The sequence below is a fragment of the Dipodomys spectabilis genome, unplaced genomic scaffold (genome assembly GCF_019054845.1).
Source record: "Dipodomys spectabilis isolate Male_0828 unplaced genomic scaffold, ASM1905484v1 ptg000175l, whole genome shotgun sequence".
NCBI lineage: Eukaryota > Metazoa > Chordata > Mammalia > Rodentia > Heteromyidae > Dipodomys > Dipodomys spectabilis.
This window is the reverse complement of record NW_024870852.1, coordinates 20,215,837-20,274,276: the sequence shown is the minus strand read 5'-3', so window position 1 is coordinate 20,274,276 and position 58,440 is coordinate 20,215,837. Positions and strand designations below refer to the sequence as shown.

At 47.4% G+C, this 58,440-nt stretch overlaps 4 protein-coding genes and 1 pseudogene across 7 annotated transcripts; 3 read left to right on the top strand and 2 right to left on the bottom strand.

Annotated features, from left to right (window-relative positions):
* Positions 1–3,665: 3,665 nt before the first annotated feature.
* Positions 3,666–6,946, top strand: Tnnc2 (troponin C2, fast skeletal type). Its single transcript, XM_042694690.1, has 6 exons — positions 3,666–3,743; positions 5,670–5,721; positions 5,900–6,043; positions 6,136–6,250; positions 6,396–6,532; positions 6,863–6,946. The coding sequence occupies exons 1-6, from the start codon at positions 3,741–3,743 to the stop codon at positions 6,892–6,894; spliced, it is 483 nt and encodes a 160-aa protein (XP_042550624.1). The 5' UTR covers positions 3,666–3,740; the 3' UTR covers positions 6,895–6,946.
* Positions 6,947–12,312: 5,366 nt separating this feature from the next.
* On the bottom strand, positions 12,313–16,300 carry Ube2c (ubiquitin conjugating enzyme E2 C). Its single transcript, XM_042694558.1, has 6 exons — positions 16,119–16,300; positions 15,817–15,844; positions 15,171–15,257; positions 13,047–13,251; positions 12,883–12,942; positions 12,313–12,560 (listed from the first exon to the last, which is right to left on the bottom strand). The coding sequence occupies exons 1-6, from the start codon at positions 16,217–16,219 to the stop codon at positions 12,502–12,504; spliced, it is 540 nt and encodes a 179-aa protein (XP_042550492.1). The 5' UTR covers positions 16,220–16,300; the 3' UTR covers positions 12,313–12,501.
* A 999-nt stretch (positions 16,301–17,299) lies between these two features.
* Positions 17,300–36,972, bottom strand: Dnttip1 (deoxynucleotidyltransferase terminal interacting protein 1). 2 transcript variants are annotated; one of them, XM_042694790.1, is made up of 13 exons: positions 36,809–36,972; positions 36,187–36,257; positions 34,016–34,112; positions 30,930–31,028; positions 23,323–23,391; positions 23,029–23,085; positions 22,707–22,765; positions 21,502–21,547; positions 19,971–20,029; positions 19,818–19,878; positions 19,100–19,171; positions 17,752–17,807; positions 17,300–17,642 (listed from the first exon to the last, which is right to left on the bottom strand). In XM_042694790.1, exons 1-13 carry the CDS (start codon positions 36,911–36,913, stop codon positions 17,504–17,506), a joined length of 990 nt encoding a protein of 329 aa, XP_042550724.1. In that variant the 5' UTR covers positions 36,914–36,972; the 3' UTR covers positions 17,300–17,503. The 2 variants fall into 2 exon arrangements, with proteins under 2 accessions (XP_042550724.1, XP_042550723.1); XM_042694789.1 differs by having other exon boundaries at positions 21,502–21,550; positions 36,809–36,965.
* Positions 36,973–37,044: 72 nt separating this feature from the next.
* Wfdc3 (WAP four-disulfide core domain 3) lies at positions 37,045–52,772 on the top strand. Of its 3 annotated transcripts, none has more exons than XM_042694556.1 (6): positions 37,045–37,071; positions 40,555–40,640; positions 44,143–44,289; positions 50,997–51,128; positions 51,571–51,756; positions 52,539–52,772. In XM_042694556.1, the coding sequence occupies exons 2-6, from the start codon at positions 40,565–40,567 to the stop codon at positions 52,553–52,555; spliced, it is 558 nt and encodes a 185-aa protein (XP_042550490.1). In that variant the 5' UTR covers positions 37,045–37,071; positions 40,555–40,564; the 3' UTR covers positions 52,556–52,772. The 3 variants fall into 3 exon arrangements, with proteins under 3 accessions (XP_042550490.1, XP_042550489.1, XP_042550488.1); XM_042694555.1 differs by lacking the exon at positions 37,045–37,071 and adding an exon at positions 37,156–37,179 and having other exon boundaries at positions 40,361–40,640; XM_042694554.1 differs by lacking the exon at positions 37,045–37,071 and adding an exon at positions 37,307–37,323 and having other exon boundaries at positions 40,089–40,640.
* On the top strand, positions 41,271–41,856 carry LOC122120332 (annotated as a pseudogene).
* Positions 52,773–58,440: the final 5,668 nt, after the last annotated feature.

Genomic DNA, 58,440 nt, shown 5'->3' with positions numbered 1-58,440 from the left:
CTAGGCATCTTACCTACAACATACCTCACCCTCACCAGGCAGTTGCTGGATAATAATGGTCTATTTTCAAGATGAAGAAACTGAGGCAAATTGACTTTTTCCCAAGAGCCACATCAGGGGAAAAAAAGGAGCTTGGATTTAAGCTCAAGTGTGTATTTTCAGAGCTCTAATTGTTTTGCATTTGGCTTACAGATAGATTTTTCAGGGCAAAAAGAGGCACTTCATTCACCAATCATTTGAATATTAACATCCTTTGGTATCTGTCTCTCAAGTCTGGATGAAAAGCCCATGTTCATAAAACCATAGGCATCGAGCAGGAAGTACTTCAGAAATCTGGTTTATCATGCTGGGTGTGGTGGCCCTGGCCTGCACTAAGAGGCAGGAGGATAGCAAGTTCCAGGCCAGCTGGGACTACACATTGAAATAGTACCCCAAGACAAAAATCTATGTATCATCTCCATATGAGATAAACTAAGGCTTAGTGAGGGGAAGGGTTTTAAATTTTGCCTTTGTTTGTGCTGGTCCTAGAGCTTGAACTCACGGCCTCAGTGCTATCCCTGAGCTTTTATGCTCACAGATATTGCTCTACCATTTGAGCCATAGCTCCACTTCTGGCATTTAAGCATCTCCTGGACTTTCTTGCCTTGGCTGGCTTTGGTCCTCCTATCTCAGCCTCCTGAGTAGCTAGGATTACAGGCATGAGCCTTGGCTCTCAGCTTTCCACATCTCCAAATGGGCCTTTCCTACAGCCTTATCAAGAGATGGTGGTGGTTCAGATGTTTGTACAGGATCAGTGACAGGAAGTTCATTACTGTACCTTTGGAGCTGTCCAGTTCTATTATTTTCAGTGACTGTTAGGAAGTTTCTCCTTCTATCAGAACCAAATGCAATCTTTACTACACACTAGTTAAATGCCACATGCTGATTTCAGGGAAGTTTGATGTTGAACAAGAAACTGACTCTGGTTGTGGGGGAGGGTGACAAAGAACAAGTTTTAAGGCACGCTCCATGATTTAAAAAAATGAGGAACTATCGCTGTTAGAAATTGCCTTGGACCCAAAGCCTGGGTAGAGAGGAGGAGGGGTCCTGGAGGAAGTGATCTGAAATTGAGTAAGGTGACAGGGAAGAAAGCTGGTGAGAGAGGGAAGATGCTAGTAACTGGCAGAAAAAAAAATCAGAATGTACAAAGGCCTGGGGGTTCATTAAGGGTAGCATCCCCAGTAGGTGGCAGAATTTAAGGAGTGAAGCCAGGCCGGAGGAGAATAGAGCATGAGGTCGGGAGAGAAAAGGAGCGAGATTGGAAGGGCGTGGGTACACTAAGGAGATACTCTTATTTATTCTCTGAATAATTGTAAGAACAACTAAATGAATGGTGATTGTTGAGGGGTCCATATCTTCTGTTCCAGAGGGACCAAATGGCTCCAGTGTTTGCTGTCCAAATTGGGCTTTCCTGAGTATCACTCTTTGGTCCTATGCCTGGCTAGGGGAGGCCTTATTTAGCCTGGCCTGGCTCCATTGAGCTTTCCTTGGGAATGTCTATATATAGGGAAGAGAACAGCCCAGTTGTCACTGTCCATCTACCCTCCTTCATGTTCAGCAACCCCCCCCCCCCCCCCCCGCCTTCCCTGGCCTCAGACCCTGTACTCTTTCTGTTGACTTAGCCACTGTCCATAGCCTTGCCTCCTTCCTGCTGCCCAGCCTAGACATGATGGATTCTCAGGATGTGCTACTGTCTTTGGACTAGATCTGTTCTTTGCCTTTGCTCTTCAGAGGACCAGCTCAGAACTGCTGGATTTCTAGGAAGGGGCCAGTTATTCCTTTACTACTTAAAGAACCTTCCCCGACACCCCCACTCCAACTGAATCCCTTTCTCTGGGGCCGGGTAACTTGAGAGAAGAATCTTTGTTGCAATACTTATTTCTCCTCCAAATGCACCCCCCCGACTCTGTGGTACTGAGGTTTAAATTCAGGGCCTCATGCTTGCTTCTGGCACTCTACCATTTGAACCACACTTCCAGCCCCTATTTTGCTGACTCTTTTCATCATGCAGCATCATGAACTTTTTTGCCTGGAATGTACTTGAACTACAATCCTGCTCTCAGCCTTCCAAGTAATTAGGATTACAGTATGAGCCACTGACACCTGATCATCCTACTCTTCATCTTTCTGAACATGTCTTCTGATAGCTCCTGTGAGGACTGTCTATCTTGACTTCTTCTCAGCGGAGATTAATAAGAATCAACCAATGATTGTTCATATGTGTCTGTAGTCCCAGATACTTAGGAGATTGAGGCAGGAAGATTGATGGAACCAAGAAGTTCAAGGCCAGCTGGTGGCTCATGCCTGTAATCCTAGCAACTCAGGAGGCTGAGATCAGAGGATCAAGAAAGCCAGCCCAGACCAATTTGGTCAGTCATGGGCTTGAACTCTGGGTCTGGGTGCTGTCCCTGAGCTCTTCAGCTAATGGTGAGCACTCTACCATTTGAGCCACAGCCCCACTTCTAGTTTCCTGGTGGTTGAGATGAGAGTATCATGGACTTTCTTGCCTGGGCTGGTTTTGAACCACAATCCTCAGCTCTCAGCCTACTGAATAGGTGGGATTACATGTGTGAGCCACCAGCACCTGGCTTTGAGAGACTCTTATCTCCAAGTAACAAGCAAAAACTCAGAAGTGGAAGTGTGACTCAAATAGTCTTGAGGTGAAAAAGCCGTGAGAACCGAGGCCTTAAGTTCAACTCCAGTACCTGCACCGAAAAAAGGAAGTTCAAGGCCAACGTGGGTGATGTAACAAGATTGAAAACTAACTGACTAGGAAGTGGCGCTGTAGCTCAAGTGGTAGAGCGCTCGCCTTGAGCTGAAGAGCTGAGGGACAGCACCCAGGCCCAGAGTTCAAGCCCCATGACTGACAAAAGAAAGAAAGAAAAAGAAAACTGACTAGAACCACCAGCATTCCTATAGATTTTATGATTTACCAAGCTATGCAGCCACATGGGGATAATAACAGTTGCCACTCATCGGTTGTGTCCTACATGAGGTCATGTGATTAGCATACTGCATAGCATGCGTATTATAAAGTTCGCTGCCACCTCTGTCTCCTGTCCCTTACTGTGTTCAAAGACAAGACACTCCACTTACTATGTACCAGCTAATCCACCTGGCACAGGCTAGGTGACTTACACCTGGGTTCCCACTTGCTGTGGTCTCTTTGTAGGGGAGGTTATGACCATTTTCACTTCACAGATGAAAAATGGAGGCTCAGAGCTGATTCACCTGTCTACAGTCACACAGCTCACAGAGGCAGGACTCCATCATTGAATTTTGAACTCTGAGCCCTGTGCACTTCTCATTCTATTATACTACCTCACTTGTCACTGTTCTGACCCATCTTTGGAGCAAGTGTGCTTTCCAAGGCGGGGTAGGGGAGATTCTCCAAGGAGGTAGAGCAGGGCAGTCCCTGCTCATAAGAATCTAGGTCGTCAAGGCCAGCCACCTGCTCAGAGGCTTGAATTTCTCTGCAAGGGCCCTTGGCTAAATTAGGTAATGGGCTAGGACCCCGGGAGGGGCGGGGCTTGCTGACCCCGGGATCTGATTGGTTAGGGTATCCAGCCCTGGGGAGTAGGGAGGTGGGAGGAGAGGATGCCCCTACAAATCTCTGGGGCTGGAGTGGGCCAGGGCATCTTTGGGGTGGTGGAGTGCGGAGAAGCTGATCTACAGCAGAGGAGACCCCGTGACCAGCAACCATGGTAAGGACACAAAAGGACGTTAGTCCTGGACTTGTAGGAACATTTCTGGGCCTCTTTCAGGACAGATCTAGGTCTCTTAGATATTTGGAGTTTGAACATGAGGGTTCCTGAAACTTAGATCTCCTGGAGAAATGGGGAAAGGCTGGTTATGACTTCTCTTGGACTGGGAGAGCTGGAATGTTTCAAGGGTTGATCATGGCTACCTTCTGCGCCTTGAAGCAATGCCATTCAGAGCTGTGGTGTGTGTGTGGGTCCTGAGCTTGTCTCCTTCATCGTAGAGATGAAGGCTGAAAGAGCTGGATAGAGTCACTCAGCAAGCAGTGCACTTTTTATGTCCAGCTAAACCTCCTGTCAATGGACAGAAGCCAAGCACCCTGGCACACGGGAGTCAGCTCAGCTTCAGGAATCCAGGAGTCTTGATGATGACGGAAGGAACAGTGGTAGCAGAGAGTTAGACCCCAGCTGCCTCAGAAGAGGCCTCATTCGGGGATGTCATACCCATTTCCCCACTTCATTTCAAGGAGTAACTAGACCCAGGAGGCCAGCTGTTCTTGCCCATGCCCTACTAAAAATAGCCTGCCCTCCTGGCACTGGGCATGGGAAGGGGGAGGGAAGAAGGATGAGAGCCAGGGCCAGCTGGCTCAAGAACTCCTTGGACATCTCACTCCTTCCTCATCACTAGCCTCAGTTTTAGGCCCCTGACCTGGAAAGTGACCTGGAAACCCCCATAGAAATCTTATTTTTCACACCAAGGTCCCATGATATTCTGCCTAGCATGAGAAGGATTTAGTGACTGAATGGGAAGAAGAAAGAGCTTAAAATCCCCATCTCAGCAAATTCTCGCAAGTGGGGGGAGGAGACAAGGTGTCCAGCTCCAGCTCTTCTTAGTGTTCTCAAGGTCTGTTCTATGGCCTGACATTTAGTGGGTGCTCAATAACTTTACTGCATTACTATTTACTTGAAATGAAACATTTATAAAGCAATTATTATGGTAACAGGCACCTAGAGAAAGGTCAAGCACCCAGTGACTCATATGTGTAATGAAACTCAGCAAGCTGAGATCTGATGATTCTAGGGTTTTTTTTTTTTTTTTTTGCTGGTTGTGAGGCCTGAACTCTGGGCCTGGGCGCGGTCCCTCAGCTCTTCAGCTCAAGGCAAGCACTCTACCACTTGAGCCACAGCGACACTTCTGGCTTTTTCTGCTTATGTGGTGCTGAGGAATCGAACCCAGGGCCTCAGGCATGCAAGGCCAGCACTCTACCAAAGAGCCACTTTCCTAGCCCTGATGATTCTAGTTGGAAGCTAGTGTGGGCAGGTAAATCTGTGAGACTCTTATCTGCAATTGACCACCAAAATTCAGTAAGTGGAGCTGTGGCTCAAGTGGTAGAACACTCACCTTCAGCACAAAAGCTCAGGGACAATGCCTGGGTCCTGAGTTCAAGCCCAAGGGCTGGCACAAAAAAAATCCATTAGCGGAGGTATGGCTCAAGTGGTACAGAGCCAACTTTGAGTGAAAAAGCTAAAAAAGAGCATGCAGTTTTAAACCCCAGTGCAAGCACAAAAACAAATGAAACAAAACACCCAAACAAAAAGAAGTAAGGAAAATTGGGAAATCACATTGCAATGGTGCTGATATGTTACATCCCTGATTCCATCTTTTCCCTGAAGAATGAAACCAGGCTAAGTGACTTGCCCAAGGTCACTGGGGGGCATTCCTGACATGGCATGGGCATGACCCTGGGCATGATTTGTCTCCTCTCTTGTCCTCGGCCTGGGGTTGGCACATTTTGATGGTGTGCCAAGTATAGGGTTGTTCTTCAGAAGGACCCAGAGGCTCCTCCTGGAGAGGTGGGATGGACGAGAAGAGTGGACACGAGAATCTGTGCTAGGGCTGTCCTTTCTACTCTCTGACTCTATCTTCTGCAGACGGACCAGCAGGCCGAGGCCCGGTCCTACCTCAGTGAGGAGATGATCGCTGGTAAGAAAGCAAGGGTGGGATGGGACCTTAGGGGCTGGGAATCGGTAGAAAGGTCCTGGGGAACCTTCTAGTACCTGAGCAGGACAGAGAGGGTAGAAACTTGGCTGACCTGGGAGTCCAGTGGGCCTCTCCTCAGCTCTCCCCGTCTCTCCCTCTCCCCGTCTCTCCCTCCTGGCAGAGTTCAAGGCGGCCTTTGACATGTTTGATGCTGATGGTGGTGGGGACATCAGCGTCAAAGAGTTGGGCACTGTGATGAGAATGCTGGGGCAGACCCCCACCAAGGAAGAGCTGGACGCCATCATTGAGGAGGTGGACGAAGATGGTGAGCGGGCGGCACGCCAGGGCAGCGGGTGGTGGGTGGGCCCGGCATGGGGGGCCGCTCGGATCACCGTCCCCCCCCCCCCCCTCCGCCAGGCAGCGGCACCATCGACTTCGAGGAGTTCTTGGTCATGATGGTGCGGCAGATGAAAGAGGATGCGAAGGGAAAGAGCGAGGAGGAGCTGGCCGAGTGCTTCCGCATCTTCGACAGGTAGCCCGGGCGGGGGGCGGGCAGATGGACCCAGACTACAGGGTGGAGAGAGGTTCCCGGGATTTGGGGGTTCGAGAGGGGGCGTGGGGGGAGGCCACTCAACTGGCCGCCCTGCTCTGCTCTGCTCCGTCCCTCGGACCCAAAGGAACGCAGATGGCTACATCGACGCTGAGGAGCTGGCTGAGATTTTCAGGGCGTCCGGGGAGCACGTGACGGACGAGGAGATCGAATCCCTGATGAAAGACGGAGACAAGAACAACGATGGCCGCATTGACTTTGACGGTGAGCGCTGGGGGCGGAGCCGCGGCCTGGGGGCGGGGTCTGACTGGGCGGGGCGGGGCCGTGCCCTGGGCTGGCGCTGAATGGGCGGGGCCATGCCCTGGAGGGCGGGGCCTCGCCGTGCCTAGGGCTTTGTGGGAGGAGCTGGTTGGGCGGGGCCAGATCAAGCTTTCTCAGCTCTGGCGGCCTGGTGCACTCATTTAACCAGCTGCCCCTTTGCATGCCGGGAGCCCTGGCTGGGGGGGGGGGGGGGGAGGGGAAGGACGGGGGAGGGGTGTCTCGGAGTCTTGGCGTCCCGAGCACCCCTAACTCCTTCCCTCTCCTTCCCTGCAGAGTTCCTGAAGATGATGGAGGGCGTGCAGTAAAAGAAACAGGCTGAGCAAGGTCCTGAGGGCGTGGGCAGCCACGTGGGGCCCCGCCCCAAGGGGGAGGCCCTGGGTTTGAAAGGAATAAAAGCCAACCTTGCCAAGCTCGTGGCCTGAGTGACGTGAGGACTTCCCGTGGGCGGGTCTGGGGCGCGGTGGTCCGGAGTAGCGGGGTGCAGAAGGCAGCCAGGCCGGGAGCCGATTCGCTCTGCAGGTTCGTGGCCGGCTACTTGGAGCTGGCACTGGGTAGGGGCAGTGTGGACGATGCCGGGCGATTGCGCCTGGCGCTGGAGGAGGGAGGCTGCAGGCAGGGGCTTCCAGTTGAGTTCTAATGAGCCGACGGTTCCAGCCCCCCCCTCCCCCACGAGGCTGCCTGGGGCTGCGGGTGGGACGAGGGAGCTCCAGCTGGTTCTGAGCTCATCAACTCCACCCTAGGTTGCTGCCTCGCCTGCCCTCCTGGCCCCCAGCCCCCTCCCTGTGCTGCCCAGGGCCAAATAGCATGATCTCACTAAAATGAAATCTGAAATCTGATCTGGCCACTGCTCTACTGGCTCTCCCTTCAGGCTCTTCCTCGCCTCTAGAATATCCCAAAGCCCATTTCCTTCCACTCCTCTCCCCTTCTTCCCACAGCCCATTCCTGATAAGGACGTTGTCAGCTTTTACAAGCCCTTAGGTTTTTGTTTTTGTTGTTGTTTTGTCAGTCGTGGGACTTGAGCTCTGGGCTTGTGTGCAGTCTCTGCTTTTCAGCTCAAGGAGATTGCTCTACCACTTGAGCCAAAGCGCCACTTCCAGTTTTCTGAAGGTTAATTGGAGCTAAGACTCTCACAGACTTTCCTGCCCAGACTAGCTTTGAACGGAGATCCTCAGTCTCAGCTCCCTGAGTAGCTAGGATTACAAGCATGAGCCACTGGTGCCCGGGGCCCTTAAGTTTTTGCACATGCTTTTTCCTCTCCCTAGAATAGCCTCTTTCCCTTCTTCTAGGCCTGGTAAATTCTTTAATCCGCAAGGGCTGGCTCAGACAGCCCTGCTGCTGCAGGGTTCAAGCTCCCACATCCCCCTATATAAGGCAATCGTGGGGGCCGGGGTGGGGGGCTGGGGACGTGGGGGCGGGTGTCACACCACCATCTATAGGCATAGTCAGGCTGCCTGAGTCTGAATCCTCACTGCCTGTGACACAAATTCAACCATTCTGTGTCTCAGTTTTCTCATCTGTAAATTGAGGATAATGATAGCACTTATAGAAGCTGGGAAGGTGGCTCAGTGGTAGAGTACTTGCCTTGCATGCATGAGGCCCTGAGTTCAATTCCTCAGCACCACATAAGCAGAAAAAAAAAGCCATATGTGGCGCTGTGGCTCAAGTGGTGGTAGAGCTCTAGCCTTGAGCTGAAGAATTGAGGGATAGTGCCCAGGCCCAGTTCAGGCCCCATGATCAGGGGGGGAAGGGGAGGGGAGAGAAATGATAGCACTTACAGAGTTTGAAGAATGAGTTTGTGTGTGCAAATTGTACAGTACAGATGTTTACTAAAATGCTAGCGGGGATCAAACCTAGGGCCTCACACAGAATAGGTATATACTCTACCACTGGCCTATATCCTTTTCTTTCAGGCCACAGTTCCACTTCTGGCCTTTGAGAGGTTAATTGGAGATAAAAGTCTCCCAGACACCGGGTGTCAGTGGCTCATGCCTATAATCTTAGCTACTCAGGAGGCTGAGATTTGAGGATCGTGATTCAAAGTCAGCCCGGGCTGAAAAGTCCGTGAGACTCTTATTTCCAATAAACCACCAGAAGCCCGGAAGTGGTGCTGTGACTCAAGCAGTAGAGCACTTGCGTTGAGCTGAAGAGCGCGGAGACAACGCCTAAGCCCAGAGTTCAAGCCCCATCACCACCACCACCACCAACAACAACAAAAAAGTCTCAGGCTGGGAAGGTGTCTCAGTGGTAAAGCGCTTGCCTTGCATGCCTGAGGCCCTGGGTTCGATTCCTCAGCACCACATAAGCAGAAAAAAAAAAAAAGCCAGAAGTGGCACTGTGGCTCAAGTGGTAGAGCGCTAGTCTTGAGGTGAAGAGCTGAGGGACAGCGCCCAGGCCCAGAGTTCAGGCCCCATGACCGGACTCAAAAAAAAAAAAAAAGTCTCACAGACTTTCGTCTCATGGACTTTCCTGCCTGGGCTGGCTTTGAACCATGATATGATCCTCAGATCTTAGCCTCCTGAATAGCTAGGATTATAGGCGTGAGCCACCAGCACCCGGCTCCCCCTGCTACTTTCTAATTACCATTTTATCCCATCTCTCCTTGCCAACTTCCCATCCTAACTCAGGACCCCATTACTTGCCTGGCTCTTTTTCTTTCTTTCTCCCCCTTGCCCCTATTCACAACTGTTTAATATATACTTGAGAATTTTCAAAGAGCAAAATTGCCTATAGTAAAAAAATCAGGAAAGAACACAAACAGAAAATTTGTAGCAGAAAAAGAAACAATCAGTACAAATGGCAAAATAGTCAACCTCATTTTTTTTTAAATGCTGGCTCAGTGGGGAGCCAGGGGTGTACATCTGTAATCCTAGCTACTCAAGAGGCTGAAATCTGAGGCTTGTACTTTGAAGCCATCCCAGGCAGGAAAGTCTGAGAGTTACTTCCAGTAAACCACAAGAAAGCTGGAAGTGGAGCTGTGGCTCAAGTGGTAGAGTGCCAACTTTGAGTGAAATAAAGCTAAGGGACAGCAACCAGGCCCTGAGTTCAAGCCTCGATATCAGCCCCATCCTCTCATTCCCCAGTACTGGCTCAAACAGTAATTATCATTTTATAATAATTTAAATATAATATTAAAATTAATGGCCAGTACTGTGGTCACACTGGCATGTAGTAGCAATGTAAATGATTCAGTTTTCCCTTCCTTCCTCCTTCCTTCCTTTTCCTTTCTTTCTTCCTTCCTTCCTTTCTTTCTTTCTTTTCTTTCTTTCTTTCTTTGCCTTTTTTTGTCTGGCTCTGTAGCCCAGGTTGGTACTACAATGCTGGGCTCTGCTAAACATTTCCATATGGCCAGTGAAGCCATTGGAGAACTAACTGATACCTGACTGTGATCAGCCTGTATTTCTCCTTCTTGCTCCACACCCTGATGTGGTTGCTACCCAAGAAATTTCTTATGTCTCCCTCCTGGCATTCAATTGTGTGAATGAGACCAATGATCACAGTTCTTTTGTTACAAGTGTCAGAAACCTGAACCAAATAGGCCTAAATCACAAAGGGATTTGGTTCATGGAACCAAGATGCCAAGACATGAATGGAAAGCTAGCTCTCTTTCTCTCTCTTCCTGCCATAGCTGTCTCTAGCAGCATCCTAAACTGACTCTTTGTCTCTTTTAGTCACTCTACTAGTAAAACAGTTTTATACTCTTAATTCCAGAAACACTCTGATTTTTAATCAGTCCTTGTGACTGACAAGATAGCCAGGTGACTAGGGACCCAACACTATGGATGAAGGACCACACGTCAGGGAGTATAGTGGTTTAAGCCCATAATCCCAGGTACGTGGAAGGCAGAGTCAGGAGGACCATGAGTTTGAGGGCAGGCCAGGCAAAGTTAGAGAGCCTGTCTCAAAAAAAAAAAAAACAACAAAAACAAAAACAGAAGGGCTGGATCTAATTTAAGTGCATTTTCCTAAACCATTGGGTTCAATATCTGTACCACATAATAGCAGCAATAAGACCATACACTGAGGCTTCCTAGGGCAGTCAAAAATAGGTACACATGGGCCATATCAGTACCTGCCTTAGTTCAGACCCCAGCACTATGAAAGATACACCACATTTAGAAGCAATTTAGCACCAGGTTCTGAGCTCTACTTTTAGGGCATTCTCTAAGTGAAATTCTTGGAGCCTGATATTAGCCCTTCCATCAGGTTCCAGGTGGTATCTAGTGTGGTAGCAAGAACCAGACCACATTGCCCCTGCCTCCCAGGGCTGGATTTCAACATGAACCATCAGGAGGCCTAGCTCACACATAAACTAGACCATCATCACCTGGGAACTGACAAGTAAGGCAATGCTGCCCTCCATCCCACATCAGAAATGACATCCTGGGACTCTTCTTTTGGGTTCCTCTGTTTTGTGGCTTTTTCACTTTCGAATGAACTTTGCTCTGCTTGCTTTAAACAGACAGGAAAAGAAATTGCAACAGCTCTCAGGTGGGTCTTACATATACATATTAGATTGAGAACTAGACTATGCTCAAGAGAGAACCGAGAGCCCATTTTGTTTATGGTGGGTCATGGGGCTTGAACTCAGGGCCTGGGTGCTGTCTGTCCCTGAGCTCTTTTGCTCAAGGTTAGCATTCTATCATTTTGAGCCAAGGTGCCACTTCTGGTTTTCTGGAGGTTAATTGGAGATAAAAAGTCTCACAGACTGTTCTGCTAGGGCTGGCTTGGAACCCCAATCCTCAGATCTCAGCCTTCTGAGTAGCTAGGATTACAGGTGTGAACTACCAGCGCCTGCTTGAGAGCCCACTTTAGACAAAAACACCCATGTTCCAATCCCAGACTGGACATTTCCAGTCCTTTTCACATGTGATTGCTTTGTGGGTGGCTTAGGAGAAAGGAGAGGGATTGGGATAACACGATAGAAAGGGGCTTGTGAGAACCTTTTTGACACTCTCCTGCTTCTCCAAGGTCAGCCGCTGGCAGAGCTGACCAGGTTGTTCCAAGGTGGAGACATGGGCGGGTGATGGAGCACACCTGGGTGCCGTGCAGGACCCATCACCTCATCCTGCTCTTTCCAGGGGCTCCCCAACATGCAGGCCAGCGGAAAACTGGCCCAATGGGGGCTGCAGCTGGAGGAAGCATTGTGGCAGCAGGGATGGGCTCAGAGCCCAGTCTTGAGAGTTCTGACAGAGGGGCTTCCTCTACAGCCTGGGCCTGCTGTAGGGTGGCCTTCTTTCTGCCAGAAAAGTAGTGACTAGCCATCCCCTCTCTCATGTAATACACGCTCCTCCTCATCCTCAGGTTTGGTGCACCCCCAGGTGAAATATAGCTGCAGTTATGCCAACATTCACTAACAGTCCTACTGTGTGTCCTAACTCTGTAGAATAGGCATTATTTTATTTTTGGTGCTGGGGATTGTACCCAGGGCTCCACATAAGCTAAGCTTGGGTTATGCCAGTGACCTATGTGCCCAAGCCAAACAGGCATTATTATTGTGAAGAAAACTGATAAAGAATGATCAGCCAGCACTCGGCCTCACTGTCAACAGGGCTTTTCCACTCCTTTAGAGACCAAAGAGGCAAAGCACTTGCCTAGGAAGCACAATGCCCTGGGTTCCATCCTAAGTACCACAAAACAGAACAAACCAACACAGAACCAGAGGGTAAGCCAGACCTCTATCTCAAACACCTCTGACCTGAGAATAACTGCAAGGCAGTAACATTTACAAAAACAACCCAAATGTTATTTATTTAATATACATTGCAAGGACTTAAATCTTAATTTAAAAAACAGAAAACATAACAAAAACAACACCACAGCTCAAGATAACAGAGTCCTGTACAGAAGTCAAGGAAAAGGACAGGTAGACTAAGGAAAAAACAGACAACACAGGAGAAGCTGGACAGCTCAGGTCAAGGCTCTTGGCTGGAGACTTGTTTTGAGTAGGTTTCTTGAAGGTACTTCTTAAAAGCTGGAAGAGAACAGGGGGGTCTCAGGTGAGTGATGGGGTCAGGAGTTCATGAAGGTGGGCAAGAGGGCTTCCTGAACACAGGGGTGCAAGGTTGGGAAGGGGCGTGTGTGTGTGTGTGTGTGTGTTTGTGTGGATTCCCCAGCCTAGCAGATTTTCCTTTGCTATCAAGGCAATCAGGATCCTTACAGCCTTGCTTCCAGTGAATTGGGGGGGGGGCATGCATTCTACCCAAAGCCCACTTAGAAAATATGGCAGGCAGAGAAGTGGCCATTCCCCACTTAGCTCAAAGGAAGGGATCACCTTAAGCTGGAGAGGGACCCACCTGTGGGGTTTTTCCAGAGCTCGGCAGCATGTGTGTTCAAAGGGCTTTCGATGTTGGGCTCTGTGGGCAGAAAGACAGAAGAGTCAAGGGGGTGGAGACGGTTAACCTAGCGGATTCCTGACTAATCTCCATGCTGTGAGAGATGGGGTGTGCTCCGAAGTCACCTCCTAGTAGGCTCTGGATAGACAGCAGGATGGTCCTGACGTCATACAGGGCTGACCACTTGTCTTTGAGGATGTCCAGGCAGATGTTCCCCTGGGTGTCCACGTTGGGATGGTAGCAAGGCGTGAGGAATTTCACCGTGGGTGCGTTGTAAGGGTAGCCACTAGGGAACTCCAGGGAGAGCTTATACCTCAGGTCTTCATATACCTGGTATTTAGAGGTGGGGAGTAAGTAAGTCCCTCCCCTCAGCCCCATATCCCCACCCAATCCCCACAAGTGGGGCTTACAGATGATATCAGGTGACACACACACCCCCCATAAAAATATATAACATATGTTATATAGAATTTATTTTGGTGCTAGTACTGGGGCTTGCATTCAGGGCCTTGGGGTCACTCACGTTTCTCTCTCTCTCTTATAGGGCTTGGTTACTGTCCCTGGGCTTTTTTGCTCAGAACAAGGGCTCTACCACTTTGAGCCACGACTCCACTTCTGGCTTTCTGATGGGTAACTGGAGATAAGATTCTCAAGACTGGGGCTGGGAAGGTGGCTCAGTGGTAGAGCGCTTGCCTTGCATATGTGAGGCCCTGGGTTCGATTCCTCAGCACCACATAAGCAAAAAGAAAAAAGCCGGAAGTGGCGCTGTGACTCAAGTGGTAGAGTGCTAGCCTTGAGCTGAAGAGCTGAGGGACAGCGCCCAGGCCCAGAGTTCAGGCCCCATGACCGGACCCCCCCCCCAAAAAAAAAAAAAAAAAAAAAAAAAGATTCTCAAGACTTTCCTGCCTGGGCTTGCTTTTAACTGTGATCCTAAGGGCTGGGAAGGTGGCTCAGTGGTAGAGTGTTTGCCTTGTATGCATGAGGCCCTGGGTTTGATTCCTCAGCAACACGTAAGCAAATAAAGCTGGTAGTGGCGCTGTGGCTCAAGTGTAGAGTGCTAGCATTGAGCTGAAGAGCTAAGGGACAGGGGCCAGGCCAGAGTTAAGGCCCCACAACCAACCAAATCCAAAACTGTGATCCTCTGATCTCAGCCTCTAGAGTAGTTAGGATTACAAGTGTGGAGTACTAGCAAGAGTCACTGGTTCTTAACCTTTTTGCTCGAGGCTAAGCTACACCTCCAGTTCCAGCTTTTTATTTATTTATTTTTGCTAGTTAATAGAAGATAAGAGCTTTTGGACTTTCTGGCCTGGTCTCCAAACTTGATCCTCCAACTCAGCTCCTTCCGGTGTGGTTAGGATTAAAAGCAAGAGCAGCCACCAGTGGTTGGAATTTTTGAGCTGGTCTGAGATTAAAGTGGACTGGGTGTTTGTTGAGCTAGTCCAGCTGCTTCCCTCTTATCTGGTAGAGACATCAGTAACTCTTTGATCTAGTGACTATAAATTAGTACCTGGAGAGCTACTAGGCTATGCTGTTTGTTTTTGTTGGTTGTGGGCTTGAACTCAGGGCCTGGGCATTGTCCCTGAGCTTTTGTTCTCAAGGCTAGTGCTCTACCACTTGAGCCAAAGCACCAATAGGAAGTAAAAGATTAGATTCGACAGGTCTGGATTTGTTACTTAAACCAGGCCTACAGCAATGAGAGAAGCTGCTGTTTTGTGCCCAAAACTTACTTATTTTCTTCACTTCACTAAACTTACCTTGGTGTGTCCCTGTCCGTGTGTGTGTGTGTGTGTGTGTGTGTGTGTGTGTGTGTGTGTGTGTGTGTGTGTGTGTGTGTGTGTGTGTGTAGGGGTGGGGTGGGGAGGGGGCTTGAACTCTCAGCCTGGGTGCTGTCCTTTAGCTTCTTTGCTCAAGGCTAGTGCTCTACCACTCTAACCACAGCTCTACTTCCAGCTCTTTGGTGGTTAATTGGAGCTAAGAGTCTCCCAGTCTTTGTTGTCCTGGCTGGCTTTGAGCTACAATCCTCAAATCTCAGGGTCTTGAATAGCTAGGATTATAATAGGCTTGACACACTCAGCCTGAAACCCACCCTTTCATTGCGCAAAAGGAAAGGACAAGGCAAGGTGTGAACAGGCATTGGGATTGTTTTACGAAGCCAACAGTGAAATGAACCAGACCTGGCAACTTGGATCTCATCCCTCCACCCCCTAAACTCCGCACAGCGATACTCTCCCACCGCATCCTACACTTACTGTGCCAGCTGCTCCATGGATAGTCCCTACCCATTTGAAAAGGTTGTCTGATTCAGGGAAGGCAGAAATTCCTTTGTCACCAGACATCTGGAGGAAGAAAGACAACAACCCCGGTGTCATCACAGCCTGAGCCCAAATAAAGCAACCCACGGACAGTCTCATCACCAGACGAAGGAGAAAGGGGTTGTGTGGGGACACAGAAGGCAGCAGGGCACCCATAATCTTATCAGGTGTCAGGAATTCAATTATACCATATGGCACTGAAGGATTTGTACTTAATTTAGGGATAATTCAGCAAAAGATAATTAGGAAGCAAAGATTTCAACATCAAGAAAGCAAGGAATTGGTCATGGGTAAAACTTGGGGTTAGGAAGCCAGGGTGGACAGGGCAGGGCAGGCTTAGGATGACTTCCGGGAACCGTTCTAGAAAGAGTTTCATGGGGGGAGGGGATGGAAGGAACTGGGGGGTAGAGACTGTTTAGGCATGGGTGGGAGGAGGAGTGATTTCTCAGAATTGAGTAAATTATACTGACGTTCCCACCCCTGTGTGTAGCAGGGAGCCTGATGCGGGAAAGGAGGGTGCTGATAATTGGGTGGAAGGTGGGAGGATGGATCAATTGAGATCTGAGAAAACTGGGCCACTCACCATGAGGGTCATCAGCTCCTGCTGTAGCCTGCAAAGAGAACTGAGGGTCACCTGGGAGTCTGTGGTGGTCAGGTGGGGCACCTCCGTCCCCCCGAATCTCTCCTAAGGGTCTGTCGCGGAGGCGCTCCCTTTTCCAAGGTCACACTCCTCTTCTGTGCGGGAGACCCCGAGTGCACTGTCCCCCTCCCCAGTTCCTGGCGCCTTCTCGGCTCCCCGGTGTCCTCCGGCGTCTTCCGGGGGGACCCCGGCGGCGTCTCCACCCTTCCGCGCTCCCGGAGCGTCCCTCGGTCCGCACCACTCACCGCTTGCCCACTGGGCCCCGGGCGGCGCCCCCGCTCGGCTCGGCTCCTTTGCGGGAGGCGGCGACGCTGGCGGCGGCTGGGTCGCGGTTTTGGGAGGCCATCGGGGCGGCGCTGGCAAGGAGACAGAAAGTCCACACCGGGGAAACTGCGGGGCTGCGGGCCGCCCGCCCGCGTTTGAATCGTAACCCTCCGGCAGCGTCAGCCAATCGCAGGCTCGCTTGGGTTTGATCCAGCCAATGCGAGAGCCCCGTTGCCGCGCAGCTGCCGGGCCACCCACCGGCGCGCCGCTATTGGGCGGTGCGGGCCTACTGCGGGCCCCCGATTGGAAAGAGCTGCTGCCATTAACTAGCGAGGTGCAGCGGATAGGTGGCCTTTGGAAGAAGCCGACCATTAAAGGGCCTAGAAACCATCCACGTGCTCCTGAAGGCCCAAGGCCGTGCTATCTTCAGGCTCCTGGCACGCCCTGCCTAGATCCCTTCTTCCTGGAAAGGGAGCCTCCCTAATCTGGCAGCACCAATGTCCCAAACCAGAAGCTTTGCTCCTCTCCATATTCCAAGGGCTCTGGTATCTATGTTGGGGTCCCAAGTATCTGGATAGGTAGGGGGTGATGATCAGAGCAGTAGACTCCCTATCATCCCTCTCCAACCGGTTTACTTTATGACTGATCAGGTCAGCTAGTGCTTTAACCTGTAAAATGGGGTAATAACAGTGGCAGGCGCTGGGTGGCTAACACCTGTAATCATAGCTACTCAGGAGGCTGAGATCTGAGTTCGTGGTTCAAAGCCAGCCTGGGCAAGAAAGTTTTACCTCCAGTTAACTACTAGAAAACTGGAAGTGAAGCCGTGGCTCGAAGTGGTAGGATGCTAGCTTGAGCTAAAGAGCTCAGGAACAGGGCCTAGGTCCTGAGTTTGAGCCCCATGACTAACAACAACAACAAAAAAAGCAAACAGAGACTTTCCTTTGGTCTGTCATCAAATCTCCAGGGAACATCCCTGCCCTTCATTAGCTGTCCTTCATAAGAAGGACAGGAGAGAAATGGTGTTCCCAGCTTGGATCCCTAAAGCCTGGGTCTATGAAATGGGGGGCGGGGGGGGGGGGGGGGGGGGGGCACCTGCTTCTGGAATCCTTGATGTTCTGTCAGCCCCAACAAGGTAGGTGGTAGAGCAGGCTCACCAAGGGCATTTATTAAAAACTGTTTAATTGCTTCTTATTCCAATAACTTTACAAATATCGAACCAATTTGCCAGTCCTGGGATGCTCTACAAACTCGCCCATGCACAGCTCAACGCTGCTGAGATCCATTGAGAAGCAGTCTCAGGAATGGCCTCAGCCATGCTGGGTGAAGAGGGTCTCAGAGGTGCTGCCCAGTGTACACAGGAGACCCCTCAGGTCTGTGGAGGCGCTTCAACAGCACGATGCTCATTCTCTGTCCGTAGTGTCTCCATGTACTTTCGCATCTTTTCAACCATCCAGGAGGGTAGGACAAAAGATTTTAGCTCCTCTAACTTCAAGTCCAGGCACCCTCTAGAACAGGCATTGGAATGGAAGTTAAGAAAAGGAAGGAAGTAGGCCCAGTCTCGTCCCAGGGGCAGAGAGTGGTTCGTGTAAGGGGCAGGAGGTTCACTGGATTTACCTGTAGTCATCGCTGGCAGCAAGGTCACGGATGTCCTCCTCAATGAGAAGGTAGGCCTGCAGTGGGAGCAAGGGAGAGTGGTCACTGCTCCTCATTCATTGCAGTCCAGACTTTCTTAAAGATCTGTTTTAAGTAAGGCTACTTACTTTAGGTAGGAGAGAGATGTTTAGCAGGGAAGAGTAAAGTAGAGAGAAACTGGGGAATACTTCCTTGAGAAAAATCTTTTATTTAAATAGCAACTATGGGAGGGATAGCAGGGACTGCCTCTGAACCTTGATTCTCAAATCTCAGCCTCCTGCATAGCTAGAATTACAAGTGTGAGCTAAGGGCTCCTGGCTAACCCCCCATATCAGGGCCTGAACAGAAGGCCTCAAGCTGTCTGGGCTTGCTTTTGCTTGCTCATGATTGGCACTCTTACCACAGAGCCACACCTCCAGCCACACCTTTCTAATTGATGTTGTTTTTCATGTTATCAGTGGTAAGCTCCTGAAATATTTTGTAAAATAGATAAATAAAGCATGGACATAAAGTAATAAAATGATGAGAGCGAGCTCTCATTGCCAGTTTGCAAGGCCATTAGGTGGCATGTGGAGCAGTTATAGCAGTAGGATGAGTCCTTGGGTGGGAAAGCCCTCCATGGCAATTTTGAAACACATACCTTAGAAAATATGTGTTTCAGGGGTGGGGGGGGGGGCGGGGAGGATAGGAAGGGATGGGAAGGGGAAACAAAGGAGGAGGCTACAATGCTTGATAAGAAATGCACTCATTATCTTGCCCATGTAATTGTAACCCCTCTGTACAATATTTTCACAATAAAAAAAAAAAAAAAGAAAATATGTGTTTCCTAAGGTTGCTGCTGCTAAGAGCTGGGGAAGTACAAGTGAGTGTGGGAGGCACTGCCATGTATAGCAAACACATTCCACCGCACATGCTGACTCCTATCGACAAGGGGCAGCCTGCAGAACTGTGCTGAGAGAAGAGTCTCCAGCCGTGTCAGAAGAAGAGCGTTGCCATCAGTGGGAAACTCTATCCATGGCACAGGAAGGAGAAGCAGCATTAAACGTAACTGCCATGCCTAGGCACAGCTAAATGCAATGCAAAGATGTGGTTTTGGGGAAATGAGGAGGGAGGGTGAGGAGAGAGCGGAAGCTGTAGACATGGGAAGCTGAAATCTGTGGATTTCAGTGTTCTCTATAGAATGAAGCAATGGCTTCCACAAGATTCCCTTCTCACATTCTTTGGGCTTAGAGAGTTTCCCAGATTTCAAAGTGAACTATCACCAACAGCCAGAATCCTGGTCCATGGGCTGGGTGGGTCCCTGGCAGTGGTACATATGAACAGTGCTTACCATCTTCCCGCCGGTTGCCCTCATATGATGCTGCTCAGCCAGCCAGTGCTTGTCCTGGGGGTCAGCTGCATACTGTGAGGGATGAAGTCACCAGCAAACATTAGCCTGGCGGGAGGGGCTTTCCTCTTGGTAAGAACCAAACTTTGTCCTACCCTGGCGGATGCAGATGGCTCACTGATCTCTTCCGAGCAAGCCAAGTGGAGGCCAGGGGAACAGGACTCTGACACAATTCCCAGAGATGCAATATACTTCTATTCCCAACCCCTTCATTCCTTAAAACACACCATCTCTGGCAATTAGTGGGACTGGTTAATTAGGATTTCAGTCTTCCTTCCTTGCCTCCCTCCCTCCTTTTTAAAGCACCTGGGAACCTGCACAGAAAGTGGCAGATCTAGCCTCTGATGCTGGTGGTTCTGGCAAGGGGCACCAAGCCTGATGTACAGATGCAAAACACACATGTAAGTGCATTACTGTTCTGATGGAATTAGACCATTTAGATGTTTTTGTGACTGATAAAATAGACATTCATCTAAGTGGGGAGTAGAAATTTAAAATTTAAATTTAATAATAGGAATTTTCAAACAGTAGCTCTTCAAACTGTGTTTGGGACACAATGTGTGGGAAATAGCTGTTAGTACTAAAGTACAGAAGTGTTGAGTACATCATGAAAGGTAGACGTGTGAGGTACAAGAGTGACTAGAACCTGGCACTCACCTACCTTAAAGAGGTGTGGGTGCTTGATGTAAATTCTTCCTCTGGTGCCCCCCATCCCCAAGGCCCTACAAAGTAAAAAATAAAATGGTAAGGGGCAGTGCCAAGTAGTGGACCTTTGACCTGCGCCCTCCATCAGCACTGAAGCTCACTGGCTTACTTGTTGGCTCGGGATCCCAATACAAAGGTTGTAGATTCATTCAGCCGAGCTGGGTCCCACTGTGCAAAAACAGAGGCTGGTGAGGCTGAGGTTTAATGGTGGAGGCTAGAATCATTCCTGACCTTTTCCCATCATCATCTGTATACATTACTCATCAGTTTATTCAGGACACAGAGTATTTGCGACATGCTAGGCTCTGTGCTAGATGCTGCGGATAAAGATAAGGTGCAGTCTGTGTTCTCCACGAGCCCCAGACATAGATATGACCAGACCACTGTGCCAGGGGGCAATGACAAGGCTGAGTGGAGGGTGGGAGAAGTGCCAAACGGGATGGCACAGCCAGGAAGTCTCCCTTGAAGATGACGAAGGCAGCAGTGCGAAGCAGGAGGAAGGGGGAACTGCAGTGTATCTGGGAGGCGGAATCACTGAGGACTTGCTTGGATACAGGGAGGTAGGGAAAGGAACTGGCAAAGATGATGAAGGTAAGGAGTAGAAAAGGTCTCTAAGGAAAGATTCTGACTTTAGTTCTGGACCCTGCTGTGTTTGAAATGCCTGTGGAACTTATAGGCAGAGAGGTCTAGCAGATAGGAAGAGACATAAGGTTTAAAGCACAGAAGTGTGTGATAAAGACTAAGGAGCTGTAGCATGTGGCAGTCCTCAAAACCATAAAGTGGATTGTTGAGATCGCTCAGAGAAGCTTTAAGGGAACTAGGCTGAAGAGAGAATTCTGGTGAGCACCTATTACATGAGTCATTGCTGAGGAAGAAAAACTCACAAGACAAAGAAGGAAAGTTTGGATAGAACGGAAGGATCCAGGAAAACCGTCACCAGCTTAAAGGCAGAAGTTTTAGAAGAAAAGCACAATGACCAGAGAAGGCTAGAGGGCAAGAGGTGGCCCTGACATCTTCTGGACATAATTCCAGTGACAGGGTTCTTTTATCTACTTTACTGGGCTTCACACAAGGGCAGTTACTTGAGGAGTGTGTTCTGACTGTTAAAGGAGCTTGCAAATGATTGTTGTGCATGCAACAGAGCTTAATGGTGTCAACAAACTTTGGGTCTGAGATTTGGCTCTGTCACTTCCTAGTCTCAAGTGTGTGGAGGGTGTAAGACAACTACAGAAAATGAGGTAAGTTTTGCCTGTAGGGGTGATTGTCTCAACTAAAGAACAGGAACAGAATCAAATTAACTTTGTTACAAAGATTAAGTGAGAAAAATCCATATAGGACAGTGCCTGTCATATATTAACTAATAAGTAAAGTGTTAGTAAATCAAAGGCCTCAGCTCTCAGTAGACATTTTGTTAGGAAAGCGCTATGTCACTGGGCTACATCTCCAGCTGGGCTCTTGGTTTTCCTTCTCATTGTAATTCCTACACGTTATCCTCTCTGGAGGCAGGGTAGCTGGAGGAAGATAGGGAAAATGGCTCTGGAACAGTGTGAACACATCCCGTATCTCCCCAACTGCTTTCCCTGGTGGGGAGGCCTTAGTTGTCTCTTTGAGGTAAAGTCACTGCCGTGCTCATAGCATACCTTGGGGCCTTCTCGGCGAATTGGTTCACAGGATTTTGGCTTCCATCTGCTTAGGAAGGGAAGAAGACAAGTGAATTTTCTAAGGGTGAAGGCAATGCCTAAGATGGGGAGGAAGCAGCAGCTGTGGTGGAAGCCCTTCAAATACGCTCACTTTAGTCTCTGGGCACTTTTCCTGGTAACTCAGTAGAAGCAACGGGAAAGAAGCACTGCTCCAGAAGCCATTCTGGAACTGGCTCTGATATGACCTAGCATTGGCTTGCCCCAAGGCTAGGTGCAGCTTCTTATCTGTCCAGAGGTGGCAGCTGCATAGGAAAACAGCCCTCTCCATCTTGTGACAATTCATGAGGAACGAAAGTGTTTCAGGAGGGAGACAAACTTGAGAGGTGATGGGTAATACTACTTCATCTGAGCCAGTCATCTGAAATTATTCCCTTCCCCCTTAGCTAGATCTATGTAGACTTTTCTGTTTTATATACTGGTCTTCTGTATAAAGTTTTGTTTGAAAAGGATTCTGCTGCTTCAACCCTGTAAACCCAGGGTGAAGAGAAGGGACGAGTAGGAGGGGTACAGAAGATATTTGGCACAGTGAGTTTTCTGTGTGATACCATAGTAGTTAAGATACATGTCATTACACATTTGTCCAAACTCAGCATGTGCAACGCCATAGTGAACCATTAGTTCTGAGTGCAGAGGATGTCAGGCAGATCCACCAAATGTAATAGATGTATTACTGCTCTGCTGCCTGACACCGCTAGTAGGAAGCTGTGCATGTGTACTGGCAGGGAGTGGAAGGACTATCAGAACTTTGAAAATGACCATCCTGTAGGTAATGCAGTATTTGTTTTGCCCCTTATTAATCTTATGATCTTTGGCGAATAATTCCGAGTGTGTTCCTTTATCTCCCACAGGAATACCTTCTCTAGAGGATGCTATTAGGACTAAGAAGTAGTCTATTCAGTATTTGGTCAGCTATAGTGTTCAATATATACAAAAAATGGAACAAGTCTGGTGTTTAGTCAAGCTGGACTCAACTGTTCTGGGGCAAAACTGGATAAAACATTTCGTTCTCAATGCCCCAGTAACCCTCTTTCACGGTGGCATAAGCGATGGACCTGGTTTCACTGGATGCAATTGGGGATCCTTCCCTTGGGGCCTCTTTCCCTCTGTTCCCTTCAGCTCTCACCACACCGTTGGCCTCTACTCACACCATGCCAGAGGCTGCCCGGTCATTTGACAGGATGTGTCCAGGAGGCCGTCCTTTCCTCTGCCACAAAGAAGAGCTATTAGTTCTCTGTGGGAATAGTTGCCTACCGCTCACTGCCCACGTTCAGGTTCAGGGTCATTGGTGAAGATGGTTTTCCAAAGAGACCAAATAATGCTTGGGAGGGACCAGCAGGGAGAGTATGGCTTCTCTGGGGCTCCTGGGAGACCCAACCCCAAGGTGCATGAGGAAGCCCACTGCCTTCCTCTTCAGTGGAAGGGTCTTTTCCCAGTTAGAAAAATCAAATAGAGAAATGACTTATTCACCTTTTTGGGAATGGGGCTTCCTCGATGGGCACACTCTTCTTCTGTCTGCCGCCCACGCTGTAGGGAAAAGGCAGGAGAGTCAGTGGAAGGCCAGTACCTGGGAGCAACAAGTCTTTGGGGATTGCAGGAGACAAAGCTGCAGTCCCAGGCCTCAGAAGCCCACCCAGTATGAGGCTAACTGGACCTGGTCCCACCAAGGGGTGGTACATGAAACTCCTTGGCCTCCATATTCACCTGTGTCCCAGCCTAACTGCTCTCCCCCCACCCAATATCCCAGGCCACAGTGACTCTGACCTTTATCCCTGGAAGTTCATGGGCCAATCTAGGTATTACTTTTTCTCCATCTGAAAAGAGTAACTTGGCCTGAAAGGAAACGAATGAGAGTTAACACTCACTTTTGGTAGGTAAACCTACCCTTGGCCTACTCATTTTTGTAAACACAACTCCAAACTGGGTTAAAGCCTCTCTACAGGTAATAAAAAGGAATGGATGTATATACTTTTCTTTCAGTGAGTAAGATGGAAAGGCATAGAACATGAATTCATTTACAAAGATGTGGGCTTCCTTAGTGGGCACATTCCTTTTCTGCCTGCTCATAAAGCTGGAGGAAAAGGGAGGGGGTCTGTGTGAGGCATCCATCCATCCATCTTAAAAAATTCATGAAGCCGGACACCGATGGCTCATGCCTGTCATCCTAGCTACTCAGGAAGCTGAGATCTCGCTTCAAAGCCAGCCCAGGCAAGAAAGTCTGTGAGATTCTTATCTCCAATTAATCACTAGAAAACTGGAAGTGGTGCTGTGGCTCAAGTGGTAGAGTGCCAACCTTGAGCACAAAGAGGCTCAGTGACAGTGCCTAGGCCTTGAGTTCAAGCCTCACAACCGACCAAAACAAAAAAATTAATGATTATTCTTGAAAAGATAGTAAATAAACAAAACTAAGAAATTAAACCTCAAATCTGATTACCCACAGAAAACTACTGTTAGTGTTTCAATGCAGGTTATTCCCTACTTTTCCATATCAATATATATCATACATTAATATCATACATATTCCTGTTATATACTTTATATATATATACTTTATATACTGTTATATCCTGTTATTTTCCCTTAGTGTACCTATGGAGCTCCTGGAACATAAATGGGCATGACAGCAGGTTTGGAGCTCCTAAGTCCTGTGGAACTTATGTCCTGTGAGTGGACTGGAGAATGAGAATGTAAGCATTCATACAAGATAATTTCAGGGGCTGGGAATGTGGCTTAGTGGTAGAGTGCTTGCCTAGCATGCATGAAGCCCTGGGTTTGACTCCTCAGTACTGCATACACAGAAAAAGCCAGAAGTGGTGCGGTGGCTCAAGTGGTTGAGTGCTAGCCTTGAGCAAAAGCAGCTCAGGGACAGTGCCCAGGCCTTGCATTCAGGACCCAGGACTGGCCAAAAAAAAAAAAAAAAAAAAAAAGATAATTGCAGATCATGATAAATACAAAGAAGAAAAAAAAATTCAAGTATTTGTGATAATCCTAAAGAGGGCAGGCTGTTTAAGTGGGAGGCCTGAGGAGAGCCTGAGCTGAGACAGAGGATACTACAGGACCAGCTGAGTAGAATAGACGTGATGGTGCATGCCTGTGGACCCAGCTACCCAGGAGACTGAGGAAAGAGGACCGCTTCAAGCCTGGAGTTTGAAATAAGCTTGGGATAGAACAGTGACTCCCACTCAGGAAAACAAACAAACACAGGAAAGAGAAGTTGAACAGAGGTATGTTTCAGCAATGGAGAGGGGTGCAAAAGTCCCAGGAGGAAGAAAGAATGGCCTGGAAACTAAAGGGCAAAGGGAAGGGAGAGCGGCATGTGAGGAGCAAGGCACTTGGTGGAGGTAAGGTGGACAGGTGGTAAGGTAAGGTGGCAAAGGCTTTGCTGATCAGGGCATTTCAGGGCCTTGGGAAGGGTTTCTACAGTGCTGAGCGCTCCCCCTACTGGACACATTCTTTCCACAGGCTTTCCCTAGCCACTCAGTCCTCTTTGCTGACTTCTTCAGTTTGGTTCTTACTCTTATTCCCTCCTCTCTCATTAGACATGGTATCTGCTTTCATCTTCCTTCAGTTTCAATTAACATTTACAAACTGATTCTCTCTCTCTCTCTCTCTCTCTCTCTCTCCCCCCATCCATCTAAACTATCCACCTTAGATTCTTCTCAGCCTCCTGGGTGTTGGGATTACTATAGCATATACTATACCCAGCCTTCATAATTTTTTTTCTACTTAATGTTATTTTTAAAAATTTTATTATTGTAGGGGCTGGGAAGGTGGCTCAGTGGTAGAGCGCGCTTGTATGCGTGAGGCCCTGGGTTCGATTCCTTAGCACCACATAGGCAAAAAGAAAAAAGCTGGAAGTGGCACTGTGGCGCAAGTGGTAGCGCGCTAGCCTTGAGCTGAAGAGCTGAGGGACAGAGCCCAGGCCCAAAGTTCAGGCCCCAGGAGCTGGTCGCCTATAATCCTAGCTACTCAGAAGGCTGAGATCTGAGGGCTGCAGTTCAAAGCCAGCCCAGGCAGGAAAGTTCCTGAGACTCTTATCTCTAATAAACCACCAGAAAACCAGAAGTGGTGCTGTGGCTCAAGTGGTACAGCACACACCTTGAGCTGAAGAGCTCAGGGACAGTGCCTAGACTCAAGAGTTCAAGCCCCACAACCAAAATAAATAAATAAATAAAAACAACCCAAAACTATATATATTTATATCTATATATAGTAAAGATGCTGTAAAGAGAGGTTACAGTTACAGTTACATGAGTAAGGTAACAAGTACACTTCTTGTCAAAGTCTTATTTGTTAGTTTATGTCTGTATTGGGGCCTGAACGCAGGGCCTCATGCTCTCATGTGGCTTTTTTGGCTTAGTGCTGCCTACCACTTGAGCCATACTACCACTTCCAGTGTTTTGCTGGTTTAACTGGATCTAAGAGTCTCATGGACTTTCCTGCCTTGGCTGGTTTTGAACTGTGATCCTCTCAGCAGTGTAGCTAGGATTACAGGTGTAAGTGATCAACATCTATTTTGTTTTGTTTGGTCATGGGGCTTGAACACTGGGCCTGAGCACTGTCCCTCAGCTCTTCAGCTCAAGGGGAGCATTCTACCACTTGAGCCACAGCGCCACTTCTGGTTTTCTGGTGGTTTACTAGAGATCAGAGTTTCATGGTCTTTCCTGCCCAGGCTGGCTTTGAACTGTGATCCTTAGTTCTTAGCTTCCTGAATAGCTAGGATTACAGGTGTGAGATACTGGCACCCAGCAATATATGGCTTTTAAAAAAATTATCAGTTCTAGCTGAAAAGGAGCTCTAGTTTTACCGGTCAAACTTAATGAGTTGTTTAATAAAATTGAACTTACGATCTTATCTTCTAAACTTTGTTCCTTATTTTTTTTTTTTGTTGGTAGTGAGGCTTGAACTCTGGGCTTGGGTGCTGTCACTGTACTCTTCAGCTCAAGGTGAGCGCTCTACTGCTTGAGCCACAGTGCCACTTCTGGTTTTCTAGTGGTTTATTGGAGATAAGAGTCTCATGGACTTTTCTGCCTGGGCTGGCTTTGAACTGCGATCCTCAGATCGTAGCCTCCTGAGTAGCTAGGATTACAGGTATGAGCCACTGGCACCTGGCAATTTTTTTCCTTTTTAATGAGGATGGCGATTTGGTCCCTACCTGTCTGTCCAGTGAAGATGGAGCTTCTAAGAGCAGGTAGCCTATTTGTTTGTGCATTCATTTATTTAACCACTCAGCAAACACTGCAGATTAGTCATATTCCAGGGCTGGGAATACAGTGGTGAGCAAAATCAGACCTCAACTGTTGTAGGAGTGGGAGGGAGGCAAAAAGTAACTGCCCTAACATTAGGTTGAAAGAAACGACAGAAATAAGGAAGTGTCAGAGGCAGGGAAGGGAGTGAGGTGAGGAGCCACTTTATTTTATTTTTTTTGTCAGTCATGGGGCTTGAACTCAGCGCCACATTGGACTTTTCTGCTTGGGCTGGCTTTGAACTGCCAGCCTCAGATCTCAGCCTCCTGAGTAGCTAGGATTACAGGCCCTGAGCCTGGCTAGGAGCCGCTTTAGATGTAAGATGATGACACAGTGTGAGGGCCCTACACAAGGTGTGCTGCAGTTGTAGAAACAAGTCTACAATGGCTGAAATAACTAATAATGAAGTGGCAGGCTGCAAGGAAGTCGTTAGAGGCAGGCAGATGGTTCAGGCATGGTTCAGAGCATCAAAGTGGGGCCTCAGCATTTTATTCTGTCTGCAATGGGAAGTTACTGGAGGGTTTTAGAATGATATAATCTCTCTCTCTCTCTCTCTCTCTTTTGGTCGGTCATGGGACCTGAATTCTGGGTCTAGGTGCTGTCCCACACCTCTTCAGCTTAAGGCTAGTACTCTACCACTTGAGCCACAGTGCCACTTCCAGTTTTTTCTGCTTATGTGGTGTTGAGGGATCAAACTTAGGGCCTCATGCATGCAAGTCAAGCACTCTACCAACTGAGCCACCTTCCCAGCTCAAACAATCTCATTTTTTCAGAAATTAGTTTGACTGCTGGGAGAAGAATGGATCAGAAGTGAGAGTAGACAGAGCTCAGGACCACCATATCAATTTATGAATATCAACAATTAAATTGGTTTTTAAGCCAAAGGACTAAATGAACTCAGGAGTGTGAGCCACAGAAGAGAAGGGAAATGAGGGCTGTACTTCGGAGATACCAACACTTAAAGAGTTGGGGACAGAACACACACACATACACACACACACACACTTTGTTGTCAGTCGTGGGACTTGAACTCGGGGCCTGGACACTATCCCTCTGCTTTTGTCTTCAAGGCTAGTGCTCTACCACTTTGAGCAATAGCACCACTCCAGTTTTCTAGTGGAGATAAGAATCTCACAGTCTTCTCTGCTGGGGCTGGCTTTGAACTGTGATCCTTAGATCTTAGTCTCTTGAATAGCTAGGATTACAGATGTGGCTATTCAGGAAGCTGAGATCAGAGGATTTCAGTTCAAAGACTGGGTGGGAAAGTCCTCCCCCATCCCCAACTCTTATCTCCAATTAACCACCAGAAAACCAGAGTGGAGCTGTGGCTCAAAATGGTAGAGAGCTAGCCTTGAGCAAAAAAGCTCATGGGCAGTGCCTAGGCCCTGAGTTCAAGCCCTGTGACCTACATGAACAACAACAAAAAAATTTGCTCTATATTTTTTGTTTTATTGTTTTCATAATGGATGAGGATAAAACTCTTTGGGCTTTTACCCCCCTGTGCTCTGATTCCGAGCACCAACCTTCTGTGTTCCATACTCTGGCTTCTTAGTTACATCAGTATTGCTAAGGGGCCACTACCTAGTAGACACTGGGTGGGAGGATCAGGATACTGGAAAGGTACAACCATTCACTGAGCAAGTTACTTAGCTTTAACTTCTTTACCTTTTACTCCATCTCAATGGTCTTCTAAGTACCCTTCCAAATCTCATGGTATACCGAAGAATCTTTTCTGTATTGTCCAGACTAGCCTTGAACTCATGATCCTTGTGCCTAAGCCCCAAGTGGTGGGATTACAGGCGTGCACCATTGCACCTGGTAAGAAATTTCCATCGTTGACAGCTAATGGTTTCAAAGTCAAGCAAACAATTTGGGTGATACCAACAATCCCTATTAATAACAGCAGCTGACACATCAAACAGGTTCTCCACTGTCTCAGGAACAGTCATTTATAGACTTGATGTCATGCTTTCTGACTACACCTGACCATCAGGCAGGCAGCAAGGGTGCTGGTCCCCATGACATCGAAGGAACTGTGACTAACTGAAGGTGATTCTAAGCACTTGCAGAAGTGAGACAGATCTCAGCTTTTGAGTCAATAACTTTTTTCTTTTTTGGTCTGCCACTTTAATTTTTATTTTTTTCTAGTTTTATTGAGGTTGATATATATATATATTTTTTTTTTTGTTTTGTTTTGTTTTGTTGGTTGTGGGGCTTGAACTCTAGGTCTGGGTGCTGTCTCTCAGCTCTTCAGCTCAAGGCTAGCGCTCTACCACTAGAGCCACAGCTCTACTTCTGCTTTTTCTGCTTATGTGGTACAAGGCAAGCAGTCTACCAATGAGCCACCTTCCCAGGCCCCGAAACCGTATATTTTAAGACAATGTGATGATCTGATGTATGTATGCATACGTTTTGATGAGTTTAATCAGTACATTCATATTATATAGTTGCCTCTCCGTGTGTGTGTACACTTATGATCTATTATTATGAACAAAATTTTTGCTTCTGTGTGACTGTGTGTGCTTGAACTCAGGACCTGGGCACTGTTCCTTAGCTCTTCTGCTTAAGGCTAACACTAGCCAGGGCAAAAAAGTTTACAAGAATTTTTATCTCCAATTAGCGTGAAGTGGAGCTGTGGCTCAAGTAGTTTACCATCAGCTTTAAGTGAAAAAGCTCAGTGCCCAGGCCCTGAGTTCAAGTCCTAGTACTAGCACATAGACAAACACATATACAAAAAAGTCTTACAGAGTTATTTCCCCGGCTGGCTTAAAACTGTGATTCCTCAGATCTCTCTCTCCTGAGTAGGTAGGATTATAGATATGAATCTGTAATAGAGCCAAGCTGCATAATTTTTTTTTCCTTAACTGTATTATTTTTTTGTCTTTTCTTCTTTGGTACTGGGGATTGAAACCAGGATGATGCACTTGCTAGGCAAGCGCTGAGCTACATCCCAGCTTTTTTTTTGTCCATTGTGGGGCTTGAACTTGGGGCCTAGGTGCTTTCCCAGCTCTTTTGCTCAAGGCTAGTACTCTGCCACTTTGACCAACAGCGCCACTTCTGGTTTTCAAGTGGTTAATCTCATGCACTTTCCTTTCATGAGCTGGCTATGAAATGTCTCAGCCTCCTGAGTAGGTAGGCTTACAGGTATAAAACCACCAGTGCCTGGCCATGGATTTTTTTTTTTTCGGTCCGGTTGTGGGGCCTGAACTCTGGGTCTGGGCTCTGTCCCTCAGCTCTTCAGCTCAAGGCTAGCGCTCTACCACTTGAGCCACAGTGCCACTTCCAGCTTTTTTCTTTTTGCTTATGTGGTGCTGAGGAATCGAACCCAGGGCCTCATGCATGCAAGGCAAGCGCTCTACCACTGAGCCACCTTCCCAGCCCTGGCCATGGATTTATTTATTTATTTTTTATTTTTTGGGTCTGGTCGTGGGGCCTGAACTCTGGGCCTGGGCGCTGTCCCTCAGCTCTTCAGCTCAAGGCTAGCGCTCTACCACTTGAGCCACAGTGCCACTTCCAGCTTTTTTGTTTTTGCTTGTATGGTACTGAGGAATCGAACCCAGGGCTCAGGCATGCAAGGCAAGCGCTCTACCACTGAGCCACCTTCCCAGCCCTGGATTTTTTTATTGTTGGTCGTGGGGCTTGAACGCTGGGCCTGGGCGCTCTTCAGGTCAAGACGAGCACTCTACAACTTGAGCCACAGACCACTTCCAGTTTTCTGGTGGTTAATTGGAGCTAACAGTCTTATGGACTTTCCTGCCTGGGCTGGCTTTGAACCGCGATCCTCAGATCTCAGCCTCCTGAGTAGCTAGGAATACAGGCATGAGTCACTGGTGCCTGGCCTATGGATTTTTTTTTTTTTGACATATAAATATTGCATTTATCACCATTCCTAGCTCACAATAGTTACTTATCTTTCGTTCTCTGTCAGCAAGCAGCCCAAGCCTGCTGGGCAGTCCTCCAAATAACAATGACGAAAAGATCAAATTTCTTTTTCTTTCTTTTCTTCTTCTTTTTTTTTAAAATAGGGACTGCTTCATGAATTTGTTTGCCTTCCAATCTTAGTGTATAAACTACTGGATCACCTTTCTTAGCTTTAGGTCTGTCTGCTGATTCCTTTGGTCTCACCTGCTCCAGGCAGCTCCGACAGGCTTCCTGGATCAGCTGCTCTGTGTCAACCTCTTCTCCAACATTGTCTCGCACATTCAGTGCCGCCTTCTGGAAGAACTAGGGAAGTAAACAAGAGGATAGGTCATTTGCATCAATCAAAAGAAAAAAAACAAGGGGCTGGGAAGGTGGCTCAGTGGTAGAGTGCTTGTCTTGCATGCATGAGGCCCTGGGTTTGATTCCTCAGCACCACATAAGCAGAAAAAGTCGGAAGTGGCACTGTGGCTTAAGTGGTAGAGTGCTTGCCTTGAGCTGAAGAGCTGAGGGACAGTGCCCAGGCTGAGAATTCAGGCTGCATGACCGACAATAAATAAATAAATAAATGAAAGCTTCTATCCTACCTTTATAATGATGAAAAAAGTGATTATGAGCAGGGTTGGGGATCAGACAAATTTAGATACCTATGGCAGGCTCTAGCTCCCTTTACTCCCTTTCTTTAAGGACAGAAGTATCCAAAGGAATAATACATATGCAGAGCAAAGTCAAAGGATAACCTGAATGTTCAAATGTAACTTAAGTAAATTACAGTATATTAGTACCATCAAATAACATGTAAGCCAGGCGACAGTGGCTCATGCTTGTAATCCTAGCTACTCAAGAGGCTGAGATCTGAGGATCATGGTTCAAAGCCAGCCCAGGCAGGGAAGTCTGTGAGACTCTTATCTCCAAAAAACCACTTGAAAACCAGAAGTGGCACTGTGGCTCAAGCAGTAGAGTGCTCACCTTGAGCTGAAGAGCTCAGGGACAGAGCCCAAGCCCAGAGTTCAAGCCCCAGGACCACCACCACCACCACCAACAACAACAACAAATGTAAGTATTAAAAATAATATAAAGTAGCTGAGTGCCACTGGCTCATGCCTGTAATCCTAGCTACTCAGGAGGCTGAGCTCTGAGGATCATGGATTGAAGCCAGCCGGGACAGTAAAGTCCATGACATGCTTCTCTCTTTCTTTCTTTTTTTTTGATCAGTCGTGGGTCTTGAGCTTGGGCACTGTGTCTCAGCTCTTCAATTCAAGGCTAGTGCTCTACCATGTGAGCCACAGTGCCACTTCTGGCTTTTTGATTTATGCGGTGCTGAGGAATTGAACCCAGGGTTTCATGCATGCTAGGCAAGCATTCTACAACTGAGCCACCTTCCCAGCCCCAAATGCTTATTTCCAATTAACCCCCAAGAAGCTAGAAGTGGAGTTGTGGTTCAAATAGTAGAGCTCCAGCCTTGAGCAAAAAAACCAAGTAAGAGCACAAGGCTTTGAATTCAAACCCTAGTATCAGTGCGTGTGCGCACACATATGCACACGTATAAAAACATACACTATAGTAAGGATAGCATAGGAATATGGCACTGGTGGTTAAGTTATTAGACCCAAGAATGAAGTCCGATCATGAATAAAACATTTTCTAACACTGTTGTAGAAATGAAAACCAACACAAACTTCCTGCAGAATATTTCGTTTTCCTGTTACCCTCTAATCCCACTTCAAGGAATTATCTTCCAGAAATATCTGCACAAGTGAACAAAGATGCACATTTATAGCATTCACTGTAGAATTGTTTGTAATGGAGAAAAACTGGAGACAGTCTGAATGTCCCAGGTACTAGATAATTAAATTATGGTACATGTACATCCATAAAACATACTACTCTATAACTACTATAAATGAGACAGGATGAGCCATTATGATGTGAACTAGAAACACGATAAAAATATATTAACTGAAATAAATTAAGTTGCGAAACAGTATGTGTAAAATAATCTTAAAAACAAACACATATGCATGCTAACACAATTCTGCTGGACTAACAGTAATTGCTAACAGTGGTATTTCTGGAAAATGAATTTTAATGACGTTTATCTCTGATTTTTGAAACAATCTGTATTAAAGAACATTCTTTTTCCTTTCTTTTTTTGTCAGTCGTGGGGCTTGAACTCTGGGCTTGGGCGCTATCTCTATACTCTTCAGCTCAAAGCAAGTACTCTACCACTTGTGCCACAGCACCACTTCCAGTTTTCTAGTGGTTAATTGGAGGTAAGAGTCTCACGGACTTTTCTGCCTAGGCTGGCTTTGAACCGTGATCCTCACATCTTAGCCTCCTCAGTAGCTAGGATTACAGGCATGAGTCACCGGTGCCCAGCTTAAAAAAATTCTTTATGGGACTAGGAAGGTGGGTCAGTGGTAGAGTGCTTGCCTTGCATGTATGAGGCCCTGGGTTCGATTCTACAGCACCACATAAGCAGAAAAAGCTGGAAGTGGCGCTGTGGCTCAAGTGGTAGAGCCATAGCCTTGAGCTGAAGAGCTAAAGGACAGTGCGCAGGCAGAGTTCAGGCCCCATGACCAACAAAAAAAAATCTTTATTGCCACACAAGAGATACTAACACTTGAGTCATAGCACTAGTCCCTGTTCATTTTTAGTTTTGTTTTGCATTTATGGCCTTGTGCTAACTTTGGCAGGACTTACCTCAAATTGCAAAATTGCATTTCTCTACCTCCTTAGTAGCTGGATTACAGGGGTTACTGTCACACCAAGATTTTTTTAAAAATTAGCTTATATTAGTTATACAGAAGAGGATTTCATTGTTGTATTTCCATATATTTGTAATACATTCTCATTAATCTCACCCCATCTATCACTCTCCCTTCCCTGTTTCCCAAAACAATTTTAACAAGTTTCATTGCTGGCTTGCTTTTTTTTTTTTGGGTCCAGTTGTGGGGCCTGAACTCTGGGCCTGGGCGCTGTCCCTCAGTTCTTCACCTCAAGGCTAGCACTCTACCACTTGAGCCACAGCGCCACTTCTGGCTTTCTTTTTTCCTGCTTATGTGGTGCTGAGGAATTGAACCCAAGGCCTCATGCATGTAAGGCAAGCGCTCTACCACTGAGCCACTTTCCCAGCCCGTGGCTTGCTTTTTAATTTTAAATTTTTTTTGTTCCATTACTGGGGCTTAAACTCAGGGCTTAGGAGCTATCCCTTAGCTTCCCCCATCCCCTCCCCCAGTGCTGTGGATCAAATCTCAAATTCACGTTTGTTTTTAGTTCTATGGCCCTCTTACCTTCATGTACTTGTTGAAGACAGTCTGGATCTCTTCATTGATACTAGGCTGCAGGACAGCTCGGAGGAGATCCATGGAGATGGCAGGATCTGTGAAACTGCTCAAAAAGGAGACAGAATCAGGGGACGTATCTCAAACATATCCTTTCCCAATTTGCTCTATTATTATTATTATTATTACTATTATTATGTTGGTTGTGGTGCTTGAACTATGGGCCTGGGCGCTGTTCCTGAGCTCTTCAGCTCAAGGCAAGTACTCTACCACTTGAGCCACAGCACCACTTCTGGTGTTCTGGTGGTTTCTTGGTGGTAAGAGTCTCACAGTCTTTCCTGCCCAGGCTGGCATTGAGCTGGGATCCTCAGATCTCAGCCTCCTGAGTAGCTAGGATCACAGGTGTGAGCCACTGGCACCTGACTTTGCTCAATTATTGACACAGGATTTTTTTTTGGCTGGTCGTGGGGCTGGAACTCTGGGCTTGGGCTCTGTCCCTCAGCTCTTCAGCTCAAGTCTAGCACTCTACCACTTGAAACATAGCGCCACTTCTGGCTTTTTCTGATTATGTGGTGCTGAGGAATCAAACCCAGGGCCTTATGCGTGCAAGGCAAGCACTCTATCACTGAGCCACGTTGCCAGCCCTGACACAGGATTTTTTTTAATAGTAATACCAGACAATTTTTACTAAAAACTGGCTATGTGCTAACATTTTATGCAAATCACTGTTCTCTTATGAAGTAACTATTATTTTTAGTTTTATGAAATGTATTTTTACAGAAAACTATATTTTAATATTTACAGTGAACATTCATTTAATCCTTATCCTGATTAAATATAACCAGCCAATATTGGAGCTCGAACTCAAGGCCTTGCACAATTGCTTGGCTTTATCATTTAATGCTGCTGCTCTACTACTTGATCCAAACTTCTACTTCTGGCTTTTTGCTGGCTAGTAGGAGATAAGAATCTCTTGGATTTGTCTGCCTGGGCTGGTTTCAGACTGTTATCTTAGCATCCTCAGAAGCTAGGATTACAGATGTGAGCCATCAACACTCTGCCCAAACGCCTATTTTTTATGCTCTCTCCCCTCCCTGAGCTGGTTATTATTATTAGCCCCATTTTGCAGCTGAGAAAACAGAGGCTCAGAGAGGTTAAGGAACTTTTTTTTACCCAGTTAATAAATCTTCTATATTAGAAGATGACTATCTGAGGGATGGGAACATGTCTCAAGTGGGAGAGCCCCTGCGTAAGCCATGAGTTGAAATCCCAGTATCACAATACCAAGCCAAACCAAACAAATTACAGTTGTCTGACTCCAAGGATACTCTTAATCTCCACACTGCAGAGCCAGCAGATGTTAGGTGTGGGATACATGAGTGGCCCTACAGACTGTTATGCTGGGAAAGTCCCAAGCATTACAGCCACCTTGTTTTTATTAGCCTTGGCAAACAAGCCAAGGGTAACAATGAAGTACGCAGTTGGAAGTAGGGACACACGGTGTTTCCTTCCTAATTAGACCGAATCCTCCTTATTTCCTTGAAGAATGCTTAAGGGGAATGGAAGGAAAATATGAACACTGGCACTTCCTCATGCTCAGTACGCTTATTTTTTTTTTTTTTTGGGTCCGGTCCTGGGGCCTGAACCTTGGGCCTGGGCGCTGTCCCTCAGCTCTTCAGCTCAAGGCTAGTGCTCTACCACTTGAGCCACAGCGCCACTTCCTGCTTTTTTCTTTTTGTTTATGTGGTGCTGAGGAATCGAACCCAGGGCCTTGAGCATGCAAGGCAAGCGCTCTACCACTGAGCCACCTTCCCAGCCCATCAGTACGCTATTTTGTATGCAGTGTACGAGGATGTTCAGATTTGAACTTTTCCAAGGCTCTTGTTCATAGAGGGCTTTAGTTCCACCTTGGTTATTGATTATAGCTCTCCCACAGTTAGGGATTTTCCATATTGTTAAATCTACCACTACCCCAGTTTTGTAGATGAGTAGTTCATAAGGGTAGGTGACTTGCTCACTGTCACATGAACTTACAGAACCTGAGTCATCTCTCTCTCTCTCTCTCTATTTCAGTCCAGTGCTCCCTCTGGGCTGCTGATCTCAGCCTTGCATAGTGGGGCTGCAAAACTCCAATCCAAGTCAATGTTTGAGATATAAATCCCACTCGGGGCCAGCCTTACCTGGTCGTCATCTGTGAGCGGCGGCCCCTTCGCTGCACCTGTCGGTGCTTTATCATTATGTTCCAAGGGTTCTGTGGGGATCAAGACAGCAAAGGTCACCGAGGCCCGTGACCCTGGGGTGGGACGGAGAGTGGCTATGGGTTAAACCTTGGCATTCCCGCTTCCCAGATCTTTGCCACCTCTCCTGCGTTGGGATAACCGGGAAAACAGAGGTTTGAAGGCCTTGCCAGGGAGGAGAAAATGAGGACGTTTCCTGCCTTTTCTGGACTGGCAGGAGGAAGGGAACCAGTGATTAGCAGTGGTCTACTCTGTGGCAGGTGATGTACCGAGAGCTTTACCGGTGTGTATTACCCTATCCCTACAATTTCGTGAGATGGGTGTTAATCATCTCCGTTTTAGAGATAAGAAACCTGGAGTTCAGGGCTGGTCGGGGCAGGCCCACACCACTTAGCCGGGAATTCGACACCAGAATCTGCACCCGGGTCGTCGGACTGCGAAAACCGCAATCCTTGGGCGGCAGCAGCCGCAGCAGCCGCCGCGTTCTTTCGCCCGCGGGCCAGGGTCCCGGGAGCCCCGAGGCCCTGCCCGGCCCGAGCCCAGGTCTCACCGGGGGCGCCCTCACCGTGAGAACCAGCTGCCCGGCTGCGCCCGCATCCCCCAGCTCGAGGCTGCCCCGCTCTGTCCCGCCGGGTCCCCGCGGCTGCTCAGCGTCGCCCGTGGCCCCCATGGCGTCCTCGACCCCACAACTTCAGCTCGACTCTGCCACCGGCCGGAAAGTGGCGCAGTGACGTCATCGGGGCGCGCCTCTCCTCGGCCCGGAAGCGCGACGCGGAGAGCTGCGGCGTTACCATGGGAACCGAACCGCCGCCGCTCGCTTGGGTGTGAGTAGGTGGTTGGGGCTTCCTCCCAGGAGGGCGGCGCCTTGGGGGCGGAGCTGGGGTGTTTGGCATTGCTGCGTACCCGGCTGTTCCCAGCCAGGCTCAAGGCCCCGCGGTAAATTTCTGTATGGGGAGGAGGAGCAGCAGGTTTCCTCGGGCCCTGTGAGGGACCAGAGTATTTTGGATGGGAATGTCAGCAGTTCAGTCATTTGAAAACTGCAGTTTCTAATCCACAGGAGATCCAACAAGGGGAGGTCCGGTCTGTACCATCAAACGGTCTCTCAGGGCTGAGTGTGTGTGAGTGTGTGTGTGTTGGTCCTGGGGTTTGAACTCAGGGCCTGAGCGCTCTCCCTTAGCTTTTTGCTCCAGGTTAGCACCCCACCACTTGAGCCACAGGCTCACTTCGGGCCTTCTTGGCAATTAATCGGGGGAAAAGAGTCTCACGGACTTTCCTGCTCAAGCCCTGGCTCTCCCTGGCTTCCAGTTGTGATCCTCAGATCTAAGCCTCCTAAGTAGCTAGAATTACAGGTGTGAACCACCTATGACCTACCTGCCTCTCAAGGCTCTTGGGTGCTGCCTCTTGTTTCTGAAGACATCAGAATGAAGCTTGGATCTTGGTTGGGGAACTTGCCTTGCTCCTTGGGAGTTGGGGTTACTTACCTAGATGGGTGATTGTGGCTGGGCTAGTGCTGAAGGGTTAACAACTGTGGTGGTCCCCAGAGTTCCCCTTTTCTGTCTTCTCTCAGAGCTAAGATGTCCTTGAATAGAGTTAGATTCATTTATGGGTGATTGAGAGAGTTAGTTACTCCTAGCAGTTCATAATTGATAGTAGCAAGTTCTGCACTTGGAAAGATATGATATGGTGGCTAAGAACAGGTGGTACTGTAGCTCTAGGGAAGGGGATACGGAGGGAGTAGAGAGTTCAAAGTCAGCCTGAGCTACATAAGGAGAAACTGTCTCAAAGCTAAGAACTGGGGGTATAGCTTAGTGCAGGCCACTTGTCCAGCATGCACAAAGGTTGGATCCCAGCATTGCAAAAATAAAAACATGATCTATGGAACTGGGTCACCTGCATTTGTTTTCACTACTTAATAGCTGTGTGCCTTGAGTCAGGTTTCTTAGATTTTCTGTGCCTCAGTTTCCCCAACTATAAATAGAAATCCTGGTTGATAGGATTACAGTGAGTTAACTCATGCTTAAAACCATGGCACAAAAAGAACCTCAAATAATAGTATCTTGCTACTGTAACAGTAACTTCCAGTGGTCGCCACTTATGGGCATTCTTTTTTTTTTTTTGTGGTTCGTACGTTCTGAACTCTGGGCCTGGGCGCTGTCCCTCAGCTCTTCAGCTGTAGGCTACCGCTGTACCACTTGAGCCTCAGCCCCACTTCCGGTTTTCTCTGCTTATGTGGTGCTGAGGAATCGAACCCAGGGCCTCATGCATGCAAGGCAAGCACTCTACCACTGAGCCACCTTCCCAGACCCTCATTTTTTATTTTTTAAATTTAAATTTATTTTAAGTAGTACAAAGAGGTTTCAATTCCACAAGTCAGATTATGAGTACAATGCATTTTGATCAATGTCATCTTTTTTTATTGTTGTTGTTGTTATTAACTTCTTCTTCTTGTTCTTTTTTTTGTCAGTCATGGGGCTTGAACTCTGGGCCTAGGTGCTGTCCCCCAGCTCTTCACCTCAAGGCCAGCGCTCTACCACTTGAGCCACAGCACCACTTCCGGTTTTCTGGTTGTTAACTGGAGATAAGAGTCTCACGGACTTTCCTGCCCAGGCTGTCTTTGAACCTTGATCCTCAGATCTCAGCCTCCTGAGTAGCTATGATTACAGGCATGAGCCACCAGTGCCAAGCTCCTGAGAGACTCTTCAGTTAATCACTCAAAAACCAGAAGTGGAGCTGTGGTTCAATGTGGTAGAGTACTAGCCTTAAGCAAACAAGCTCAGTGCCCAAGCCCTGAGTTCAAGCCCTACAACCAATGGAAAAAAAGATAGAGATTATTATTATTGTTTATTTTTTTTGTCAGTCATGGGGCCTGAACTCTGGGCCTGGGCGCTGTCCCTCAGCTCTTCAGCTCAAGGCTAGCACTTGAGCCACAGTATCACTTCTGGTTTTTTCTGCTTATGTGGTTCTAAGGAATCGAACCCAGGGCCTCACGCATACAAGGCAAGCACTCCCAGGCCCAGATTATTTTTTATGCTTTTTATTGTAAAAAAATATGTATATATTTTTGTCGGTTGTGGGGCCTGAACTTTAGGCCTGGGCGCTGTCCCTCAGTTCTTCAGCTCAAGGCTAGCACTCTACCATTTGAGCCACAGTGCCACTTCCAGTTTTTTCTGCTTACGTGGTGCTGAGGCAAGCATTCTACCACTGAGCCTCCTTCCAAGCCCTATTGTAAAAATATTGTACAGACGGGTTACAGTTACATGAATAAGGTAATGAGTACATTTCCTATCAAGCATTGTTGCCTCCTCCTTTGTTTTCCCCCTACCATCCCTTTCTCCCCCACCAACGTTTTAAAGTTCGTTTTTAACATAGTGTCATGTAAAGATAGAGATTATTGTATGGGTTAGAAGAATGTTTATAAAACATGTATTAGGCAATCAACAAGTATTATCTCCATGCTTCAACATTAGCCTTATGACATTGTGGTCAACTTTCTAGCACCAAACTCTGCTATTTTATGGAGACTTTAGCCTTATGCTTGGAATATACCTGGCTCTATAATCTCAGCAGTCTCAGCGGACACTATTAAATATCATAGCCAACCAAGGACATGAGCAGAAGAGATAAATAAAAAGAGGAAGAATAGATAAAGTGGGACATATATGGATAAGACTATTTGATTTATAGTTCTTGTAATCTAAAAGGGACAGGTGTAGGTTTTTGGTACATTTGTATTGATTCTGAAAAACCCTAACGTGTGTGTGTGTGTGTGTGTGTGTGTGTGTGTGTGTGTGTGTGTGTGTGTGTGTGTTTAATAGTCTCTAAGTGATCCCTCCTGTCTTTTCTAGGTTGCCAGGTTGAGCAGAAGTTGCAATATTGTACTTTGGTTATTTTATTAGCTTATTTTTTTCTTATAAACTTGTATGTCTAGCCCTTCCCACTGTCCTTTTGGCTGTATCTGAATCCTTCCAAAGACCTTTAGCTCTCTCTCTCTTTCTCTCTGATCCTTTGTCCAATGGTTCTCTTAATGTTTCCAGCTTTGCACAAAGTTTCTCATCATTATTCAACAGTGTTGCATATATATTACATTAGAGTTTGACCCCTCCTATCCTTTTGGTAGTGCCAGGAATTTTCCCACACACCAGCAACCAATCACTCTTCTTGACAAGAGAGAAGGCATTATTGGAGACAGTTGCATAAGGGAAGCCTTTAGGACTGGTTTAAGGTAATCTCCAGTCCTGCCTGTTCCTCGAGTGATACTGTGGACAAGGTGTCCAACTCTGGCCTGAACTGAGCCCTCATCTCAACGCTCAGTGTCATCAAGATGTTAACCTGCCTCTTCCTTCTGAAGGCTCTTGCTCTTGGGTCCTTGGCATCCTGGGTAGCTGCAGGAGAGCATGGTAAGCTATCATTTATCCTCTCTGGGTAACAGTAACAGAAAGTTGCTGGTGGGGGGTGACCATCTCTATAAGAGGATTCCAGGAATGGATTCTCAGGGTAACCAGAGACCTAGGCCAGAGGCCCAGGGTCCCAACATGTCAGCGTCATTACTTGCCCCAATATGCTGATTTGAGATAAGTCCTGGAGAAAGTGAGAGAAAGGCGATCTATTAAGGTACAGACTGGCTCTGTGTGGGAAGAAGGGAGGTAAAAATGTCAACCCATCTGACATGAACTTCAGGTTTAAACAGAGGAAGAAGTGGGGCAGAGGGCCAGGAGTACATGTAATTTAACAGTCTTCAGCCAAGTATGGCCTGCTTGAGCATTAGCTTGACTCTGATCCTGTAAAGGGGGTTCCACAGAACTTGCTACTGTTATCACTTGAGGGGAGCAATCTGGTACCTTGCTCCCAAGATTCAGCCTCATTATTGTAAGTAATTGTTCCTATTTTGAGGTGATCTATCCTGCGGGGCTTTGGGGGTAGTTTTGGTCCCGGTCATAAAGATGATATTGATTAGTCCTGGAACTCGAGGTGACAGTAGAAACGGGAGACTCAAAACAAAGGAGACAGATACAAAATGGGGTGGAGTGAGCTCAAGCCTGTCCGTGTGCCAGAGCGGAGCAATGCCTAAATCAAAGGAACTTGTTTCGTCAAACTCTTCTGGCAGTGATTCTGACAGTGAAGTTGAGAAAAAGTTAAAGAGGAAAAAGCAAGTTACTACAGAAAAGCCTATAAAAAAAGCAAAAGACAGGTGAGACTTTGAGAGCTCTGGCATCTTCTAAGCAGAGCAGCAGCAGCAGAGATGATAACATGTTTCCGATTGGGAAAATGAGATATGTAAGTGTTTGGGACTTTAAAGGGAAAGTTCTAATTGATATTAGAGAATATTGGATGGATCAAGAAGGCAAAATGAAGCCAGGAAGAAAAGGTATTTCTTTAAATCAGGAGCAATGGAGGCACCTGAAGGAACAGATTTCTGACACTGATGATGCAGTAAGAAAACTGTAAAATCTGAGCCATATAAAACCTGTACTGTTCTACTTGTTTTAATCTGTCTTTTTACATTGGCTTTTGTTTTCTAAAATGTTTTCCAAGCTATTGTATATTTGGATTGCAGAACAATTTGAAAGATGAATACTTTTTTTTAATGTGCATTATTAAAAATGTTCTGAGTGAAAAAAAAAAAAAAACAGGGAGGGGGCCAGGATACCTCCTCCTTTTAGTTAACTTATGGGTCTGAGTGAGGAGTTAGGGTTTTGGTTTTGATTTTGTTTTTGGTGTTTTTTTGTTTTGTTTTGTTTTTGTTTTTTGTTTTTGTGCTGATACTAGGGATTAACACTCTGGGCTTCTTGCATTTGCTTAGTTTTTTTTTTGTATGTTGTTTGTTTTGTTTTGCTTTTGGCTGGTACTATACCACTTTAGCCTCAACTCCACTTCTGGTTTTTAAGTGGTTAACTGGAGATGAGTTTCACAGACTTTTCTGCCAGGTCTGGCTTTGAACCTCAACCCTCAGCTACTCAACCTCCTAAGTAGTTAGGATTACAGGCATTAGCCATTGGGGCCTGGCTGTTTCAGTGCTTCTTACAGGAGTTTCTTTTCTTTCCTTTTTTGTTCGTCATGGGGCTTGAACTCTGGGCCTGAACGTTGTCCCTCAGCTCTTCAGCTTAAGGCGAGTGCTCTACCACTTGAGCGACTGTGCCACTTCTGCTTTTCTGAGTGGTTTATTGGAGATAGGAGTCGCAAGGGCTTTTCGGCCCAGGTTGGCTTTGAACTGCAATCCTCAGATCTCAGCCTCCTGAGTAGCTAGGATTACAGGTGTGAGCCACCGGCGCCCGGCTACAGAAGTTTCTTTTCTTTTCTTTTTTTTTGGAGTCTGGTTGAAGGCCTGAACTCTGGGCCTGGGTGCTGTCCTTCAGCTCTTCAGCTCAAGGCTAGCACTCTACCACTTGAGCCACAGCACCACTTCTGGCTTTTTTTTTTTCCTGCTTATGTGTTGCTGAGGAATTGAACCCAGGGCCTCATGCATGCAAGGCAAGCACTCTACCACTGAGCCACCTTCCCAGCCCTATAGGAGTTTCTTAAGTCCATGCTGCCAGGGTAATCTTGACTTTAGCCTTCCTCTCTGGCTGAGGAGACATATGTTTCAATAGACTGCTTGTCTAACATGTGTGAACCCTGAGACTCAACCCCAGCTCAGGGAGGAGGAGGGAAGAAGGGAAATAGCTTAGACCAGGTAAAATTTTACCCTTAAACATCATTTCTTAAATCTGTGTGTTGTGTGTGTGTGTGTGTGTGTGTGTGTGTATGTGTCTATGCATGCGTGTGTGTACACCAGTACTGGGGCTTGAACTCAGGGACTGGGCCTTAGCTTTTTGCTCAAGGATGGTGCTCTACCACTTGAGCCACATCTGGCTTTATGCTGGTTAACTGAAAAAAAGATTCTTATGTATTTTTCTGCCCACGCCAGTTTTGAACTGTGATCCTTAGGTCTCAGCCTACTGAGTAGCTCGGATTACAGGTGTGGACACCTGGCACCTGGCCTCAAATAGCTCTTTCCTTTTTTTTAAACAGCTCTTTTAAAATCTTATTTATTTATTTATTTTTGTGTTTGTATTGGGGCTGAAAGTCAGGGTCTGGGTGCTGCCCTTTAGCTATTTTTCCTTAAGGTTTGTTCTCTACCTCTTAAGCTGTACCTCTACTTTCTGTTTTTTGCTGGTTAATTAGAAATAAGAGTCTCATGGGCTTTCCTGCTGTGGCTGGCTTCAAACCTTGATCTTTAGATCTCAGCAAGCCACCAGCACCCAGCTAAATCTTAAATTTAATTTAATTTTTTTAAATGGTGCTGTGAGATGCTTTTCTTCCGCACTCTGACATGATTCACCCAAATTCTTTTTTTTTTTCTCTTATGCTGCAGGGATTGAATCTATCTTCTTATTCTTGATAGACAGCACTCTACCACTGAGCTACATCTAGTTCAAATCCTAAGTTTTTAGCTTAAATTTCCTCTTACATAAAATAAAGATAGGGGCTTGGAAGGTGGCTCAGTGGTAGAGCGCTTGCCTTGCATGCATGAGGCCCTGGGTTCGATTCCTCAGCACCACATAAGCAAAAAGAAAAAAGCCGGAAGTGGCGCTGTGGCTCAAGTGGGAGAGTGCTAGCCTTGAGCTGAAGAGCTAAGGGACAGTGCCCAGGTCCAGAGTTCAGGCCCCACGACCGGACCCCAAAAAAAAAAAAAAGATAATTGTGAGGATCGAGTTGAGATGTTCTTACAAAAAGATAAACATTGTAAATGTAATGACAAATGTTGACTATTACTGTTACCATGGCTTCGACTTTAGCCCTAGGGTTGGAGGCTAAGTGTATCTAGGGCTTGCTTCTCTGATTCTCTCTTGTCTGTCTGTGGGTTCTCTGGCACCTGGTACTGCTATCTCCTTTCTGTTGCTGTCTTTGTTTTTGTAATAGGGAAGAAAGGAGAGTGTCCTAAGGTCATTCGAAAACCACCCTGTTCTAAAGCGTGTACCACTGATGAGACATGCCCAGGTAGAAAAAAATGCTGCACTTTTGGTTGCAATAAGAGATGTGTAATGCCAGTCTTCAAACAGAAACCAGGTAAGAAATCTCATCCCTGCACTCCGTAGTCTAACTTGCTTGTATATTTGAGAAAGAAAGAAGCTATTTTGTGCCAGGTCAGCAAACCATGCTCTGTTGGTTGGCTTTACTTTATTTTTATTTATTTATTTATTTTTTTGGGTCCGGTCGTGGGGCCTGAACTCTGGGCCTGGGTGCTGTCCCTCAGCTCGTCAGCTCAAGGCTAGTGCTCTACCACTTGAGCCATAGCGCCACTTCTGGCTTTTTTCTTTTTTTGCTTATGTGATGCTGAGGAATTGAACCCAGGGCCTCAGGCATGCAAGGTAAGCATTCTACCACTGAGCTACCTTCCCAGCCCGGCTTTACCTTATTTTGAGAAACAATAATTCAGTGCCTGCTATCTTCTGAGAAAAAAAATATACAAGTTGACTATAGTAGCTCAGGCCTGTAATCCTAGTGACATGGAAGACTATTAGGAGAAACACAATTCAAAGCTAGCCTGGGCATAAGTTTGCAGGACCCTATCTCAACCAATAAAAAGCTAGGCACAGTTGTATGTGCCTGACATTCCAGCTATGACAGGATATGTAAATAGGTGGATTATGGTTCAGGCCTGCCCAGGAAGGAAGTGAGACACTATTTAAAGGAGCTGGGCACTGGTGGCTCAGGAGGCTGAGATCTGAGATCTGAGGATTACAGTTCAAAGCCAGTTCAGGCAGGAAAGATTGAGAGACTCCTAGCTTCAATTAACTTCCTAAAAACCAGAAGTGGAGCTGTGGCTCCAATGGGAGAGTGGATAACCTTGAGTACAAAGAGGCTGAGGGACAGAGTCCAGGCCCTGAGGTCAAGCCCCAGGACAGGCAAAAAGGAAGGCAATAAGGGATGGGGTAGGGTTTAAGTGGTAAAGTTGCCTGCCTAGCAAACACAAGGTATTTAGTTCAAACTCCAGAACTGGAAGAAGAAGGAGGAGGGGGAGGGGGAGGGGGAGGGGGAGGGGGAAAGGGAGGGAGACCAGAGGAGGGGGAAGAAAAGGAGGAGGAAGAGGAAGAAGAGGAGGAGGAGGAAGAAGAGAAGGGGGAATGAAGAGGAAGGAAGAGGAGGGGGAGGAGGAGGAGAAAGAAGACGACAACATGGAAAGAATACATCAGATTAGGTTGATTTGTGGCATGTAATAGAAGAGAATGTCAGCAGGTTTGAAAGTTAGTGGGCTGTTCCCAATCCTCACTGTCAGTTGCAATACCTCCATTAAAGTCATAGCACAAGAATATGCAAGGAGATGTGAAAATAGAATCATCCCCATTCACCAGCTTCTGCGATTCCGGAGCTTCTATATATACCCAAGATGGCCACTTGTGTGGTGGAAATGGACTTGGGTAGAGAGGCATTTAAAGACATTACTTCTTTTTTTCTCTCAGAGTCCTCATGACCATATAAAAGTTTTATTTTTTCACCAAGTATGTACTGGGTTCTTACTCTTTGCCAGATGCAGTTATGAGCTATGGGAACGCTGTGGTGACACAGTAGTTCCTGTCCCTGCTTTTGTGATCTCGTTGTCTAGAGGGAGAAATAACTTTTGTGTGTGTGCCAGTACTGGGGTGAACTCAGGGCCTCATGCTTTCACTTGGCTTTTTTGCTCAAGGCTATTGCTCTACCCGTTGAGCCATACCTGTACTTTCAGCTTTTTGGTAGGCCTGGACCACAATCCACCTATTTATGTATCCTGTCATAGCTGGAATGTCAAGCACATACAACTGTGCCTAGCTTTTTATTGGTTGAGATGGGGTCCTGCAAACTTATGCCCAGGCTAGCTTTGAATTGTGTTTCTCTTAATAGTCTTTCAAGTCACTAGGATAACAGACCTGAGCTACCATAGTCAACTTGTGTATTTTTTCTCTTCAGAGATAGCAGGCACTTAATTATTGTTCCCAAAATAAAGGAAAGCCAACCAACAACCAACTGGAGATGAGTGTCAAGGACTTTCCTGTGTGGGCTGGCTTTGGACCATGATCCTCAGCTCTCAGGCCTCCTAAGTAGCCAGGATGACAGGTGTGAGCCATCAGTGCTCAGCTTCCGTTCTGTTTTCTGAAGCCACTGTAGCTGTCCTGTCATCTCAGTGTATGTGGCTGTATGCCAGAGTGGAGAAGCATGGGTCTGAGATGTGGGTTCCAGCCTGAGATTCCAGAAGGTTCCTGGGTATGGCTCTCTGGCTCCATCCTGTGAGGTGGAAAGAGTCACCCCAGAAAGTATCAATATACATTAGCTTATTCCCTCTTTCTAAGAAGGAGGCATTGGGAGTATAATTTTGTTCTTTTCTCTTTTACTTGAGAGCAGGACTGGCTGATAATCTAAGCTGGTCTTGAACTCCTGATCTTCCTTTCTTGATGTCCAGAGTGCTGGGATTATGACAACTGGCTCAATCCTTTAAATTCAGAACCAGAATTCTTTTTTTTTTTGTCGGTTGTGGGCCTTGAACTCTGGGCCTGAGCACTGTCCCTCAGCTCTTCAGCTCAAGGCAAGCGCTCTACCACTTGAGCTACCGCACCACTTCTGGTTTTCTGATTGTTTATTGGAGATAAGAGTTTCATGGACTTTCCTGCCCAGGCTGTCTTTGAACTGCGATCCTCAGATCTCAGCCTCCTGAGTAGTTAGGATTACAGGCATGAGCCACTGGCACCCGGCTAAGAACCAGAATTCTTTTCTCCTCACTGATCATCTAATTTCTGAAACTCCACAGCCCACAACAACCTCTTTTCTTCCAGACAGGCCTCCACAGATGGCATGTGTCTTCCCAGTACCCACAGGGGCTTGGCTGTGCCAGACTGGGGCAGCCTGTACTCAGAGAGAATAGCAGGTTGTACTTCTGCAGGACTCTTGAGGCAGGATTCTGGAACCAAAGCCTGAGAATCTGTTTCAGGCAGTCACTCAGCGTGTTTTTGTGCCTAGTACAATCTTCCCATTGTTTGAAGAGGATGGCTGAACTGTGGAGGCTGAGGGTGAGGTTGGCACCAGGCACAGAATCTTTGTGAGCTGCTCTGGCTCCTGGCCAGCCCAGATGGAACTTTCCCTGGGAGCTGGGTTAGGCAGCATGGAGGGTTAGTGATGTCCTGTAAATCTCTTGGAGCCCACTGGCAGAACAGAATCCCTATCCTAGTGAGAGATGAGACTGGCAATAGTAGCACTTAGTAGTTAACTACTGCTACAGTTTCTATAGCTCCAGTCCTAAGAAAGGGCTGGCCACTCACTCAATGGGACTGATTGCTAGGAATCTCTTCTTCCTGGGCTATGAACACTTACTATTCTCTGTAACCTTTGACATTGCCAGAGGTTTGCCATAGTCAATGCTTACACTGGGATCTGGCTCAGGAGGAAGCTCTGGTCTGAATGGTGGTCTGAGTCCTGGCTTTTCTGCTTGTTGGCTGTGTGGTCTCTGAACCTACTTGGGTGGCAGGTAGACAGTTGGGAGGGACTTTTTGCCCCCTCCTCCCATTTGTCATTCATAAGGCGCGTGCGCGCGCCTGCGCACGCACGCATGCGTGTGCAGGCGCGCGCGCACACACACACACAGTGCTCTTTGTCAAATGTATATCAGTATTTTTCAAGCAGATGAAGCGGTACAGGGGATACCACTGCAAGTGGTTGCAGTGACTACATTTTCCAAATAAGAATTCAGGACACATGGTTTGGCTGTGATCTCACAATGACAGAATATTGAAGACATGCCAGCACAGGAAAACCCCGGATGCCAGGTTATTTCTGTCCAGCTGCACGTGTCTCATTAGAGTCTTGAACACTTGAATTTTCCATCATGGTAGACTTCCTGGAGCCAGTCATAGGGCCTCATTCTTAGATTGTTCCTCAGAGGCACTAGACCAGTTCTGTGTTTTGTTTTCTACCAAAGTTTTAATTGCCTATCACCTCTTGAAATCAACACTGAGACAGTGAGTGACTCAAGGTGGGAGGTGGTTTGAGTGTGCTGTCTGTGAGTGTGCCTGCTCCTGAGTTGTGTTCTAAGGATGGTATAGTAGAAAGTGCTTCATTGTAGATCAGGAGGCGTTTTGCCCTGCCTTGCCATTGACTCACTCTAGTTCTGGGACAGTTCTGCTTTCCTCTGGGTTTCTTTATCTTCTTGGGGATGGTGAGCAGGCACATCTGGAATGTGTTTGGCTGTGTGAAGAAATTAATCAATGAAGGTTTCATTGTTCTCACATAACAAGAAACCCTGAAGTTGGAATCAGGGCTGTCGTGGCAGCTCTAGGATTGTTAGATTATTTGGACTTTGCCAGAAAACCATGCAGACATCCAGGTACAGAGAACAAAGGAAAGGTTTCTTACCGGGAAAGGGGCCGGCAAGACCCCTTCTCACAAGAGAGAAGTAAGAAGAAGCACCTGCTATTGTCTAGTTGACCTGTATGACCTAGGAGGTTTAGGAGCGGCTAGAAGGGGCTAGGAGGTGGAGACCACGGTGGACCTGAGGGCCAGGAGTTCTGCCATGGTAGACTAGGATTTATGGCTGCTGTCCAAATAGTCGATAAGGGGCCATAGCTGCCCAGACCTGAAGGTCACTCTAAGGGGCTCCTGTTGCCTTATATGGTGTTAGCTGCCCCAGAGAAGTGCCATCCCAAGGTAGAGGGGGTTGGAAGTTGATTATTTACTGCCTTTACTACACGGGCCTGGTGCTGCCTAGGAAGGGAGCATGCTAAGCTGTGGAGAAGGGAAGGAGTGGACTAAGCTATGGGAAGGGAACTCATTTTGCGAACAATGATGCTAACAAAGATGAAGCCCTTTCTTGGGGGGGGGGGTCTGGTCATGGGGCCTGAACTCTAGGCCTGGGCGCTGTCCCTCAGCTCTTCAGCTCAAGGTTAGTGCTCTACCACTTGAGCCACAGCGCCACTTCCGGCGTTTTTTTTTTTTTTTAATTTTTGCTTATGTGGTGCTGGGGAATCGAACTCAGTGCCTCATGCATGCAAGGCAAGCGCTCTACCAATGAGCCACCTTCCCAGCCCTATGAAACCCTTTCTTTTGCCTTACTCATTCTTTTGTCCTCATACTGAGTGACTCCTGGCTCAATGAAGGCTGCTCTTTCTTTCCCTTCCTCCCTCCCTCCCTCTCTCTCTTTCTTCCTTCTTTCCTTCCTTCCTTCCTTCCTTCCTTCCTTCCTTCCTTCCTTCCTTCCTTCCTTCTTTTTTTTTTTTATTGGTTGTAGGGCCTGGGCACTGTTTCTGAGCTGCTTTTGCTCAAAGCTAGCATTCTACCACTTTGAGCTATAGCACCACTTCTGAATTTTTCTGTGTATGTGATACTGAGGAATTGAACCCAAGGCTTCATGCATGCTAGGCAAGCACTCTACCACTGAGCCACATTCCCAGCTGTGCCCTGCTGTTCTGCCTTTCCATAGTAAGTCCACCTTTGTACTAGAAGAAGGAAGAGGGAGGGGAATGCAAAAATCTCCCCAGTTTATGTCTTGGTCCTTGGTTGCCCCTGGTTGTAAGGAATTATGAGGAAGTGAATCCCCATTTTAGCTGGAATCATTGTCTCTCAGAACAAACCTGGGGTTCTGTTCATAACGGTTCCATGTACCTACCTATTGCTACATAAGAAAGCATCCCCAAATTTTGTGGCTTAAGACAACGGTTTTCTCTTGCAGTTGTGTGGGTTGCCTAGGCTCAGCGGGCCAGATCATGTACTACATGGTATAGCTAGTCACTCATCTGCCTGGACTGGGAGCTCCAGTGGGGCTTGAGTGGCGTTGGAATACCCAGATGAGCCTCAGCAACCCACACAGCCACAAGGAAGATGGAGAATCATCTATACAGTCCAGCTGAAGCTGCTTTGTGGCATCTTCATGGTGGCCGGTGGCCCCTGGGTTAGACAGTATGAAAGAGGACTTCACCAGGGCATGAAGCCCAGGAGAATGCTAGTCACAGGAAGAGAGAATAAATGTGGCGTTGGCATTAAGGTGGTTGCTCTAGTGGGATAGAGCTGAAACTGAAACTGTTCCTCTGTGTGTGTGTGTGTGTGTGTGTGTGTGTGTGTGTGTGTGTGTGTGTGTGTACTGGTACTTGAGCATGAACTCAGGGTCTGGGCACTGTCCCTAGGCTGTTTATACCCAATTGTGGTACTCTACCGCATGAGTCATGGGCTCCGTCTCTGTGTTTTTACTGGTTAATTGGAGATAAGAGTTTCATGGACTAGGAGTGCAGGTGTGAACCACCAGCACCTAGCTCTGAAATGTGAGGACGGAAATAAGTTAGTAGTTCATGGCCAGCATTAAAATAGAAAAGTCAGGTGCCGGAGGCTCATACCTATAATCCTAGCTACTTTGGAGGCTGAGATCTGAGGATTGTGGTTTGAAGCTGTGAGTGGCAGGAAAGCCTATGAGACTCTTCTCTCCACTTAAACATAAAAAGCCAGAAGTGGAGCTATGGCTCAAGTAGTAAAGTGGTAGCCTTTATCAAAAGAGCTCAGAGATGGTGCCCAGACCCTCAGTTCAAGCCCTAGAACTCACACACACACACACACACACACACACACACACACACACACGCACACACACACACACACACACACACGACACACACGACACACACATGAAGACAAAAAAGAATAGAAAATATCAGAGTACATTGCTTATACTTTGAACTTGAAAGCTAAACATCTGCGTACATATCAGATGCGAAAAATATACTTCACTTTGCGGATTTGCACTTCTTATTTTGACTCTGTGGCAGAGGTTGGTGGCGGATGTCCTGCGGACCCCCTTCCATGTCAGGAGCTGTGTGACAGAGATGAGTCCTGCCCCCCGGGGCACAAGTGCTGCAGCACTGGCTGTGGTCAGGCATGCCGTGGGGACATTAAAGGAGGTAGGTTGGCTTCCACTGAGTGTCTAGCACGCTTGTTCCATTGCAAGCCAAGGAACATCCTGTAAGGTTTGATGGGAGGAGATGCATGCAGGGTGTCACGGAGCACAGAGCAGGGTGCAAGACCACCTGTAGGGCGGCGGATGTACGAATGACACTCAGTCTAAGCCGAGGAGAGGGGAAGGACCTGGCCCCCTCTCTCAACCTAGCTCTACCCCTGAGCCTGGAGCGCTAGCAGTCTTGGAAGCGCCTTTAGGGAGTTCCCTTTGGGACACCCTTTGAAAACTCTTGGTTCGGGGGTTTGGGGATGTCCATAGGTTGGTGAGGATTGTGTTAGGAGTCAGAGATCGACTCACCTGGAACTCCTGGGTCTACATTCTCCACAGGATCCCCGGGACATGCGGCCAATGTCCTGTCTGCTTACCCAGGCCTGTTCTCCCCACAGGGCGAGATGGCGCTTGTCCGAACATTCTGGTAGGCCTGTGTATTGTTGGCTGCTTCATGGATGAACACTGCCAACCTGGGGAAAAGTGCTGCAAATCAGGCTGCGGCCGCTTCTGTGTCCCGCTGGCCCTGCCATCCAATGGGACTGTAGACTCCAATGGGACCATCAGCTCTGATTTGGAACGCGGTGGGTATAGATCATTGTCATCACCAACCAGATCTAGAGTTGGCCAGTCTCAGGGCTGGCTTAGGTATGGAGAAGGGGATGTTGAAGGTCAAGGAGAGTCTAGTATAGGGCAAAGATCCTATGAGGAAATCAGAACCATCAGTAGACACTATGGACTTGGAGGTGTTTAAAGAGGGTGTGACTTGCGGGTGAGCTAGACTAATTGTAATCCTGGGATAGCACCAAGAACCTGCAGGACAGGTCATGTGATTGTTAACAAAGGCCCAGAAGACAGGAATGTAAGTGACATGCTTGGACAGGGAGGGATGGAGGCAGGGCATGGAAGGGGGCAGCCGCACTTGTGTTTTTATATCAGGAGAGGGAAGGGTGACTTCTAGGTGACAAGGATTTTCAATGCCAGTTTCAATGCCAGGTAGTTTAGGAAGCTGGCAGCCATTCAAGTCTTTTTTTTTTTTTTTTTTTTTTTGTGGGTCATGGAGCTTGAACTCTGGGCCTCAGCTCTTCAGCTGAGCCATCATCTTGAGCCATAGCGCCACTTCCAGTTTTCTGGTGGTTTATTGGAGATAAGAGTCTTACAATCTTTCCAGGCTGGCTTTGAACTGCGATCCTCACATCTCAGCATCTTGAGTAGCTAAGATTACAGGTGTGAGCCACCGACACCCAGCCCATTCAAGTCTTTTGACAGAGATGCATACCAGGGCTTTCCAGGGTGGAGGGGAAGGCTGTGGGAGGGATGGAGCCAGGAGGACATGGTTGTAACATGAGGTTTCTTCTACTTGCAGAGGCCCGGGAAACCTAGTGGTCCTGACTTGTCTGGATCTTCTGTAGAGACCCCAGAAGTCCTGTGCTGGCAGCCAGGAGAGGGTGGTGTCCCAGGGCTTGTGACACTCCCAGGGGGCACTCATGGCCTTCTTGGCCCTGTTTCCCTTCCTGCTGTTGCCTGGAGCACAGAAAGTGGCCCTGGTACTTACAGCGGGTGCTGATGCTTCTCTTTCCCAATAAAGACTGATGTGGACTCTCTGTTCTGTGAGGTCTGGGGGCACGGGTGAGGTGGGAGCTAGTGGGTCTGCGTAGGCTGTGGGATTGACACAGACTGAGCGAGGATGGGTGATCCATTTTTTCTGAGCCCACTGAAAGCAGGGTATGGTCATGAGGAGAGATGGATCGAAGTTAGCCCTAGGGTCATTGGCCACAGATCTTCCTGAAAACTCCAGGGGTACCGGGAGAGCTCCTTCCTTTTGGGCTTGATAACTTTCTTTTGTTGGAGAATATGAGTTGGAGGTGGCACAGGGTGAGTGGCAATGCTTGTACCTTGAAACGTCCCTGAGGGCCAGCCCTTGGTTCTAGGACAGGAGGTTTTCCGAGGAGGCGCTAGCCCTTGGTTCTTCTTTTATATACACAAGTAAGTCTCATGCTAGATCTTGGAGATCTTTTGTGTCATCTGTGTGTGTGTGTCTTTGCCAGTCCTGGGGCTTGAACTCAGGCCCTGGGCACTGTCTCTGATCTTCTTTTGCTCAAGGCTAGCACTCTACCACTTGAGCCACGGAACCACTTCCAGCCCTTTCTGTTTATGTGTACTGAGGAATCGAACCTGGAGCTTCACGCACGCTAGGCAAGCACTCCAATCACTAAGCCACATTCCCAGTCCCACATGTTTTTTTTTTAATTTTTGAAAATTTTCTGGACTGTTTCCCCCTCTCCCCCCGTTTGTGGGGCTTGAACTCTGGGCCTGGGTGCTGGCCTTCAGCATTTCAGCTCAAGGCAAGTGCTCTACACTTGAGCTACAGTGCCACTTCCAGTTTTCTGGTGGTTAATTGGAGATTAAGAGTCTCACAGACTTTCCTGCCCAGGCTGGCTTTGAACTGAAATCCTCAGATCTCAGCCTCCTGAGTAGCTAGGATGACAGGTGTGAGCCACTGTTGCCTGTCCTGGTCTGGTTTTATACTGTGATCTTCAGATCTCAGCTACCTGAGTAGCTGAGTTTACAGGTATGAGCCACTGGCACCGGAAAACAGAATTCTTAGTTTTTATTTTTGTACCAGTCACAGTGCTTGAGCTCAGAGCCTAGGCTTTGACCCGAGCTTCTTTTTCTCAAGGCTAGTGCTCTACTACTTGATGCACAGTGCCACTTCTGGCTTTTTTTTGGTACGTTAGTGGAGATAGTAAGAGTCTCATGGCTGAGCTGGAAAGGTGGCTCAGTGGTAGAGTGCTTGCGTTGCATGCATGAGACCCTGGGTTTGATTCCTCAACACCACATAAGCAGAAAAATCTAGAAGTGGCGCCGTGGCTTAAGTGGTAGAGCACTAGCCTTGAGCTGAAGAGCTGAGGGACAGTGCCCAGGCCCAGAGTTCAGGCCCCACAACCGGCAAAAAAGTCTCAAGGCCTTCCTGTACAGGCTGGCTTCAAACCACAATCCTCAAATCTCAGCCTTCTGAGTAGCTAGAATTTTTATGTGATACAGCCTTAACATATGTATATACCCAGAAGAATCAAAGTTGGTTTATTTGAAAGGTACTTGTATACAGAAGTTTATCACAGCACTGCTCACAATAACCAAGTTATAGAATCAGCCTAGATGTCCACCAACAGATAAGTGGATAAACAAAGTGGTACATATACACACAGAATTTTGCTCAGCCACGAATGAAATTGTTACATACTGGGATGCAAGTGGCTCTTATTCTCAGAGCCACCAGAGGGCAGCAGAGGTCCAACTTGTAGACCAATACAGTAAATACAATTAAATGCTTGAAGCCTGTAAGTCATTGACCAGTGAATAAAATTAAATACTTCCTCCTCCTCCTCCTCCTCCTCCTCCTCCTCCTCCTCCTCCTCCTCCTCCTCCTCCTCCTCCTCCTCCTCCTCCTCCTCCTCCTCCTCCTCCTTCTCCTCCTCTCCTCCTCCTCCTCCTCCTCTCCTCCTCCTCCTCCTCCTCTCCTGCTCCTCCTCTTCCTCCTCTCCTCCTCCTCCTCCTCCTCTTCCTCCTCTTCCTCCTCCTCCTTTTTTTGCCAGTTGTGGGGCCTGAACTCGGCCTGGGCGCTGTCCCTAAGCTCTTCAGCTCAAGGCTAGTGCTCTACCACTTGAGCCACAGCACCACTTCCAGCTTTTTCTGCTTATGTGGTGCTGAGGAATTGAACCCAGGGCCTCATGCATGGGGTCAAGCACTCTACCACTGAGCCACCTTCCCAGAACCTAAAATTAAATTCTTGGAGCCTAGTTAAACATGTATTGTTGGAATTTCCCTACTGAATTACATTTAATAAACTAAGAATCATGTCCTCTCTTTCCACATGGCATGTGTCTGGTTTTGGTAATATCTATCTTGGGGACATTATTCTTCAGGTTGTAGCTGTGTTTATTATACAGACTGCATGGTCAGAAAGAACTTGTGGAACTCAAGAGCATGAACATGTTCCATGAACTAAGGTGAGAAGGGAAAATCGGGGAAGATAAGAAGCACCTGTCTTGCTCTCTCTGTAGTAGGTGCTCTCTAGATCTGATGGTTTTATCTTTGTATTGGTAACTAAGCCAAGAACACAGATTCTGGAGCTTAATTTTTATGTTTATCCTTTCTTTACCTTTCCTTTATTCCTCTTTTGCTTTATTTATTCATTTATTTATTTCAGAGCTGTTTATATGTTTTAAATCATGAAGATTTTTTTCTTTCTTCCTTCACCATTTTTTTTTTTTGGGGGGGTCCGGTCATGGGCCTGAACTCTGGGCCTGGGCGCTGTCCCTTAGCTCTTCAGCTCAAGGCTAGCGCTCTACCACTTGAGCCACAGCGCTGCTTCCGGCTTTTTTCCCCCCTGCTTATGTGGTGCTGAGGAATTGAACCCAGGGCCTCATGCATGCAAGGCAAGCACTCTACCACTGAGCCATCTTCCCAGCCCACCTTCCTTCACCATTTTAACTTTTCATTTTTTATGTTTTTTACCCCACACTCATGGAGCTTGAACTCAGGGCTTGAGCACTGTCCCTGAACTTCTTTTTGCTCAAGGCTAGCACTCTGTCACTTGAGCCATAGATCCAATTCTGGCTTTTTCTGTTTACGTGGTACTGAGGAATTGAACCCAGGGCTTCATGCATGCTACTAGGCAAGCACTCTGCCACTAAGCACATTGCCAGCCTCCAGTTTAATTTTTTGAAAAAGAATGTGTAGCCATTGCTAAGGCATTCAAACAATACAGAAAAGTTCAAAGATCTTTCCAGCAACGGGTAAAAATTGTTAACAGACCAATGAGCATCTTTTCAGAATTTCTTCAGTCCATTTTTCATTACTATAAGAAAAAAACCAAAGGCAGGCTACTTTATAAAGAAAAGTGAAGCCAGGCACTGGCAGCTCAAGCCTATAATCCTAGCTACTTAAGAGGCTGAGATCTGAGGATTGCTGTTCAAAGCCATTCTGAACAGGAATGTCTGAGACTATCATCTCCAATTAACCACCAGAAAACTGGAAGTGGTGCTGTGGCTCAAGTGGTAGAGAGTGCTAGCCTTGAGCTGAAGAGCTGAGGGATAGTGCCCAGGCTCAGAGTTCAAGCCCCTCGACAAACCAAAAGTAGTAGTAGTAGTAGAAGAAGAAGAAGAAGCAGAAGAAGCAGAAAAAGCAGAAGCAGCATCAGCATCAGCAGCAATTTGTTTTGGCAAATGATTCTGAGGGTCAAAGGGCCACATTTGATGATGGCCATCTTCCTAGCAGAGACCTGAGGTGTCACATAACAAGAGACAGAGAACATACATGTGTCTGTGTGTCTATACGGAATCTCTCTTGTCTTAAAAAGGCACGGGGATTCATTCCACCCTAATGACTTTATGTAATCCTCTTTACCTCCCAGTGGTCCACTTCTAACAATAGTCAGATTAAGTTTTATTCTATTAATACTTCATAATGGGGATTCAGTGTCAACACATTGAGCCTTGAGACTCGTGCAAACTGTGTTTAACTGGTGATAGGGGATACCCTACCATGCAGATGTTGGTATGGGTAGAAATCCCCAGAGGCATTCTGTTGCTACTATTCTGCAATAGACTTTTGCTTGTCATTCAACAATACAGTATGGACAGTTTTTTTTTTCTTCTTTAGTTGTAAAGGGATTCTATTTCCTTAAATACTCATTCGTATGTTTTTAAAGTTTAATTAGGCTCTGGAACTCTGTAATAGTTGTTTGTCCTGTTCTCTGTGATCTTGGCCAAGTGCTTCAAAAGTCTTTTAATCTGTGTCAGAGAACAAGACCTCCATTCTTTCTGCAGTCCTTCTTTTTTGGGGGGGGCAGGCAGGTACTGGGGATCAAACCCACGACTTTGTACTTGCTAGGCAAGTGCTTTGTCACTAAGCTATCCCCCAGCCCCCTGCAGTCCCTTCTTGTCTTGCAGCTGGATTGCTATAGCTATTTCTTGAAATGTAATGTTTTGATCACTATTAGATTCTTCTGCTTGGCTTTTTTTGGTTGGTTTGATTTTTGCTTATGGCAGGAAGGGGCTGCTAGTGCTCTATACCAGTTCCTGGGGGTGGGTAGGTGGACAGGCCTGTTCCAGGCCTGTGGGCGGCAAAAACTGGGAGTGGGTAGCTTCTGTGCACCACCAGACGTCAGGCTACACTCTGGTGAGGATGCGTTCTCTTGTGGGGTCACAACTCCTTGTCTCAGGTGATTGTGGCTGGGTGTTCTGTGGACAGTGTGGTGGACAGTGGACAGTGTTCTGTGCATAGTGAGGCCTGAGGGGCCTCACCTGGACAGGGAATCTGGATTGTCTTGTGCTATCTTGCCTGTGGTTGGGGGACCCAGGTTTAGCCTTGCTTGGCTGCTGGGCTGCTTGGCTCCTGGCTATGGGCAGTGATATTGCTGATGACTCCCAGCCTTCCGGGGCTCACAGTACACATTGGCCCCACTGTGCTGCCCTGAGAGGGAATGTCTCCCTTTATTTCTTTTATAGATTACCAGTTTGCCATGTCTTGATTTTCCTTGGAGCTACATACTGAGGTTTTAGTCCAGGTATGTAGAGTTAGTGCAGCAGGTTTTTGTTTTTTTTTTCCCCCCACTCTCTGGCAAATAGCAGGTTTCTTGGGCTGAGTTTGAGACCAGAGTATTTTGGAGGGGAGTGCTTGCAGTTCAGTCTTTGAAAACTGCAGCTTCTAATAAGCAGGAAGTCTAACAAAGGGGGAGCTGGTCTGTATCACCCCAACACACATCAAATCTCCATGGCTCAGTGTGTGTGTGTGTGTGTGTGTGTGTGTGTGTGTGTGTGTGTGTGGTCCTGGGTTTGAATTCAAACCTAGGTATTCTCCTTTAGCTTTTTGCTCAAGGCTAGTGTAAGGCTTTAGCCACAATTCTACTTTTGGCTTTTTGGTGGTAATTTGGAGATAAGAGTTTCCTGGCTGGGCACGGGTATGTTAGAGTGCTAGCCTTGAGCTGAAGAGCTGAGGGACAGCTCCCAGGCCCAGAGTTCAAGCCCCATGACCAACAACAACAACAAAAGAGTATCTTGGTCTTTCCTGTCCAGACAAGTTTTAAACCATGATCCTCAGATCTAGGATCGAAGTAGCTAGGATTACAGGCATGAGCCACCAGTGTCTAGTGATGACTGAATTTTTTTTTTTTTTTTTTTGGGTCCGGTCGTGGGGCCTGAACTCTGGGCTTGGGTGCTGTCCCTCAGCTCTTCAGCTCAAGGCTAGCGCTCTACCACTTGAGC

Coding starts and splice junctions, on each gene's coding strand:
- Tnnc2 (XM_042694690.1), top strand. Junction 5,722..5,899: donor CAGTGAGGAGATGATCGCTG/GTAAGAAAGCAA, acceptor CCCTCCTGGCAG/AGTTCAAGGCGGCCTTTGAC. Junction 6,251..6,395: donor TGCTTCCGCATCTTCGACAG/GTAGCCCGGGCG, acceptor TCGGACCCAAAG/GAACGCAGATGGCTACATCG.
- Wfdc3 (XM_042694556.1), top strand. CDS start 40,565: ATGTTAACCTGCCTCTTCCTTCTGAAGGCTCTTGCTCTTGGGTCCTTG. Junction 40,641..44,142: donor GGTAGCTGCAGGAGAGCATG/GTAAGCTATCAT, acceptor TTTTTGTAATAG/GGAAGAAAGGAGAGTGTCCT. Junction 51,129..51,570: donor CCGTGGGGACATTAAAGGAG/GTAGGTTGGCTT, acceptor TTCTCCCCACAG/GGCGAGATGGCGCTTGTCCG.
- Dnttip1 (XM_042694789.1), bottom strand. CDS start 36,913: ATGGGGGCCACGGGCGACGCTGAGCAGCCGCGGGGACCCGGCGGGACA. Junction 31,029..34,015: donor TCTTCAACAAGTACATGAAG/GTAAGAGGGCCA, acceptor TTACTTCCCTAG/TTCTTCCAGAAGGCGGCACT. Junction 23,392..30,929: donor GTCGGAGCTGCCTGGAGCAG/GTGAGACCAAAG, acceptor GTTTCCTTTCAG/GCCAAGTTACTCTTTTCAGA.
- Ube2c (XM_042694558.1), bottom strand. CDS start 16,219: ATGGCCTCCCAAAACCGCGACCCAGCCGCCGCCAGCGTCGCCGCCTCC. Junction 13,252..15,170: donor TCCATGGAGCAGCTGGCACA/GTAAGTGTAGGA, acceptor TCTAAATACCAG/GTATATGAAGACCTGAGGTA. Junction 12,943..13,046: donor TATCCAGAGCCTACTAGGAG/GTGACTTCGGAG, acceptor TTCTGCCCACAG/AGCCCAACATCGAAAGCCCT.